General features: G+C 52.7%; 4 protein-coding genes and 1 pseudogene across 9 annotated transcripts; 2 read left to right on the top strand and 3 right to left on the bottom strand.

The window, feature by feature from the left end:
• The first annotated feature begins 5,441 nt into the window (after positions 1 to 5,441).
• PKMYT1 (protein kinase, membrane associated tyrosine/threonine 1) lies at positions 5,442 to 16,918 on the top strand. 2 transcript variants are annotated; one of them, XM_008141673.3, is made up of 8 exons: positions 5,443 to 5,702; positions 11,934 to 12,437; positions 13,560 to 14,053; positions 14,741 to 14,847; positions 14,988 to 15,160; positions 15,243 to 15,400; positions 16,490 to 16,567; positions 16,653 to 16,918. In XM_008141673.3, exons 2-8 carry the CDS (start codon positions 12,090 to 12,092, stop codon positions 16,762 to 16,764), a joined length of 1,470 nt encoding a protein of 489 aa, XP_008139895.2. In that variant the 5' UTR covers positions 5,443 to 5,702; positions 11,934 to 12,089; the 3' UTR covers positions 16,765 to 16,918. The 2 variants fall into 2 exon arrangements, with proteins under 2 accessions (XP_054570614.1, XP_008139895.2); XM_054714639.1 differs by lacking the exons at positions 16,490 to 16,567; positions 16,653 to 16,918 and adding an exon at positions 16,251 to 16,455 and having other exon boundaries at positions 5,442 to 5,702.
• A 341-nt stretch (positions 16,919 to 17,259) lies between these two features.
• Positions 17,260 to 20,478, bottom strand: PAQR4 (progestin and adipoQ receptor family member 4). Of its 3 annotated transcripts, none has more exons than XM_028145704.2 (3): positions 19,914 to 20,478; positions 18,314 to 18,610; positions 17,260 to 18,173 (listed from the first exon to the last, which is right to left on the bottom strand). In XM_028145704.2, exons 1-3 carry the CDS (start codon positions 20,077 to 20,079, stop codon positions 17,740 to 17,742), a joined length of 897 nt encoding a protein of 298 aa, XP_028001505.1. In that variant the 5' UTR covers positions 20,080 to 20,478; the 3' UTR covers positions 17,260 to 17,739. The 3 variants fall into 3 exon arrangements, with proteins under 3 accessions (XP_028001505.1, XP_008139896.1, XP_028001506.1); XM_008141674.3 differs by having other exon boundaries at positions 18,314 to 18,535; positions 19,914 to 20,477; XM_028145705.2 differs by lacking the exon at positions 19,914 to 20,478 and adding an exon at positions 19,173 to 19,340 and having other exon boundaries at positions 18,314 to 18,535.
• Positions 20,479 to 21,381: 903 nt separating this feature from the next.
• Positions 21,382 to 25,974, bottom strand: KREMEN2 (kringle containing transmembrane protein 2). Its single transcript, XM_008141675.3, has 10 exons — positions 25,806 to 25,974; positions 24,981 to 25,159; positions 24,556 to 24,730; positions 23,796 to 23,887; positions 23,574 to 23,698; positions 23,214 to 23,367; positions 22,616 to 22,948; positions 22,424 to 22,549; positions 22,243 to 22,339; positions 21,382 to 21,959 (listed from the first exon to the last, which is right to left on the bottom strand). The coding sequence occupies exons 2-10, from the start codon at positions 25,111 to 25,113 to the stop codon at positions 21,749 to 21,751; spliced, it is 1,446 nt and encodes a 481-aa protein (XP_008139897.2). The 5' UTR covers positions 25,114 to 25,159; positions 25,806 to 25,974; the 3' UTR covers positions 21,382 to 21,748.
• Positions 25,975 to 29,376: 3,402 nt separating this feature from the next.
• Positions 29,377 to 61,594, bottom strand: FLYWCH1 (FLYWCH-type zinc finger 1). 3 transcript variants are annotated; one of them, XM_028145706.2, is made up of 11 exons: positions 61,275 to 61,594; positions 59,270 to 59,386; positions 44,745 to 44,845; positions 43,549 to 43,975; positions 42,858 to 43,298; positions 41,215 to 41,643; positions 40,820 to 41,083; positions 36,871 to 37,134; positions 35,658 to 35,930; positions 34,715 to 34,787; positions 29,377 to 30,387 (listed from the first exon to the last, which is right to left on the bottom strand). In XM_028145706.2, the coding sequence occupies exons 4-11, from the start codon at positions 43,871 to 43,873 to the stop codon at positions 30,375 to 30,377; spliced, it is 2,082 nt and encodes a 693-aa protein (XP_028001507.2). In that variant the 5' UTR covers positions 43,874 to 43,975; positions 44,745 to 44,845; positions 59,270 to 59,386; positions 61,275 to 61,594; the 3' UTR covers positions 29,377 to 30,374. The 3 variants fall into 3 exon arrangements, with proteins under 3 accessions (XP_028001507.2, XP_028001510.2, XP_028001508.2); XM_028145709.2 differs by having other exon boundaries at positions 42,858 to 43,295; XM_028145707.2 differs by lacking the exon at positions 44,745 to 44,845.
• Positions 46,965 to 47,472, top strand: LOC114231589 (ubiquitin-40S ribosomal protein S27a-like; annotated as a pseudogene).
• Positions 61,595 to 63,886: the final 2,292 nt, after the last annotated feature.

Genomic DNA, 63,886 nt, shown 5'->3' with positions numbered 1-63,886 from the left:
ACGCAGAATGAGTTACTGTGTGACTTGGAGAGAGAGAGAGAAGGAAGGAGGCAGAGGCTACAGTGTTACAAAGGCCTATGGCCAGGGAACAATGTAGTGCACTGTATCTGACATGCAGACTTGCCCACAAGAAGCGAGGTAAAGTTATCCCATCTAACCCTGAAGACTGCAGGTGTGACACGGGGAGATGGCCCTTTGTCCCCCCCTGCGGCTGGGCTTGCAAGAGTGGGCCTGAGCCTCCTTTCCACAAGGGATGGTGATCACAGGGACGGGTTACCCCATGCTCATCCTGTCCAAAGGTCCAAGGGTTTCTTTTGTAAAAATATTTTTAGTCCTCGCCGGTTTGGCTCAGTGGACAGAGCATCGGCCTGTGGACGGAAGGGTCCTGGGTTTGATTCCGGTCAAGGGCACATGCCCAGTTTGCAGGCTCAATCCCCAGTAGGGGGCATGCAGGAGGCAGCCGATCAACGATTCTCTCTCATCATAGATGTTTCAATCTCTCTCTCTCCCTCTACCTCCCTCTCTGAAATCAATAAAAATATGTTTTGAAAAACTCTATAAAAGTATTTTAAAATTTGATTTTAAAGAGAGAGGAAGGGGGCAGGGGAGAGAGAGAAACACTGATCGATCCATCGATGCCTCCTGCACGTTCCCTACTGGGGATTGGAGCCTGCAACCCGGGCATGTGCCCTAACTGGAAATGGAACCTGCAACCTTCCGGTGCACGGATGAAGCACAGCCAGCTGAGTCACACCGGCCAGGCCTCACGGTTGAAGGCTCTGCTAGGGCCCACCCACTGCCGGAGGTCCTCCCAGTTTCACCTCCATCTCTAGCCGAAATACAGCAGCACTGACTCTAGTTTTGGGGGACAGACTCTCAGGGGGCCGCTTCTTAGGGTGTGGTGGGGGCAAGATTGCAAGAAGGGTACCTGGGGGGCTAGTGACCACTCCATTCCTAGGGGGCGGGCAGATGGCATCGGGCCAGAGAAGGGGGCTTGGTGAGAGTATGAGAGGACAGGAGAGGCAGGCCTGGGAAATGTCAGGACACCAGCCCTCACCTCCTCCAGGGCGTCTGTAGACCCCACTGGGCTGTGGGGACAGCGGTGACTCAGACCCCACACCCTAGTCCAGAAGGCCCCACACCCTGTCTATCTGCTGGCTTGCCCCCTGCCCTGTCAGCCCCTTCCTCCCCAGCACCTGTGGCTAAGGGGTCCGTCTACCAAACGAAGCAGGTTGGCGCAGCGAGGGCCTGGAGAGGAGCTACAGGGAGGAGGGGGCAGTGGGTGATGGGTTTTGCTTCTTATGTGAGGCCTTTGAGCCCACAACACCTAATGGGACAGCTCCAGTCTCCAGTGGACTGCAGGGCTTTCTCCAAGTATCTCTTTACCTGCATCTCCCCTCCCACCCCCCTTGCTGCTCTCTCTCCTCACACCTGAGGGCCTGCACCCAGGGATCATGCTTACCTGAGCATGCCTGGGCACGTACACACACACACACACACACACACACACACACACACACACGCCTGTGGCACCCATCTCCCCCGACAGACCCACCTTTGCACAAGGCTCCTGCTGGGTCCCTCCAGTCCAGTGCCCTGGCGCAGCATCCCACATGCCCACCTCCTGCCCTGCCTGGCAGAGGGCTGTGACCTGGAGTCCTGGAGGCTGGACCTTCCGCTGGCTGCTGGGAGTGGCTCAGGGGTGGCCCCAGGCTCCAGCCACCCACAGGAGCCTGGGATCGCTGGGATGGGTCACTCAGGCTCCCTGGGGAGGGCTCTCCTGCCTGCCCCCTGCTCTTCCCCACGGCAACAAGCACCGGCTCACTGGCCTCCTCATGGTTAGCAGGCTGGGTACTGGATTCAGATTCGGATTGGGGTAAGCATCTGCTTTAGCCAGCTGGGGAGCTTGAGCAGGTCCCTGACCTCCCTGAGTCTGTTCACTCTCCTCTGAAATGATGATGCTATGGTGTCGGGGCTATTGAGGGAGCTACTTCATACTCCGTTTTACAGATGGGGAAACAGAGGCAGAGTGGAGAAGGGACTTGGCTCAGATTGTACACCTCCTGAGCAGCCGGGCTGGAATTTGAAGCCAGGCAGTCTACCCCCACCCCCACCCCAGTCCACAGTCCTCCACTCTCCGTTACTCCACATACTTTTGGCAGCAACAGACCCAGTTACTTGAGACACTGCATTGCTCTTTGCCTGCCCCACACCAGTCTGGGCCCTGCTTTAGACCTGGGGTAGCTGAGGGTCCCCTATACAGACCCAGACACACAGACACTCAGCTCACCCCGAAGGGCGCCAGGGAAGCTTTGCCCGGGAGGAGGCAGGCGGGGAGACCAGGAGGGGCAATGCAGGAGGTAAAGGCCAGGTGCCTGCTTGGTCACTGCCAGAAGGAATGCCGATGTCCACCACCTCTGCCAGGCTGTCTGGGTGCTGGCATGGGCCTGTGGGGGATGCCAGCCAGACGGGGGCCTCGGGCCAGCTTGATGCTGCTCAGGACCAGGCAGCCCCTGCATTGCCACCACCCCTACCCCCCGGCACAGCTAGTCCCCTCAGCTCTCCCCAAGCCCCACACAGGCAGGGAGGGCCTGCGAGCACATGGACCACTTGGGGGCTGACAGAGCTCTTGATGGAGCCCAGGCCTGGGCTACCCTTTGCTCCCAGGCTTGAGGGGACACAGCTCCGCCTCTGAACAGAGGAGCAACTTGGAGGGCCAGAGCTAGAAGCCCAGGGCAAGGGGACAGCTGGAGTGTTAACAGTGGAAGCTAGAAGCCCAGGAAGTGCATCACCTAAAATGACACAGCCCGAGCCCGTGGACTCCCAGCCACCTGCTCACGGAAGCGCCGCCTGCCAGGGTGGGAATCTGGGGAGAAGAGCTTGAAGGGCGGCCAGGCGCCTGCAGGGCAGACACCTTCTGAACCTGCAGCTGTGCTAACGCCTCCTCAGGTCGCCCTCTCCACCCTCTTGTGGCGGCTCTTCAGCCCCATCTCTGAGTCAGAGCCTCTGGGACACCTTCCCAGGCGTCCCCAGGCACTGGCTCTGTGCAAAGCTGAACTGTAGTAGCTCCCTCTCCTCGCTCACCTGTCAGTTTACTAAAACCGTATGCCAGTGTGAAACAGGGGTACACTCCGAAGTGTGCATAACACAGGAATGTACAATATAACAAATACCTGTAAAGCAATCACCTGTGCAGCTGGCACAGAGGTCAAGAAATAGAACACAGCCAGCTAGGTCCCCAGAAGCGCCCCTCACAGTATCCTTTCCTGCCAGGGGAACCACATTTGCACCTGTGGCTGTTTCCTTGCCTTTTTACTTCCCTTTATCCTGTTTTGTGGCCACATTGGAGACTTTCCAGAGAAAATCTGAGTGGGCCTGGCACTGTTAGACGATGACAACAACGGGGACACACCTAGATACTGGGCTGGGAATCCCACTGCTGAGCAGGGCTTGGGGGCTTTCTCCTGGACCAAGCCACAGCCAAGCGCTTTGGTCTCAAACCCTGTGGCCTCTGTCCCTGTGACGCCGGGTGGGCGTGGACGTCCTGACCCCTCTCCTCCAGATTCCTCCTTTTGGCCCAGATGGCTGCTTTGAAAACGGCGAAACACTGTGCAAACGAGGCAGTGCTACCGTTATTAAACAATGAGTAAGCTCCTACTGTGTGCTAGGCCCTGTACTAAGCACTTCACATGCATTTGCTCATTTAATGCTCATAACACCCAAGGAGGTAGGAACTATTATTATTATCCCCATTTTACAAATGTGCAAACAGGCCCAGAGGCATAAAGCAACTTCTGTGTGGCAGAGGAGCCCCAATTTCCCTGACTCCATGGCCCAGGCTCTTACCTGCGCCTGTACCTAACTTTACATTATATCCCTTCCACACAGTGAAATGTCCATTGGGAGAATGTTTTTATTATTTATTTACTTATTTTTTAAAAAAATATTTTTGTTAATTTCAAAGAGGAAGAGAGAGGTAGAAACATCAATGATGAGAGAGAATCATCAATTGGCTGCCTCCTGCAGGCCCCACAATGGGGATCGAGCCCACAACCCAGGCATGTGCCCTGACCGGGAATCAAACAGTGACCTCCTGGTTCATAGGTTGATGCTCAACCACTGAGCCACGCTGGCTGGGTGGAAGAATGTTTTTAAATAAAAAAAACCTTTTTTTTTTTTTTAAGTCACTGCGAATTAGACTTTCAAGAATGAGCAGCTGGAAAGAGGCCTGAATCCAGGACTCCTGGAGATGGGATTGGCAGAGGGGATGACAGCTGGAGAGAGGCATGCTTGCTCCCCGGCCTCCTGGGGACAAGCCTGGGTCTTTAACATGGATCCAGGGTGCGTCATAGGGGCTGTGGCTGCCAGAGATGCTAATGCAAAGGAAGAGAGCAAGGAGTGGGGAGGGGCCTGAATCCCCCAGAGACGTTCTGGGCCTAACCTGGGGTGCACTGGAGAAGGTTCCCTGAAGGGCAAGCACTGCAATGGGTTGGGAGCCCTGAAGCCCATGACACCTTTCAGAGTCTTGGGACATGGACAGTCAACAAGTAACCCAATAAACAGAGAGGATAGCATTTTAGGTAGAGTTAAGTGCAACACCAAAGTGAGGTGGGGATGTGTGATGGGATGCAGAGCATTCTAGCGGGGTGGCCTGGAAGAGTGACTCCCCTCCACTCTGTTGAATGGATAAAAGGTCCCCTCCGTGAAGGAGCCCCGGCCGCACTAATGTTAGGAGTCAGCACTTGCTATGAGCCAGCCTCCTGCAAAGTACTTTAAGGGGATCATCTCACTTGAAACTCCAGCTCCATGAGGAAGGCTTTGTCAGCGCAATTTTCAGAGGAGAGGAGACTCGGAAAGGCCCAGGTGCGCTCCCAAGGTCGATCAGCCCGGAAGGAGCTGCGGGAGCTGTGAGTTGAGCTCAAGTTTCAAATCCAATGAATGGGGAGGGCTGCTGCCGCGGTGGCTGAGGCCCGGAGGCTCCGGCCTAGGTGTCTGCAGGGAGGGTTAGCATTTTCTGGTTCCCCAAGCCAAAGCCAGGCGTCCCGCGAGTCTGAGGAATGCGTGTCTGCCATCGCCCCGCCGGGATCCCAGGGGACGCAGGGACTCCTGCCCTGCCCAGAGGTGATCGCCTCCCGGGCCTGCACGTCTGGGGCAAAACGCGGTGACTGCTCCCTTTACAGTCAGCCTAGCGCGGGTCATGGGAGACGGCACCGGGGTCTGGAGGTCGGCTGGCGTCCGGGAAACCAGGCGGGCGGGATCCTAGTCGGCTTCAGACCCGCTGTAACGCCGCAGCCACCGGGAAGCAGGGCGTAGACACCTCCGCCAGGCCGGCGCCAGGGCCAGTGCGCCTGCGCAGTGAGAGCGCGGCGCGGGTGGGGGCGGGGCGGGGCGGGGCGGCGGCGCTTCCGCGGACGTGAGCGGCGGAGCCCGGAAGGCTGGGAGCCTGTGATGGGCTCCTCGGGGGATGGGGCGGGGGAAGAGGAGTTCTTGGGCGGGGACTCGAGGCCGGTTTGGAATTTTTGGCGCGAGTTGGCTCCGCGGGCGTTCACGGGCCGTTCCCCCGCCAGCGGGTCCTCTCGTCCCGGCGCAGAGAGCTGTCGACGGCAGCCCCGGCCCTCCGGACCGCTCCGAGGGTTCCCCGCGGCCTCTGCGGACCCGGAATCTGGGACCTCGCGGAGCGGCGCCCCGCCCACCTGCTCCCGGTGAGCCCCGGCCGGGCCGTGCGCGTTCTTCGGCCGGACCTCCCTCCCCTCCGCTTCCCTTTGCTGCGGCGCCCCCTGCCCTCTGAGAGCTCCTCCGGGTCAGCCTCCCCCTCCCCCATCGCCCTCCGACCTGCCCCCCTCCTCGTCGGGCTGGGTCCCGTCCCCGCCCTCTGCTCACCCTTTGGTAGCCCTGCCCCGCGGCCCGGCCCCGGGCGGCCCCGCCCCTCCGCTCCCGCCGCTCCGGGGGCCGGCCCTGCCGCTCCTGCGTCCTTCCTCAGCCCCTGTCCCCTTTCGTCTGGGCACCACGCCCCGGTTACTTGTCCTTCCTCGGGAAAAGCCCCACCACGTCCCAGCTACGGCCCCTCCTGCCTGACAGCCGGTTTCCCCGCGCGCACGGAGGTGGAGGGCTGCGGCCCCGCCGGGAGGGAGCTCGCAGGCTAGCGCGGTAGACCCGTCAGCAGATGGGTCCGCCCAGTGAGAGGGGAGGCCTCTGGCTGGCGTCCCGGAAACCTGGCCGGCCGCCCTGGGTTCGCCTGGCTCCTGCTACCCACCCTGCCCCTCCCCAACAGCTGTTTGGCCAGGCCAGAGGTGCCAGACTGTAGGGGACATTGGAATGGTCCGAGAGCTGGTTTAAGATGCGGCTGTCCATGCCTCTGAATGTGACAGGGCTGGGTCTGGAGGCCGTACTTCTAATCAGCGCCCGGGGGATCCTGGCATCCCAGTTCTTCACTTTGAGAAACCCTGGAGTGGGCTTCCTGAGGTGAAAGAGGCAGAGGAAGGGCTATCACAACCTGTAGGGTGAGTCTTCTAGGGAGGCGCCATGGGGGACCCTCCCTCAGGCCTCACTCGCCCAGGGCCCAGGGACTGGAGGGCACATTTCTTTTTCTTTTTTTCTTTTTAAAAATATATTTTATTGATTTTTTTATAGAGAGGAAGAGAGAGGGATAGAGAGTTAGAAACATCTATGAGAGAGAAACATCGATCAGCTGCCTCCTGCACACTCCCCTACTGGGGATGTGCCCGCAACCAAGGTACATGCCCTTGACCGGAATCAAGGAATCAAACCTGGGACCCTTCAGTCCGCAGGCCGAGCTCTATCCACTGAGCCAAACCGGTTTCGGCCGGAGGGCACATTTCTTGTTTCAATTACTAACTGCCCCCTTTCCCCCCTTGTTAGGTATGGCATCCCTTTTTTAAAAAATATATTTTTAATGGATTTATTTTATTTTATTTTTTTAGAGGAAGGGAGAGGGGGAGAGAGAGAAGGAAAAAACCACATCGATGTGAGATTGTTGTGGAGCTAACGCGAGTAAATAACCACTGGAGTCCAGACCAAATTAAAATTTAGGAAGCCTTTAATTGCCGCCCGGCGACTGTTCTCTCTCCACGCAGGGAGATCAGAGAGCAGCCATGACCCTTTGTGCAAGACCACTTTTAAGCACATTAACCACATCCTGTTTTTGCAGAGTAAGCAACCCAAGACAAACCAGTTTTTCCCAAATAATGTCAGGGCCATGCTATTGACGACCATGTTATTTACAGGGTTATCCTGTTCTTTAGAAAGCTGACAGTGTTCTATCTTGCAAGGCTATTTTGTGAGGTGCAACTGGGAAGGGGCCATGAGACCATATCTCAAGGCCTGGCCTGGTGTCAGCACTGACAACTCTATCTGGGGCATAGTCCACGGCCTCTCTGGAGTGCTCAAAAATTCCCACTCTCTAACAAGATGAGAGCTAAACATCGATTGGCTGCCTCCTGCATGCCTCCTACAGGGGATCAACCCTACCACCCGGTACGTGCCCAGACCTGAATCAAACCAGCAACCTTTCAGTGCAGAGGGCGATGCCCAACCAACTGAGCCACACTGGCCATGGTGGGTATGGCACCTTTTGATACACTGTGGCTTCCTCTCAAAATTAAATTCCCCTCCTTTTGTGTTCTTATTTTTGTTTCAATTACAACATTATAGCAACACAAAAAGCCTTCTCTGCCCCAACACACAAAGCTACTTATACCTGTGGGGCCTCTGTAGCTTTGTGTGTCTTTTAACAGCATTTATTGAGGAATCTGCATGCCAGACACGAGGCTGAGCCTTCCCTGAGATTATTATTACAGGTCCACAAATCCTGAGGCCAGGAGTGTTTTGGAATTCAAAATGTGTCAGATTTTAGAAAGCTAATAGGGTGCATATAACATTTATATGTAACACCACCCATGGGTCTGGGACATCATTCAATAATCAAATACATTAATATTTTTGTCAAGAAATATATGAATATTCACACTTAGAGAGGAAAGGTAGGTCAGACCATATTTTTCTGCCAAATGAGGTATTTATTTATTGCCAAATGAGTTTTACATAAATACCTAATTGTCTCATTTGTTGAGAAAACTATTCTTTCTCACTGAATTGTTTTGGCACCCTGTCAAAATCAATCGACTATAAATGTGAGGGTTTATTTATGAATTTTCAGTTCTATTCCATTGATCTATATGTCTATCCTTATGTAAATACAATACAGTTTTGATTATTGTAACTTCGTAGTAAGTTTTGAAATTGGGAAGTAGAATCCTCCCAACTTCATTTTGAATGTTTTGACTATTCTGGGTCTAGTGAATTTGCATATAAATTTTAGGATCAGCTTGTCAATTTCTACAAAGAATCCAGCTGGGATTCTGATAGGGATTGTGCTGAATCTGTAGATCAATTTGGAGAGTATTGCCATTTTATCCATATTAAATCTTGTGATCTATGAACATGTAATATCTTTCCATTTACAGGTGGGGCAAAAATAGGATTACAGTTTGTATGGAAAATAATACAATAATTCATAAATAATAATATAAGAATAAACTATTTTGCATACTCACAACTGTAAACTTACTTTTGCCCCACCCTCTATTTAGGTTGTCTTTAATTTCCTAAAGAAGCTGAGGGAAGAAAGGAAAGAAAGCATATATGCATAATGTTTGCTTTATTGACATTCTTATTTACAATGTCTGGTTCTCTTCATTTGTTCAAGTTGCCACTTGGTGTCATTTTCTAGTCCAGTACAGTTTGGTTCTCTCCCACCTCCTTTGTGCTGTTTTTGCAAGTATATCACATTTCTTTATGTTACATGCCTAACAATACAATTACACATATTGTTTCATACAATTGCTTTTTAAAAAATATATATTTTTTATTGATTTCAGAGAGGAAGAGAGAGGGAGAGAGAGAAACGTCAATTATGGGAGAGAATCATTGATTGGCTGCCTCCTGTAGGCCCTACACTGGGGATTGAGCCCACAACCCGGGCATATGCCCTTGACCAGAATTGAACCCAGGACCCTTCAATCCACAGGCTGAAACTGGACCCTTCAATCCCCTGAGCCAAACTGAACTATTAGCTTAGTTCTGTGAGCATATTTATAGACTCCTTTGAAGTTTTTGTTAAATCTGACATCTAGTCCTTCTTACAGGTAGTTTCCGTTGCCTGTTATTTTTATTTAAATTTTAAAGGTATTTTTACTTTTAAACATTATTTTATTTATTGATTTTAGAGAGAAAGACAGAGAGAGGGGGAGAAACATCAATTTGTTGTTCACTTATTTATGCGTTCATTGGTTTGTATGTTCCCTGGCTGTGAATGGAACTTGCAACCTTGGTGTATCAGGATGAAGCTCTAAACCAACCAGCCAGCCAGGGCTGCCTTTTATGTTATTTTATCTTTCCTGTGTGGGGGTCACACTTTCCTGTGTTTTGCACATCTTGTAATTTTTTGTTGAAAACGAGTTTTTTTTAAAGATTGGTAAAGTTTTAACGAATATGTTTTTACTGATTTAGAAGGAAGTGGGAGATAGAAACATCAAGGATGAGAGAGAATCATTGATTGGCTGCCTCCTGCACGCCCTCTGCTGGGGATTGAGCCTGCAACCTGGACATGTGCCCAGAGGGGGAATTCAACTGAGACGTCCTGGGTTATGGGTTGATGCTCAACCACTGAACCACACCAGCCAGCAAAACTGGACATTTTACTTTTTATATGTTTTTATTGATTTCAGAGAGTAAGGGATAGTGAGAGAGAGAGATAGAAACAGCAATGATGAGAGAATCATTGATTGGCTGCCTCCTGCACACCCCCACTGGGGATCTAGCCTGCAACCATGATCTCCTGGTTCATAGGTCACTGAGCCACGCCAACCAAGCAAAAACTGGACTTTTTTTTTTACACATTTTAGCAACTGTGTGTACTGGCTCCTCGACCCCCCGGGGCTTGTGATTTTTTTTTCCCCTTATCTATTTGTTTAGTGACTGACTGGACCATTGTAGTGACATGTCTTTCTGCAGTATGAAGTCTCTGACATGGCTCCTCAGAGGACCCAACCTGGAACATCTACACAGTCAACCTGGGACCCCGAGGTTTTAAGGGGGGCTATCTTTGACTGCTTTCCCTAAACATATCCACCTGTTGGGCTCCCCCAATTGCCAGCTGTCTTCTCTATTGTTTTTGTCCTGGAGCATCAGTTGCTCCGTTGACTGGTCCAATTAAATTTAGGCTCCTTTAACAGGATAGCTTTTGAGTTCAGTGTTTGAGGTTTGTTCTGACCCCAGGGAGGCTCTTTGTATCTATCTCTTTACCTGGTTCTCTGGTAAATTACCTGGTTGCAATAATGGAGGCACCAGCCTCGGCCTATTTGTGTACCACCCAAACCTTGATTGATTTTTAAATTAAATCTTTGTTGTTGAAAGTATTGCATGTCTCCTTCCCCCCCCCCCCCCACCCCATTGACCTCTTCTAGCCTGCCCCTGCCCCCCACCCCTGGCCTTCACCACCCTATTGTCTGTGTCCATGGGTTATGCATGTATGCATACAAGTTCTTTGGTTGATCTCTTCCACCCACCCATCCTCCCCCACCTTTCCTCTGAGATTCCCCAGTGTTTTATGCTCCTATGTCTCTAGATCTATTTTGTTCATCAGTTTATTTTGTTCATTAGATTCCACATATGAGTGAGATCATGTGATACTTGTCTTTCTCTGACTGACTTATTTCACTTAGCATAATACTCTCCAGGTCCCTCCATGCTATCTCAAAGGATAAGAGATCCTTCTTTTTTTTACTGCTGCATAGTATTCCATGGTGTGAATGTATCACAGCTTTTTTATTCACTCATCTGCTGATGGGCACTTGGACTATTTCCAGATCTTAGCAATTGTAAATTGTGCTGCTATGAACATAGGAGTGCATACATTCTTTCTGATTGGTGCTTTGGGTTTCTTAGGATATATTCCTAGAAGTGGGATCACTGGGTCAAATGGCAGTTCCATATTTAATTTTTTGAGAAAACTCCATACTGTTTTCCATAATGGCTGCACCAGTCTGCATTCCCACTAGCAGTGTACTAGGGTTCCCTTTTCTCCATATCCTCTCCAGCACTTGTCATTTGTTGATTTATCGATGGTAGCCATTCTGTTATTTATTTTTTTAGAGCACCTTTAAACTTGAACTTCCCATATTCTGTTTCAAATCAAGTCTGTTTGTTTGTTTATAGGGAGAGCTTCAGAGCTGTCTGTTTTATAACCTACCTCCCCCCAAGGCAGAATGTCTGAGCTACAGCTCTGGAGCTGCGGGCAGGGACAGTTAAGCCCATCTCCCTGAGTGACACCGCTGCCTTAGGATGGGGGCGGCAGCCTGTGGCCTTCTCAGCTTGCCTCGCCCAGTGTGGCTCCTCTTTCCTAAGAATGAGCTGGGGCTTGAGCGATTGGGCTGTATTCCTCACCTGCTGGACCCAAGGCAGAGCTTTCGCCTTCTACGTAGGGGCTGGTGAGAGGGGGGAGCCCTGGCCTCTCGGCTACAGCTAGCTGGAATTTAGCCTTTGCAAATGGAAAGTGGAACTCCACTACATGAGTTTTAGGGTCACAACTATGAAAAAGAGAGCAAGAAACTGAGAATCAGACCTTTTTAGACTTTGAAATCAGAGATAAGGGAGTGTGGGCCTGTGTGAATATTTCCCCTTACCATCTTGGAGGAGATTGTGTATCTTAAGGTCAAGTAGCAGCTGTGACAAGGCAGGGATGGATGGGCAGGGGGTCTGGCTCCAGAACCTGCCTTGACTTAACCTCTGCTGAACTGTGGGAGCCTCTGGGACATGGTCCCATGCATTTCAGCTTGTGTTTCTAGGACCTCCAGGTCCAGACGACTGACTGTGTGCAGGTGTGTATATATTTGTCCTCTGCCTTGTCCCACCAGGTGCTCGTGTCTCCACAGCCTCCATGTTGAAAGGAGAACATGTGTGAGGAGTAGACGCGGCTTTCTTCCACAGCCTCTCTGGGGCCACAGGACAAGGAACTGTTTGAGTGGACACGTTGTTCTGTACTCGACCTCTCAGTGCCTCCTGTGCTGGCCATGCCTGTGCCTACAGAGGGCACCCCACCAACCCTGAGCGGCACCCCCACCCCAGTCCCAGCCTACTTCCGCCATGCAGAACCTGGCTTTTCCCTCAAGAGGCCCAGGGGGCTTAGTCAGAGCCTTCCGCCCCGGCCCCCTGCCAAGGGCAGCATCCCCATCAGTCGCCTCTTCCCTCGGACCCCAGGCTGGCACCAGCCCCAACCCCGGAAGGTGTCATTTCAAGGCAAAGCCTCTGGGACCCTGCAGAGCCCCAGTTATGACCCAAGTCGGCCGGAGTCCTTCTTCCAACAGAGTTTCCAGAGGCTTGGCCGCCTGGGCCGTGGCTCTTATGGAGAGGTCTTCAAGGTGAGTGGAGTGACAGTGCTATGGGCCTGTCTGGGGGTGCCCCCTTGCCTCCCTCCCTCTGCCTGGATGGGATAGTATCCGGGGCAGCCTGCTCCCCTTCTCTCCCGACAGCCCACTTCTCCTGGGCTGACAGACACCCCTCCTCAGTGTTTGATTTGGCTGCTTTCTCATAAACCCCCACACAGGCCCCTTCGAGGGCCCCCTCGGTGCACACTCTCCCTTTGTCCAGAGCCTGGCAGTGGCTCCTGGCTACCATCTCCTCCCACCCTGGAGCCAGCTGTTCTTGGCAAGCTCTGCCTGGTCCCCAGAGCCAGCCCCCAGAGTGCAGTGCATACCCTGCCCCCTGCCACCCCCCAGGCCGCAGATACTTAGGCTATACCCTGTACACCACCTTTTTTTTTTTTCTTAAAATATATTTTCCAATAATTTATATTTCCTTCAAAAGGGTAGTATTCCTTTCACAAGTACTACAAACAACGTGGGCCCCTAGATTAGCTCTTCTTCCAGAGGAAACCACTGGGCTTCTCAGGTGGGCATCCTTCCTTCCAGAACTCTATACATCTCTAGAATTGGCCATATAGAAACAAACCCATTAATATTCTACACAGTGGACCACGCTGCCTGTATTCTGAAGCCAGCTTTTTATTTCATAATAGTTGGAGAGACCCTCCAGATCAGTACCTGGAGCTCTGTCCTGTCTCTTCCTTGCTTGGGTCTCCAGTGAACCAGAGCCTGGGGTAGAGTCTGTCTGGTCTTGCTATTGCATGTGCAAGGGTCTCTAAGGTGGATGCCATGCTGCACCTTCTGCACGTGTGAAATCTTTTTTTTTTTTTTAATATATTTTATTGATTTTCCACAGAGAGGAAGGGAGAGGGATAGAGAGCTAGAAACATCGACGAGAGAGAAACATCGATCAGCTGCCTCCTGCACACCCCCCACCGGGGATGTGCCCGCAACCAATGTACATGCCCTTGACCGGAATCGAACCTGGGACCTTTCAGTCCGACGCTCTATCCACTGAGCCAAACCGGTTTCGGCACGTGTGAGATCTTAATAGAACCTGCCGTTCTGCTAAATGGTGTGCTGCTTCCCATCCCACCTCAGGTACTGTCTCCCTTCCAGGTGCGCTCCAAGGAAGATGGCCAGCTCTATGCAATAAAGCGTTCCATGTCACCATTCCGGGGCCCCAAGGACCGGGCCCGAAAGCTGGCTGAGGTCAGTGGCCATGAGAAGGTGGGGCAGCACCCATGCTGTGTGCGGCTGGAGCGAGCCTGGGAGGAGGGCGGCATCCTGTACCTGCAGACAGAGCTGTGTGGGCCCAGCCTGCAGCAGCACTGTGAGGCCTGGGGCACTGGCCTGCCTGAGGCCCAGGTCTGGGGCTACCTGCGGGATACCCTCCTCGCTCTGGCCCACCTGCATGGCCAAGGCCTGGTCCACCTTGACATCAAGCCTGCCAACATCTTCCTGGGGCCCCGGGGCCGCTGCAAAGTGGGTGACTTTGGGCTGCTGGTGGAGCTGGATGAATCTGGAGCTGGTGAGGCCCAGGAGGGAGATCCCCGCTACATGGCCCCCGAGCTGCTGCAGGGCTCCTATGGGACAGCAGCCGATGTGTTCAGGTAAGGGCTGGGCCATGGGAGGCCCTTCATGGCTGGGTGCAATCAGCGGAGGGAGGGAAATGCCATCCTAGCCCAAAGTCAGGGAGATCTGGCCTCAGGCTGGGAGACAGGGCCCTGAGAGGGTGAAGCCACCACCCTCTAGTTGAGAGTAGTCTACAGTCGGGCTGTCTAAGCAGCAAATCACCTGGAGTTACTTTACTAGATTCACCCGTCTCTTCACCACATCTCCACGGAGGGACTATTACTCCATTTATAGGGGAATGGGCACAGTGGGGTTAAGAGACTTGCCCAGAGTCCACAGTTAGCAGGTGGTGAAGCTGGGACTGGACCAGGCACTGGGTTCCATGGTCCATGTCAGTAACCATTGCTTGGCCTCTCACAGTCTATCCAGCCATATCTATACTAGTAACCATAGTGTCTATCTGGTGGGGGTGCCAGGAGGACTCATCGCAGTGGTTTGTGGGCTGCACTGAACACTGGGTCCATGCTTCATGAATGTGTTCCCCTCATTGGCTCTGCTGGGGCCTTCTCAGAGCCCCCAGCCACTCCTTCCCTACCTGCCTGGCTCATGGTAGAAGACAGCGGCTCTTTTCCACCCTCTTCTGAGGGGCATCCTGGGGCTCTGGGATCTGTGGCCCAAGGCTAACCTTCTCTGTCTTCTGTCCCACCCTCCCACCCTCCCCCCAGTCTGGGTCTCACCATCCTGGAAGTGGCATGCAACATGGAGCTGCCCCATGGTGGAGAGGGCTGGCAGCAGCTGCGCCAGGGCTATCTGCCCCCTGAATTCACTGCCGGTGAGTGGGGGCAAGGGGGGACGGGTCAAGGATGAGAGGGGACATGGTGCTACAGACTTGTGTGAGGGAACGGTTGGCTGTGAGGAGACTGCTGGGCTCAGAGCCCAGTCACCCTTGACCTAATCCTACCCTGTGGGCAGGCCTGTCTTCTGAGCTGCGGTCTGTCCTCATCATGATGCTGGAGCCTGATCCCAAGCTGCGGGCCACAGCCGAGGCCCTGCTGGCCCTGCCTATGCTCAGGCAGCCACAGCCCTGGAGTGTCCTGTGGTACATGGCTGCTGAAGCCCTGAGTCGAGGGTGGGCCCTCTGGCAGGTAAGCCTGGTAAAGGTAACAGACTACCCTGCTTCCTGGCCCTGGATTCTGTCCAGCCTCCCTTGGTCCCCTGTCCCCACAGGCCCTGCTTGCCCTGCTGTGCTGGCTCTGGCATGGGCTGGCTCACCCTGCCAGCTGGCTACAGCCCCTGAGGCCTCCAGCCACCCCGCCTGGCTCGCCGCCCTGCAGCTTCCTCCTGGACAGCAGCCACTCCAGCAACTGGGATGACGACAGCATAGGGTGGGTGAGAGCTCAGGACTGATGGGTGGGGGTGGGGAGATGGGCTGTCAGCTTGGCCAAACCCCATACAGAGGCCAGGCGCCTTGGGGATTAGTGGTGCATAGGGACCCCTCCCATTAAACCTGGCCCCCATCATGCCCTGGGAAGGGCACCAAGGCTGGTGGGGGTACAGCCTGGCCTGGTTTGAATGCAGTTGTTTCTTCTGAGCTCAGAACGTGGAACGGCTGCTGTGCAGAGCCCAGCAGAATGGCAACTTCACACTTAGGCACTGCCCCACTAGGGAGAGGCAGGTGGTGCAGCTCCAACCGCAGTCCAGGCCGCCAGTGCCCAAGGACAAGGCGTTGTCCTTTTCAGGGGACAAAGTTCCCAGGGCCTGGCGAGCCCCCACCCTGGGAGGAATTCCTTAGTCCCAGACGCCTAGTGGCCAAGTGAGAGGCTATAATTAAGAAACTGTGGCAAAGGGAAACCACATGCTCAGGGTAGACAGTTCTCCGGAGAAATCACCCCATTAACCCCTTCCTTATGAAAATGTCATCACATTGTAGTCCTGCTGGCTGGCTCAGTTAGTTGGAGCACTGTCCTGTATACCGAAAGGTCGTGGTTTTGATTTCTGGTCAAGGCAGATACATAGGTTGCAGGTTCCATCCCTTGTCAGGGTGCCTGTGGGAGGCAATCTGTTTGTGTTTCTCTCACATTGAAGTTTCTCTTTCCCTTTCTCTCTCTCAAAAAAAAAAAAAAATCAATAAAAAAACATATCCTCAGGTGAGAATTAAAAAGAAAATGTCACCCTGTTGTCAGAGGGACACTTTATAGCAGAAGTGCAGTGCAAAATAAGCTTCATTTACCACAGGTTCACATCAAAGCCAGCTCAACTGAAGCCCTGTGTTCTGAAAAGGGCCTAGGTGACTCTGAGTGTGACAGGTAGACTTTAAAAGTTGTGCGAATGATTCTTTCAAAGGGCACCACACTTCCATTGCCTGTCAGGTAGGAAATTGCACAGGGACAGGGTTGATTGTGCTGTTCCCTCAGCCTCCTCCCCATGCACTCACCTCCGCTTTGACACCCTGCTTGTCTCGCCCACCCATGCAGACCCTCGTTCTCTCCAGAGGCCGTTCTGGCCAGGGCTGCCAGGAGCTCCTCCACTCCCCAGAGCAGGCCAACACTGAGGTGGGTAGGCCCAGGGTCAGAGGTAGGGAGGTGGGAGGGTCCTTTCAAATCCTGAGTGTCATTTCTCTCTCTTCCTACCCCCTAGGGATGACCTGGACCTAAGTGACATTGACTCAGAGTCCCCTCATGGCTCCTTCCCCTCCTTTGAACCTCGGAACCTCCTCAGCCTGTTTGAGGACTCACTGGGCCCAACCTGAGCCCATTGCAGCCTTGGTGCTTTTAACCTTTTAGCTCCTCCCCCCATCCCGGAGGCTGAGGTCCCTCTGGGCACTCCAGTGGTCCCTTCTGCCTGGCCATGTCTAATAAAAGATATCTGAATCTTGGGAGCACCCAAGCTTGCTTGCATGGCAACATAGCACTTCCTGCCCATTTTATTGACGTCGCCCAGGGTCTGAGGGCCCTGGGGTGGGCTGAGGCTGAGGCTGGCTGCAGAGCTCCAGGCCAGCACATTGCAGCGGGGAGCCCCATGCTGTGTGGACCAGAGATTTCCTGAGCAGGCGTGTCCCCGGTGGGCTGGTTGAGCCTTCAGAACATGGCACTCAAGGTGGAGGGTGGGCCCTTAGCCCAGTGGTCCAGGGCCACTCAGCTCTTACATCTGTGCCAGTTGCCTGGGAAAAGTAGCAGCAGTCCTGCCCCTTGGTCCTGGGATACATGGATAGTCCTGCTGTCCAAACCCCTCACTCCATTCTGGACAGAAGGAAGAAGGGGTGGGTGAGCCTTAGGTTGCTGGATGGGCTGCCATGCAGGGCCAAAAGATGGAGGAATCATGGACTGGTGGCCGGGCCAGCCACCTATGAGGTACCTTACGTAAGGGTCTGATAAGGGGCAGGATGGGGCTATGGCCCTGGGCTGGCAGGACTCCAGCCATCAGAGCAAGACAGACCCCAACGTCCCTCTGGCCCAACCCTCACAGGTCACAGAGGGTAAACAGGCCCTTAGAAGGACCGGTTTCCTTCTAGCTGCACAGGAAGACACTGCCCTGGAAGAAGGCAGGGAAGGAAACTGGAGCTCCGAGATGTGGGTAGGAGGAGAGGCTCGTCCATAGGGAAGAATGGGTGAACAGCTGGGAGGCATCCAAGGAGCCAGTCCCTTGCAGACCAGCAGAAGGAGGGAAGCCTGGTGGTGTTGGCCCTAGAAGACTGGGCAGGCTGGCATTGTGTGTGGGCCATGGCTCAGTCTGGGGGACAGGCGTGGTGGGCGGCCCAGAGCAGGTCAGGCACGACGCCAGCGTGCAGCTGCAGGATGGAGCCCACACTGAGCAGGTGCATGATCTGGTGTGAATTGCCCCAGTAGTCGAAGCGGCCTGGTCCCCAGCGCTCTGGCAGACGGGCCACGTTCACTAGCCCCCCAAGCAGCGCTAGGGCATCCATGCGCAGGTAACAGGGCAGAGAGCCTGGCGCTCCAGAGCCCAGTCCCACTCCCCGGGCCCCAAACACCAGGAGGCGGGCACCGGCCTGCCAACCAAAAGCTCGAAGACGGGCACTGGTGGAGGGAGCGGTGAGGGCCCTCCAGCCAGCCACACCTGACAGCATGGTGTAGCCCACCAGGGCAGCTGGGCGCAGCCAGGGCCTGCAGGCCAGGGTGCAGTGGATGATAGGCAGGGCCCCTGCACAGAGGAGAGAGGCAGGAGAGGGCACATCAGTTTGGGAACTGCCTGCCCTTCCATGTGAGTGTCCCCTGCTGCCCCCTCCCCAGGTGCCCCCCAGCTTCCATTCTTCTAGCCCCCCGCCCCATCCTTTGGCTCACCGAGGGTGTTGACGAGGCAGACCCCACACATATCCAGGGCAAGGAGCCGAGTGTACACAGGGCTGCCCCCTTGATGGCACATGAAGAGATGATAGAGCACAGAGCCTGCAGGTGGTGCCAGGCAGGCCACACAGTGTGTGCCCCCCAGCCAGCCATCCTTGCCCAGCTGACCCCAGGGCATGGTCATTGGCAGCAGCACCAGGAAGCCCAGCAGGGCCAGCCCTGGGGGAGGGAAACAGTTATCCATCACACAGCTTCCGCAGAGAGGACAGGTAATGTCCTCAGGGTGTCCACAGTCTACAACACGAAAGGAATGAGAGCAAGACAGGTCTTGACAACAGTGATCGACACCTATTGCCAGACCGGGGACAGGCAGGCCCTGGGTGTTCGGAACTTGACTTACGCAGCAGGCTCACAACAGTTCTGGAAGTAGAAGAGATCATTATCCCCACTTCGCAGGTGAGAAAACCGAGTAAACTGTCCCAGGTGAGTAGGAGAGAGCCCAGGCACTCACTCCCACGCTGTTCTCACCCCTGCAGCCACATTACATCACCTCCCCGGAAAGCAACGGCCCCAAACCCCAACCTGGCCTGTGTGTCAGCAGAAGCCAGAAGGAGGCATGATTCAAGCTGAGTTCTGAAAAGAACATGTGGGCAATGATACCAGATCCCAGGGCAACTGAGCTTGTTCCTCCCAACCCCGTGTCCTCTCCATAAGTGACCAGACGAATGAAGGCTTTGAGCCCTCTGTCTTCCAAAAGGGGCCAGGCAAGGCAGGGAAAGGGGGCAGACAGGAGTTTGTTCCATCTCCCCAGGCACCTCTTCTGGGAGCTCAATTCCTCCCAGCCCAGGCGTCCTACCTTTCCCTGCTGGCACTCTAGCATTGCCCTCACAGGGGTCAAAGGTGGGCACTGCAGGCTGGGGCCGCTGACTGCCCACTATCGGCAGGGTCTGGCCAGGCCACAGTCCCCCAGTGGGATAGGTACCAAGGCTGGGCCCAGCCTGCTCAGGGGCCCTCTCGGCCAGGACAGGCCAAGGACGTACAAGGCTGTGTCAGCACGGGGCCGCGGAGGAGGGGCCCTGACGCCTGTGGGGCGGGGTGGGTGGGGGGAGGTGTTGCCACCAGGCGGAGCCCCAAGACTGGGCTGCTCTGATGGGGTAGCAGGGCGGCTGCGCGGGGAGGGGCCGGGGCCTGGCTTTTGCTCCTGGACTACTTCTTGCCCAACTCAACACCCAGGTCCCAAGTCGACACCCAGCACCCAGGTCCGGACGGGTGCAGGCTGGAGTGTGGGGAGGGGCGGGAGATGCGCAGGGGCCGGGATTACGGAGGGGCTGTACACCAGGCTGCTTCTCCCCGGGGCTCAGAGGGATTAAGTGGACTCGATCCCCCACTCTGCTTCCCTTGCCTGCCCGGGGGCCCCGCCGGGGTAGCGGAAGCAGGTAGCGCCGTCCGGGACAATGGCAGCTTTGTCACCGCGGCTCCTGGCTGTGCCAGGGCCGGGGCAGCCCAGGATCTGGTCACTGGGGCGCTCCTCGGCCTTCCGGCCACCGGCCCGGCGCAGGCAGAGCTACCGCGGGTATGGGATGCGGGCGCAGCTCACCGTGCGTGTAGATGTTGCCCAGCTCGTTGTGCAGGTAGAAGAGGCTGCGCAGGCAGCCTGAGCCGCTGCTGGCTGGCCGGTAGCCGGTCAACACGAACTTGTTGAACTGCAGGTGCGGCGGCGAGCTGGCCCAGTCTAGCAGGCGCGGCCCGGCCAGGAACGCCATGGCCTGGCCGAGCGCGGGCGGCCCGCGCACCTCTGAACCCTGGGCCTTTTCAGTGGGGCTGCAGCGGCGCGAGGCTCATCCCTGCGCCTGCCCACGGTCCAGTGCTCGGTTCGCGCACGCGCCGGTCCGGGGGTCCCTGCTCGTGCCCCTCCTGCGCTGCGCAAGCGCGGGCCCTGCGCCCCCGCGTCAGGGCGGAGGCTGGGAACGCGCTGGCCTCCCGAGCGCAGTGCGGCCCGCTCCGCCGGTGCCGGCGCCAGCAGGGACAGATCACCCGCAGCTGCAGCAGCGACCAGCAGTCCTCTGAAGCCCTGAGGAAGGGTGCGGCCGGACGCGGGAGGGGACGCAAGGCTCCGCCCCAACTAACCACCCCCTCCATCCCACCAACGTTTCGCGCGCTGAGCTTCCAGATCTAGACGCTGTGAGAGCCAATAGGTACAGCTGGTGGGGGAGGCCCCGCCCCGAGGCTTCCCAGGCCATCACCCTCTTAGCTTAATATATGCGGTGCCCGTCTCATTTGCATGGAGTGGCTGTTGTCTTGGGACCCAACGTTCTGGGAACCGGTGGCTTTGCTAGAGTGACCCCAGCGCCTTGCGTCGCCCCGCAGTGCGCGCCCGGGCTTTCCAAACTACTCCCAGGTCAACGCACCCTTGGGCGCCCACCCTCCCCAGCACCGCCCCACACCCAACGCCACCCCCGCAGCCTGGGCTCTGTCCAAGGTGCTGCCAACCCGGGCCGTTCGGACAGGTCAGGTCTAGAGCCGGCACTCTCCACTCCAGGGATGATCTACCCACAGGCCTGGCTCCCCTGGAGCGCAGCAAGGCGCGCCGGGATGTCCAGGCCCCTGCGGGTGTTCCTGACATTCCAGGCGCCAGCGGGAGAGGCCCTACCCTTTGGACAGTCTTCTTCGAGCTCAACAAAACTCACTCTTTTACCGCCCACAATGTACACTTTCCGCCCGCCCAGGACAGGCAGGAAATGGAGGGGAAGACAGAGGGCAAGAAGCCAGGGAAGAAAGGTCACTCCCGGCCTGGGTTCGTACTAAGGTGGGGCCCAGGAAGGCACTTCTTCTTCCGCTTAATCTGGCTCACAGCCTCACAGCCGGCCTTTCCCCGCCCTTCTCCAGGGCCCCGCCCACTCACCCTTCCGCCGGGCGATTCCTCAGCCCTCTGCATTTCAGCTGGCGCCCAGAAACTGCGTGGAACGCCCTTAATTTGCATGGACACACCCAACCCTTTGCTTCAGTGTCATCAACATAATTTCCCACCCCTTAAGCATTTGCAGAGCCCTGTACCAAAATAGGTTCTTTATTCAAAGTCTGTGTCTGGTCTTTTGACCACTTTTGTTGATCTCTCACATTTCACTTAGGGCAGCAGTCCAAGACTACCCCCAGAGGGGCTCCAAGACCCTGAAATCAGAGAGCTCCTTATCAAGGTCTATGAGGAGGGGAGCCGATTCCTCTTGCCATTTGGCCTGGACCATCTGGACACCTAGAGTTAGGCCAAGTTCCCAATAATAGTACCAGATGCTTCTTGTCCGACATCTGACCTCTGAGAGATGAACAGAGGCAGAACTGCCCTTAAAAAAGTGGAAGGCCAAGGTAGAGTGCGGCATAGAGTCTCGGGTGTCCATCACACTGTTGGAGGATCCAATGGACCCTGGGGGTCCTGAGTCAGAGAGCAGAGATGAGTGAACGCAGGGAACTCTGGCTGGAGGCGCTCAGGGGGCGGTAAGTCGAGGCTAGACCCTCAGCCTGGGAGTCCCCAGGAGGGCAGGGCAGTGCCACCCCTCCAGGACGGCGGTACCACACAGCCCAACTTCTCCCAGAGCCCTGGGAAGGCCTCAAGGGCGGGGGCCCTTTTCCTGGAGCCAGTAGACAGCTCCTAGAGAGGGAGCAGACATCAGCCAAAGACCCAACCAGTCTCACCTCCAGCATCCTGCTTCGCCTGTGACCCCAGGCTCGATTTCCTGTGTAGACCCAAGGTCCCTCAAGAACCTAGGAGTTTCAGCTCCATTCCTCATCCGGGTCCCAGCTTCCCACCAGACCGCCGTCCCCCTACCCCCCCACTCCAGTCCCCCACCACGCGCCTGGGCACCGAGGCATCAAGTATCAGATGCCCGACTGCCCAGCTGGGTCACCCTCAGGCCCTGTCCCAGCGTGCGCACCGTCGGCGCAGCAGGCGTAGCAGCGACAGCAGTAGCAACAGCAGCAGCAACAGCAGCAGCAACACTGAGATGGCCATCACTGTCGAGAAGACCCGGGCTGTGGGCACACAGGTGCGGTGAGGACAGGGCTCCAAAGAGCGCCGCTTCCCAAACTCCCGCCCTCCTCAAGCTCCTGCCTCACCCCCCATTGTGGCCTCCGGAGCCCCAGGCCGGGGGCTGCAGCTCACGTTGGTCCCGTAGGGGAGCACCGCAGGGGTCTGGGCCGAGCCCTTGGGGAGCACCGGGTTCTCCGAAGCATCCTGCACGCCTGTGGAGAGGGGTGTGAGGCAGCGTGGCTGGGGGGCAGGCCCAGGGGGGACGGGCGGAGCCTCACCACGGTAGGTGAGCGCGAAGCCCTGCGCGTGGCCACGCGCGTCGCTGCGGAAGGTGAGAAGCAGCGCAGCGGCGCGCAGGTGCAGCGTCCCGGTCGGCGGCGGGCGGGCGCCGTCGAAGGCGCGGAGCAGGCTGCCCGAGGCCGCGTCGCGCAGCTCCAGGCGGTCGCGCGGGTCTGCCAGCTCGAAGAGGCGGAAGGTGAGCTCCAGAGCCGCGCCCGGCGGGCCGAGCGCCCAGCTGCAGTTCTGGTCCGGCCCGTACTCATCCGGGAAGTCCGGGGAGTAGATGACGCCCTGAGGCGCCGTCCAGTTCCCCTGGCAGGAGCCCACCGACACTGTGGGCGGGGCCGGCGGTCAGAGCCCGGAGACCCTCGGGCCACGCCACGGGGCGGAGCTCTACGCCAAAGCCCCGCCCCTTCCCAGCCAGGCCCCGCCCCCAGGCTGACCCCGATCCCCTCCTCCAACCCGGCTCCGTCCCAGACCCCGCCCTCGGCCTCGTCCCCTCTTGAGGCCCCGCCCTCAGCCAATTCCCTGCTCAGGCCCCGCCCCCAGCCCCCCTGCCTTCGCTCCCCACAGTCCCCCATTTCGCCCACCCCTCACCTTCGTAGACTCCCAGGCGCCCATCGCCGCCGCACAGCTGGCCGGGGTGGCCGAAGCAGATCTGGTCACAGTCGGTGGCCGGCGCTGGGCGACCCCGAGCCAAGTCGCCCTCGGAGCCGCAGAAGCAGGCGTAGCCAGCCTCCACGCCCGCCAGCTGGGAGGTAGATGGGGTGACGCCAGGGGCAGGGGCAGGGCCTGGGGCGCGGGGGGTGGTGGGAGCAGGGGTCGGCTCGGAAGTGGGAAGCGGACTGGAGGCCCAGAGAGGAGGACAGTATCAAGGTTTGGTGTCAGGGTCGGGGTTGGTTTTGGCCCTGATTTCAGTCGAGGTCAGGGGCCGCTGGTCCGGCCCGCGGGCAGTACCTGGTAGCCCTTCATGCGGCAGAAGCGGAGGCACACCTGGACCGTGAGCTTCGTCGAGGTGCCGCTGGGGCCGCTGAGGGCCGGGGGTGCTCCCGAGTCCACGAAGCAGCCCAGGTACCCGGGCACTGCGGAGGCAGGGGACGCGGCGGGGTCTGCCTGGTGCCCTCAGACGTGACCGGCACCCAGGCGGGCCCCTCTCCCCGCGCCCGGCCGGCCGCTCACTGTGGCAGGTGGGGATGTCGCAGTAGCGCCAGTAGATGCCCTCCTCCGTCTCGGCCACGTAGCACCACGGCTGCACGTCGCCGTCTGGGTTCCTGCGGGCGGGCGGGGAGGGGGTCCAGATCCTGCTCCCCGCAAACCCCAAACTCCCCCCGCCCCCCGCCCCGTGGTACAGCAGCTCTCCGTCCTGCGTGTAGTCTTCCAAGTGGAGGCGGGAAGCTATTAAAGGGCCCCGAGGGCAGGTGTCAGGTGTGCAGCCGAGGACTGTGCCTTTGCAGTGTTCCCCCCGCCGCGCCGTGGGCCTCGGCCACTGCCGTCCCTGAGAACCCCGCTTTCAAGCAGAAGTGGTGACTTCTATCCGCAGAGACGCGTGCTCCCGCTCAGCTCGGCCCCTGCTGCTCCAGACAGCAGCTGTGTCTCTGACCCCCCGGTCCCTCGGTCACCGCTAGTGGGTGCCCCTCCCTCCAGAGACTGCTTGCTGGCCCCGCGCACGCGGGCCCCTCAGGACCCAGGCCTGTGCAGAAGTGGGGCACCTACGGCCGGACCCCCGTCAGAAAATGTTTTGAGCGCCCCGCGCAGGCTAAGGCCGGTCCCCAAACCCTTCCTTCCGCTGGGCCGGTCCGACGGAGGCCTCCTCGCCCCCCTCCCCGCCCCCGGCCCTGCCTCAGGTCCACGCCCGAAAGAGTGCGCTCAGCCCCGCCCCCAACAAAGCCCCGCCCCTCAGGCCCCGCCCCCAACAGACCACGCCCCGCCCCGCCCTCACCGGCAGAAGTTGTGCGCTCCCAGCCCCCAGCGGCCCTGCGGGTCCCGGGCGCTGCTGTAGCTGTGCTGCTGCGTCTGGTCCCAGAAGAGGCAAGGGCGGCCGGTCCCGCGCGGGCCCGTGTGGTTCTGGCGGCCGCGGTAGTCGGCGCCATTCACCTGGAAGCACTCGGACAGGCCTGCACGGCGATGGCAGGGCCTTGGGAGGTTCGGAGCCTCGCCCCACATCCTGAGGGTCCCTCTCTCCCCACGGGGGCCAACTCCTGCCTGGCTCCCGCAGCCAGCGCCCCTGGTGGCCCCGGGGCCCTGGGGCTGCTCAGCTGCCCCCGCCACCTGCTCTGACCCCTCCCCAGGCTCGGGACCCGGGTCCAGGCGGGGAGGCGGAGGAGGGAGTGTTGACCAAGGCCCAGTCATCTGGCCACGACTCACCTGGGCTGTGCAGGCTCCCCGCCGAGGCCCCGCGTGGCAACAGCATGGGGAGGAGGAGGAGGAGGAGCAGGAGGCTCTGCGGGGCTCCTGTCCCCATCGCCCCCAACCTAGGAGAGGTCGCCCAGGCCTGCATACGACCTGTGCCACCCCCGGGGTCGCTTCGGGGTCTCCCAGGCGACCTGGGGGGAGGCGTTGTCCTCTGACCTTGAATCCTCGTCCCACTCTGGGCAGCACTCCCGTCTGGGGCGGGGAAATAGCTCCCGGGGGCGGGGGGGTTTGCCTCCCAGGGTCTGTGCCCCTGAGGCCTCTCTCTGCCCCGTCCCTCCTGGGGTCGCCCAGGGGACCTCTGGCCTGGGTTTCCCCGCCTCTGCCTCTGGGAGCGCAGGGTCTTGCCTCGGCCTCCACACCTTCCGCCTCCCGCTGCACCTCGCTCTCTGTTTCCCCAGCCCCGGGAGCCAACGCGCTGCTCCTGCCCCCCTCGTGTCCCTCCTCGGGTCCCTCCCTCCTGGGTCCCTCCCTCCTACCCCCATCCCCGAGGCCGGGAAGCCCCGCCCGAGACTGGAGCGAAGACAGCAGGTCCGGACGCCTTCCTCACTTGCCCTGGGACCCTCGGCGTCCAGGAGCGCGCCTCCCCGCCTCCCCCTCCCCCTCTCAGGGTGAGTGCAGGTTCCAGTGGGAGTGTGTGGAGGCGGACCCTAAGGGGGGGGGGTACAGGACCCTCTCCCGGGCCGCACGCCCCGGGACACCCGCTCACAAGCCCCCTGAAATGAAATGCACGCCCGCCCTCCCACTCAGTCACCAGCCACTTGTCAGACTCACGCGTACCCGCTTTCAGATCCTCGCGCCCTTCGCTGCACGGCCCCACGCCTCCGGCCTGACGGAGGAGTGCAGCTCCCTGCCCGGCACCCTCCAGACAGGCGGGAATGGTGGACACTCAGCCCTGGACAGGCAGGGGCAGCTGGTGTCTGGGGAAGAAGGCAGCTGCGCCCCGGTCCCAGCCTGTCCCTCTCTCTCCTCCCCCTTCTTCCCCTAAGACCCCCCAGCCCAGGCTCGCAGGAGCCATCGCAGCGCGATGGAATTCCCCAGCTGTACCCCCTGCCCCCGGCGAGGGAGGGGGAGGTTAACAGGCCCGGGCAGGCGTGGGGGGAAATTCCCCGCCCCCTCCCCCTGGGCCCAGCTCCTCTGAGTTCTCTGATCTTCCAGCGCCGCCCGCCGGCTGCCCCCAGGGCTTGGGGGGTGGCCAGCGCAGGTGCGTTGGAGGGTGAGGGAGGGGACAGGGAGGAGATGGGTGGTGGCTGGAGGCTCAGAACGGATCCGTCCCTCCCAGAACCCTAGCCCCTCAGTCTAGCCACCCAGCCCCTCACCGGGTCCACACCAGGCTATCCATCCTGGGAGGACCTGTCTCCACTAGGTGAGTAGCCCCCCCAAGATGGGGGTGCAGGGAAGATTCTAGAAAGGCCAAGATGCAGCTGTCTGTGATGAGACAGGAGAAGACCTCACAGTCAGTGCCTCCCACGCAGGCTCTTGGGCGGTGGGTGGGGTGGCACACAGGGGAGCGTTCAGAGGAGGAGGGCTTGCAGAGGGGCGAGGCTGGCACGCGAGCTGCCTCCTGAGGGAGCCAGGTCAGGAGTTTGGTAACTGGTGACTCGGTAGCCAGCCACCCGTGGCCTGGGTCCTCTCCTCCTTCCTGCCTGTGCGCACCGTCACGGCAAAGGCTCCGTGGCATCCTGGGGAGCGTCCCAGGGCCGCCAGCCTGGGCCAGGGTGATGGGGGTGCACTGAGAGCCTCCCACCTACTGTCACAGCCTGAGTGAGTGTGGGATGGGACAATGTGAAGAATGGGGCCCAGTGGGGGATTAGAGGACCTGGTCCCTTCCCTGAAGGGAGCTTGGACCAAAACAGATTGTTCATTTGGTCCACAGCACTTCTGTCGCCCACTCCACTCCCTACTGCCTCCGTCTCCTGCAAAGGGGGGTGGGATGAGAGGAAGGGGGTGCTCAGTTCCAGGACTCAGGCTCTGAGAGGAGGCTCACGGACCCTCCAACGAAGGAAGGCCAGGGCCCTTGACCCTGCTGAGGGGACCCACAGACCGGGCAATTAAACAACAGAAATTGATTGTTTCACAGTCTGGAGGCTAGAAGTCTTCTGCGAGCTGTGAGGGAGGACCTGTTCCATTCCTCGGGATTGGCTTTGGTGGTTTCCTGGCCATCGTTGCTGTTCCTGGGCTCTCAGAAGCATCAATAACCCTGAGCTCTGCCTTCATCTTCACATGGCATTCTTCCTGTGTGCACGTCTGTGCCCAAATTTCCCCTTTTACAAGGATGCCCCCGGCGAGGGAGGGGGAGGTAGTAAGAGCCCTAATCCACTCATTGGATTAGGGCTCTTACTACTCCAGGATGACCTCATCTTAACTAATTACAACTGCTACGACCTAATGGCTGAGTTGTATGGTATGTGGACTATCTATCTATCTATCTATCTGAAAGCCTAAGTGACCGAGCGACCAAACAACTGGTCGCTATGACGTGCACTGACCACCAGGGGGCAGACGCTCAATGCAGGAGCTGCCCCCTGGCGGCCATTGCACTCCCACCGCGGGAGCGCCGCTCAGCTGACCTTCGGGTGCCAGGCGCTGGGTGGCAGCTGCAGTGGGGCCTGGATGAGCGGGAGCGGCATAGCGCCCAGCCGGGGCTCGGGCTTCTCAACGGCCACCTGCCACTTTGGGCACTACTACATCCTTCGGGGGGTGTTGGACTGCTGGTTTCTGCCTGTCCCCACAGGGCCTGGCCTGCGGGGATAGGGCCTACGCCAGCAGTCCGACATCCCCTGAGGGGTCCGGATTGCAAGAGGGTGCAGGCCAGGCTGAGGGGCCCCATGGGTACATGAATCTGTACACTGGGCCTCTAGTATTTCAATAAAGCTTTTACTTAAAAAAAAGAACTAGGCAGGATGGCACTGGTGGACACAACTGATGGGACATTTAGGGACAGGCAGGATCATGTCAAGGGTGGCTCTGGGTTCTACTTGTGGCCTGGGGCCTTCAGGTGAGGAGGACAACAGGTAGACACTCCCTTTTGCTGCCTGCCTCTGGCGCTCACCGGACACCCAGGGCCAGAGCCCTGGAGGCAGCAGGACACACAGGTTTGGTTGCAGAAAGGAGGGCCAAGCTGGTGCTGCAGACCGACAAACCATGAACCTTGAAAGTGGTCGAGGTCCAGTTTCCAGAACACTAACCTCCAGGCTTATAGGTTGGGTGGAGGGGCAGAGAATCCCTTGAGGGAGACTGGGAGGGAAGGCAGGGATGGGGTGGTGAGCCCAGAGGAGGGATCAAGGAGGAGGTGGTCAGTGCCAGAGGGCGAGCTGAGAAGCATCTGCTGACTTTAGTGAAAAGGAGGTCCTTAGCTCCACCCCACAGACGTCTTCCTGACAGAGGACACGGGGACAGGAGGCTGGGCTGGGGCCAGAAGGGGGAGTGCGGTTATGAGAAACATTTCTATGATGCTCACCTTACAACCTTGGGGACAGGGACTGTCCTACAGCCAGCCACTGCTCCCCACTTTTAAAATTTGAGTTCCTTGTTGATAATTTCACTAATCCTCGTGAACTTTATTTTAAATTTTATAATTGAGACATCGATGTGGACTGTCATGCAAAGGGGCACAGAGACACCACCCACACCACGTGGTGCAGCCATAATGGAATAAGGTTTATTGGCGGAAACTAGCAGCAGAGTGGGAGAGGGAGGAAAAGCACAACTCCTCTGAGATGCCGCTGTCTGCAGAGGGGACACCAGCTTCCAAGAGAGGGGTCCGCCCTACGCACTTGGCTCTGTGACAGTGATGGAGCAAGGGACATCTCTGTGGCTTCAGAGCCATGGAGGAAGTGGACTTAGAAGACACTTCTGGAGTTCAGTAGCTAAGTGGCCATGGGGCCACCCAAGGTGATGGGACTGTGCAAATTTATGTCCATCTGGCATCCTTAGTCTGAGCAACATGGACCATCCATCTGTCCTCTGAGGTCCAAGCAGGTGTGGCGAAGAGTAAGGGTGTGCTGGCTCCATCAATGTGAACGTCCAGGAGGAGAGGCCTGCATCCTCTTTAGATTCTTCTCACACTGCACCCCAGCTCCTGGGTGCAGAGAGCCCAGCCAAGGTGACAGCTGTGGGGCTTAGGACCAGGGAAGACGCCGGCCTGCAGACCCCACTGGAGGCACAGTGCAGGCGCTGCAGGTGGCCATGGCTGTGGCTCAGTGCTTCTCACCAGGCACCTCCTGCCTGTGTGAGGTGCCGGCCAAACTCCATTTTCCGACCATGTGCCACTGAGATACGTGGAGTGCGTGGCTTTGATGGCCTCTGTTGTTGCAAAGGGGATGTGGATATACACACCAGCTCTACATGGTGAGTTATTAAATAAGGTTTATTGAGGGAAATGAACAAGCAGAGGGACAGTGAGGGACACTGAGATGTCACTGTCCCATGGCTGGGTGGCAGGCTCCAGGGCCTGCTCCCTCTGCAGGAGCCTTGCTGTCAAAGAAAAGTCCTTATAAGCAAGCAGCAGCCCCTGCTTCCCCTGGACCTGCTAGGCCCGCTCTCTGCTGTGACCAGGCTGGAGAAAGAGATGCACCCCTCCGCCATCCAGGTCTGCCTCTCCTCCTGCCTCAGATGAATGTGGGTGACCCAGGGCACTGCGGCCTCAGCCAGACGGAGTCTGCTCCATGCTGACTTCCTGTGGACATCCGGGCTGGCTCCCACGGCCAGAAACGACCCCTGCCATGGGGATCGTGGACATTGGGTTTAAACTGGAAAACAGTGAGGGAAAGAAGTCTGACAGTGTGTAGTGGGGCCTCTGGTTTGGCCGCTCTGTAACTGTGAGGGATGGCTGCACTCCAGCAGCAGGTGGCCACGGGGCACAAAGGCCCACGTGGCACCTGCCCAGAAAACACCTGAGTGGCTGGAGCTAGGCAGGGCAGTTCAGCTAAGCTCCAAAAATCAAGAAGTTCCCCAAACGTGCCCTGGCCAAAGCAGGGCCACACCCAACTAGAAAGTCCTTGGCAAAGTCTCGCGCTCTGAAAACAGATAGGTGTTTGTGGCTCGGGGCGGCAGAGCAGGGAAGACTTTGTAAAAAGATGCTTCTTCAGATCTTGGGGAGGTCAGGCCTTCCCCACATCACGCACACCTTCAGGCTGCCAGCTCTGGCACTCTTCTCGCCTGCATGAAGACACCATCAGAGTGTTCCTCCTGGGAGGCCTCTTGAGGAGTGTGATGGCTGTTGATGCTTTGAAAGAGTGAAAAAGAGCTTTTTTCCAGCAGCAGCTAATTTGGTGGGAAATGCCAGGGTCCTGTATAGACATGGAGCATCCTTGATGCTGGCGACACCGGTGGGAAAGGAGACTGGCCTCACTGAGACTCGCTGTTGGGTTTATGTGATTACAAAGAAACACATGTTAAAAAAAAAAAAAAAAAAAACAAAACAAAGAAACACACGTTCATTATAAAAACCCAAACATTGCAGAAACAGATAACATAGAAAGTTAAGGATCCCTGTAATACTTTTCCTTAGAGAAAAACCACCAACTAGACCATTTTTATACACACATATATGCACACATCATATCAATTCCTTTAAAACATGAGATTGCTCCATTGCCATAAAACCTGGGAATCCCCGGCTTTCCACACTAGCGTGTCCTGGGAGGAAACACCAACAACATGCCTAAGAAGTCCCGTGTCCTGCTCTGGAGTCTCTGGGCCTTTTCAAGATTCTGTCAGGAAAGACAGTTTTCCTCTGTTACTGCGATAGTTTTAGAAAATGTTTGCAAATTCCTTGATGTTCCTCACTCCCAGTGGAAGAGCGTGATTCCTTTCCCTTGGGTGTGGTGACTGACTTCTAATGAACAGAGTAAAGCAAGAGTGACGGGATGTGACACTGGTCAAAAAGCCACTGTGGCTTCCTTCCTCCCGTTTTTTTTTTTTTTTTTTTTAAAGGAAAACAGCCTGCCTAGCTGGTTTGGCTCAGTGGATAGAGTGTCGGCCTGCGGACCAAAAAGTCCAGGGTTCAATTCCAGTCAAGGGCACATGCACAGGTTGCAGGCTCGATCCCCAGCAGGGGGCGTGCAGGAGGCAGCCAATCAATGGTTCTCTCTCATTATTGATGTTTCTTCTAACTCTCCCTCTCCCTCTCTCTGAAGTCAATAAAAATATTAAATAAATAAATAATAAATAAAAATAAAGGAAAGCAGCCTATTGGAAATATAATTGACTGGTCAAATTTGTATTTATTTATGTTATTGATTTTGAGAGAGAGAGAAGAGGGGGGGGGTGGTAGAAAGATTTATTTGTTGTTCCACTTATTTATGCATTCATTGATTGATTCTTGTATGTATGTGCCCTGACTGGGGATCAAACCCGAAACCTTGGCGTATCAGGACAATGCTCTATCCAACTGAGCTACTCAGCCAGGGCTTCCTTTTTTCTTTTCTTCTTTTTTTTTTTAAGTGACCTAGCAGTTTTGGCTTTTTAAAATATGTTGGTTTTTTTTTTTAAAAAATTGATTGCAAAGAGAGGGAGAAGGAGAGATAGAAACATCAATGATGAGAGAGAATCATCGATTGGTTGCCTCCTGGATGCCCCCTACTAGGGATGGAGCCTGCAACCAGGGCATGTGCCTTGATTGGGAATGGAACCATGACCTCCTGGTTCATAAGTTGATGCTCAACCACTGAGCCACACCAGCTGGGCTCTTTTTTTTTTTTTTCCAAACAGCTTTATTAAGTTATAATCACATACCATATAGTTCACCCATTTTAAGTACAGAATCTGACAGTTTTAGCATATTCACAGAGTGGTGCAGCCATTATCATAATTATTTTAGAACATTTTCACTACCCCAAAGTCCTCTCCCTCCACTTCTATTTTTGGGGAGAGTTTGTGAAGGATTGGTGTTAATTCTTTGAATGTTTGTGTGTTTTTTTACATTATTATTTTTTGTTGATTTTTTAGAGAGGAAGGGAAAGTGGAACATCCATCAGCTGCCTGGGCTGCCTCCTGCATGCCCAGCCCAGGGACATGCCCAGCCCAGGGACAGCCCCGCCCGTGCCCTGGCGGGGAACTGACCCCGCAGCCTTTTGGTGCACAGGACGACTGGCCAGGGCTTTAAATGTTTTTATTTATTTATTTAAGGCAATATTATTTTATTTCTTAAAATATGTTTTTATTTTACAGAAAGGGAGAGGAAGAGAGAAACAACCTCCCGCAAGTCCACAACCTCGGCATGTGCCCTGACCAGGAACGGAACTGGCAACCTTTCGGTGCATGGGACAATGGTCAACCAACTGAGCCACACTGGCCGGCGCTCTTTAAATGTTTTTAGAAGTCACCAATGAAGTCATTCATCTGAGTCTGGGCTTTTCTTTTCTTTCTTTTTTTTTTTTAAAATATATTTTATTGATTTTTTTTACAGAGAGGAAGGGAGAGGGACAGAGAGTTAGAAACATCGATGAGAGAGAGACATCGATCAGCTGCCTCCTGCACACCCCCCAATGGGGATGTGCCCGCAACCAAGGCACATGCCCTTGACCGGAATCAAACCCGGGACCCCTCAGTCCGCAGGCCGACACTCTATCCACTGAGCCAAACCGGTTTCAGCTGGGCTTTTCTTTATGGGAAGTTTTAAAATGACTAATTCATTCTCTTATTATAGGCCTATTTAGATTTCCTTGAGTCAGTTTTGATAGCTTGTCTTTATAGGAATTTTTTTCTTTTTATCTGTTATCTAATTGGTTGGCATGCCATTGTTCATAGTATTTCCTTAAAATCCTTTTTCTTTGAGATAGATAGTAGTGTCCCATCTTTCATTCCTAATTTTAAGAATTTGAATTTTCTCTACCTTTAAAAAATATTTTTGGGTCAATTTAACTAAAGGTTTGTCAATTTTGTTGATCCTTTCAAAGAACCAAGTTTTGATTAGTTAATTTTCTCTTCTCTATTTAATTTCTATTCTTATCTTTTTTTTTTTTAATATCTTATTGATTTTTTACACAGAGGAAGGGAGAGGGATAGAGAGCTAGAAACATCGATGAGAGAGAAACATCGACCAGCTGCCTCCTGCACACCCCCTACCGGGGATGTGTCCGCAACCAAGGTACGTGCCCTTGACCGGAATCGAACCTGGGACCCTTCAGTCCGCAAGCCGACGCTCTATCCACTGAGCCAAACCGGTTTCGGCATCTATTCTTATCTTTATTATTTCCTTCTACTTTCTTTAGTTTACTTTGTTCTTTTTTAATATATTTTTATTGATTTTTTACAGAGAGGAAGGGAGAGGGAGAGAGAGTTAGAGACATCGATGAGGGAGAAACACCGATCAGCCGCCTCCTACACACCCCCTACTGGGGATGTGCCCGCAACCAAGGTACATGCCCCTGACCGGAATCGAACCCGGGACCCTTGAGTCCGCAGGCCGACGCTCTATCCACTGAGCCAAACCGGTTTCGGCCTTTTTTTTTTTTTTTTTTTTTAATATATTTTATTGATTTTTTACAGAGAGGAAGGGAGAGGGATAGAGAGGTAGAAACATCGGTGAGAGAGAAACATTGATCAGCTGCCTCCTGCACACCCCCTACCGGGGATGTGCCCGCAGCCAATGTACATGCCCTTGACTGGAATCGAACCTGGGAACTTTCAGTCCGCAGGCCGACGCTCTATCCATTGAGCCAAACCGGTTTCGGCTACTTTGTTCTTTTTTGTTTTTTAATATATTTTTATTGATTTCAGAGAGGAAGGGAGAGGGAGAGAGAGATAGAGACATCAATGATGAGAGAGAATCATTGATCCTGCATGCCCCACACTGGGGATGGAGCCCGTAACCGGGGCACGTGCCCTGATCAGGAATCAAACTGTGACCTCCTGGTTTGTAGGTTGATGCTCAACCACTGACTGACCCACGCTGGCCAGGCTACTTTGTTCGTTTTCTAGAGTTTTAACATGTAAGTTTAAGTTATAGAGTTGAGATCTTTCCTTTTTTAATATAAGTTTTATAGCTATAAATTTCCCTCTAAGCATTGCTTGGTTGTATCCCATAAGTTTTGGTATGCTGTGTCTACATTTTGTTAATTTCTAAGTATTTTCTAATTTCCCTTGTGATTTCTTCTTTGAATCATTGGTTATTTGGGAGTGTATTATTTAATTTTTATATATTTGTGAGTTTTCCACATTTCCTTCTAGTTAGTGATTTCTGGTTTCACTCCACTGTGGTCAGATGATATACTTTGTATGATTTCAATCCTTTTAAATTTATGGAGTCTTGTTATATGACCCAGGTACGGTCTATCCTGGAGAATGTTCTATATGAGTTTGAGAAGAACTCTGCTATCGTTGGCAGTTTTCTTCCTGTTCTGCTCTCTCACTCACTTTGGGGGGAGATAGCTGACATGTTTGAGGACATTCAAGTGGCCCCCAGAGGGCTCCTTACGGTGAGAAACTGAGTCCTCCAGCCCACAGCTGTGAACAGGCCATTTTGGAGCGATTTCCTCCATCCCCACTCGAGCCTTCGGAGGACTGCAGCCCTGGCTGACACCTCTTCTTCAGCCTGTGAGAGACCCTGACCCAGAACCACCCAGCCCAACCACTCCTGAAATCGTGACTCACAGAAACGGTGGGAGATAGTAAATATTTGTCATTTTAAGCCTCTAAGTTTGGGGTTAATTTGTGACACAGCGTTAGATAACGAGTATAATTACCCATTAATCTGCTGGCTTTCAGGAGAATAACTCTTGAAGCACAGTTGAACTTTAGTCAGCAGTTTTATCTTTTCTAAGGAAAAAATATTGAAAAGCTAGGTTAATAATTTTTTTTCTTGTTGAAGCTGCTAGAGCCAATGACACACACCTTGTAATGATAAAGCCTTGAGGATAATGAAAACCAGGTAAAATGATGCTGATTTGGGGAGTCATTGGGAAGCCCCAAATTACCTGTGCCTGGTAAAATAAGCTATTTGAGATTCTCAGAGTCAATCTGCATCCCTTCTCATCAAAAAGATTGGGAATCAACCAGATATCAAAGATGATCCACCCCTTACCATGCCAAAGGCACGCCATGATGTCTACTTCCTGTTTAAACCAGTGGCTTTCTCTTGGAAATCTCCTTTTTTGTTTTAGGTAGAAATCAAGTTTCTTTTGGTGATTTTATAGAACTTGGATTCATTTCTGTCTTTTATAAGATAATATTTACATAAATTAATATGAGACACACACTGCTTTCTAGAGACTGGGTTTATATTCTGTTTATGTACAGAGAACCCATTTTGGTTCACACAGTTCATTATTTGCAAAACTTTACATACCTGTGTGTGCATGTGCACACACATTAGTACATTCTTCTGGGTGGTCTCTATTTTTTCACCAGATTTTCAATCAGTAAAAAATTAAGACCTCTTTCAATAAAAGAAAGAGAAAATTGTAGTTTGTAAGGACGGGACAGATTTAGGTGTATTTTCAGGTTCAGGAGAAGAAGCCAATAGAGAGGACAGATAGAAAATTCCGGAAAGGCAGAAATGCCCTGGCAGACAGTGCCTATCCCTCAAGGTGTCTGAACTTTGGGCTGGCAGAGACCAAAATCGCACAGGTCTTTTTAATCCCTTCTGCACCCCCACCCCCCCCACCCCCACCCCCTCCCTGTTGGTACCTGGATCCTCCTGCTGGGCTGCAATGGGAAGCCGCTCGCGCCGCCTCAGGGCCTCCAGGCCAACCAGATCAGGCATGTGGCAGTGGGCGCGCATCACCGTCACCTGCTGGCCCTGGGTAATGGCCCGGCTGCGGCAGCCCAGCCGGGCCTGGTCCCGGCACATCCAGTACACCTTCTCACCAGCAGCCTTCTCCTTCCTGTAGAGGAAGCACTCGTGCACCAGGAACCTGCCCCCGAGGGACGTCTTCAGGAACTCCAGAGGCTGGGGGGGTCCTAGAAGGAACATCATGCTGTGAGTAGGGTGCCTGGGCCGGGCCTTGGAAACAGGGGAAGGAGCCTGGGTGCCAGAGACGGAAGCTGTTTCCTTTTTCCCACCAGCCTGCGCCACCTGGGAAACTGTCATCCCCCTGCAGGACCACTCTGGTCCCTGCTCTCTACCCCTGTCTGTGCCTCAGGGGCCTGGGCTCGGGTCACCAGCCCTGACACCTTCAAGTGGAGACTGGCTGTCTCTAAGGGCTCTGGTGCTGCCTGGGGAGGTTGGCTCCGCAGCCATCCAAATCCCGAGTTTCCTGCAAGCCTCTCCTGACTTGGCTTGTACTCCACACTTGATGGCAAGTGTCCCAGGACAGGGGCTGAGCTGGAACATTCTGGGAGGCCCATGGCTGGTCTGAACCGTGTGCACCAGAGCCCTCCCAGCTCCCTGACCACCCTCCCTTTGGCCAGCTGGCAACCAATCAACTCTCTTAAGACTTTTAAGAACCTTAACTGAAAGGTCATGCATGTTGAGGTTGAGGTGGCCAAAGAGAACTGGGGGGCGGGAGGTGGGAGGAAGGGAGAGACAGAGGAAAACAGAAACAAAAGAGGCCCAGAGAGTGGAGACAAAGGGTCCCCAAGGTGCAGGCACATTGCCTCATCCATGGGTGCCAAGCACAATAATGCCACCCTGGCCCACCCGCATTCCTCCAGTGGTCTGAGCTGGTTTCTCTTACTGACAACCCATCTCAGACTGGGCCCAACGTGAGTGGGGAGCCCAGATGTAGCCTCTGCCCTCAGGGAACTCAGCCAGGTGGACAGACTGACATGCATGGCTGGACCACACTGGACATGGGCCATGGGTGGGAGGTCCTAGCAGGCAGCTCCAGCCTGTGTTTTGGGGTTGGCCCTAGGGGCTGCCAGGCCAGCAGGGAGACCAGGACCCAGAGCCCGCCCACACCTGAACCTTCCCTCAGGACTTGGGTGGGGAACGGCTCGCGCTGCTTCAGGGCCTCCAGGCCCCCCAGGTCCGGCGGGTGGCAGTGCCTGCGCATCACCATCACCCGCTGGCCCTGGGTGATGGCCCGGCTGCGGCAGCCCATGCGGGCCTGGTCCCGGCACGTCCAGTACACCTTGTCGCCAGTGGCCTTCTCCCGCCTGTAGATGAAGGACTCGTGCACCAGGAAGCTGCCCCCCAGAGGGGTCCTCAGGAACTCAGGGTCTCCTGGGGAGAAAATGGGGGAAGCAGTCAGGGGAGGGAGAGCCCGGAGCCCAGGCCTTGGAACAGAGCAATGAGGTGGGGAGGGGCCCTGTTCTCAGACCCAGAGCAACATGGTTCTCGGAGTGACCTCCACAAGCTCCACTCCAAGCTGTACCCACTTCCTCCCAGCTAGAGGGCCCTGGAGCCCAGGACACAGACACCCACCCCACCAGCTTCAAACCCAGCCTAGCCTTAGCTCCCAGGGGCTCCTTTCCAAAGCCTGGCAGGGAGGGGAGATGAGAGGCTGGTGAGGTGGAGGCCCCTGAAGGCAGAGGGCTGTCCCTCCATCTCATGGTGCCTACAGGAAAGGGGCGTCTTTGCTACCTCTCCCAGCGTATCCCAGGTGCCTGCAATGGGGTGCACACTGGCCGTGCAGTCCCTGCTGAGTGGGAGGGAGAAGTGGAGGGCCAGTCTGGGGGACAAGTAATCAGAGTACAGTAGGCATAGTGTGGAATGCACAGTCGACTCTCCAGGGAGCCAGGCTGGGTGGGGATTTGACGCTAGGGCAGCAGGAGGAGGCAAGCAATAGTGTGAATGTGTTGGATGTGTTGAGACGGAGGTAGCTAAACCCTTCTGCCCAAAGAACTCCCTTCCCTCTGTCCAGGGAGAGGGACCACGCAGAGGAGCTGGAGACAGACCGGGAGTCCGTTTCCCCACGCAGAGAACGGCGGAAGTCAAGGGGGGCGAGAACGCCCTGGAGAGGGTGGGGGTGTCTGGATGTGGCCTGGAGCTAGGTGACCTCAGGGCATGTTTCTGTTCCTCTGGCACCTGATGGAAATGTGCCCTGAGGAAGGGAGGCACAGAGCACCTGGACAGAAACTGGGAGAGGGGAGGAGAGGGCCGCAGAGCAGAGACGCCGCCACAGAATGGTAGAGGCTGGGGGGGAGGGGGGGGGGGGCCGGGGCGTGTGATCACAGACTTGGCAAAGCAGCCGGCAGGGGGAGCCACTGACCCTCTGAAGGTGGGTCCAGGGCAGCGCCACGCAGGGGCCTGCGTGTGGGTTGTTTGTATGAAGAACAACGACATAAGGGTGCCAGCGCCTGGGGAGGAAGGAAGTGCATCGGGACCGGGACCCTTCTCGCTCATTTCCCATGCCTCAGCCCGGGATGGGGCAGCCAGTCTTGGACCACTGTGGGAGGTTCCTCCCCGTGGGCACTGGCCCCTCACTTGCATCGGTAGGATCACCTCAGAAAGCTGTGGGTCACTCAGTGACAGAGACCATATCACCAAGGGAGGATTTACAGCCTGGAGCTCTGCCAACAGCCACACTCTCCATCAAGGTACCTTCAGACACACATGGTCTCAAAGTGCGGCCTGAGGGACGCCTGCCAGGCTAGTAACTAGAGGAGGGACTTCAAAAGACAAGGGGGTAAACCAAGCAAGGGAAAGAGAGACCTAGCGATGAGGGTCCAGCTAGGGGACTTCAGGGAGATGGGTGGCTGGGCCCCAGCCAGACTGGAGCAAAAAGCCTGGTGAGCTGCCCGCTGCTGGGTGAGGAAGAGCTGTGTGAGGAAGAGGAGTGATGGGCGCACAGAACACTAGGTGGACAAATAAAGCAGCTGCTCAACTGCCCAGAAAACAAAGAGCTGTGTGAGGAAGAAACAATCGCAATGTATTCCCAGATCAGCGCGAACAGATTTATATAATAAAGCGAAAACAAAAAAACTGCAGTAACTGCATTGAAAGGATGGGGGCAGTGGGTAACAGCTGAATCTTTCTCTATCTTTACCAACACTTTCTCTCATTAGAAATCAACTAGAGCCCTAACCGGTTTGGCTCAGTGGATAGAGCTTCGGCCTGTGGACTGAAAGGTCCCAGGTTCGATTCCGGTCAAGGGCATGTACCTTGGTTGTGGGCACATCCCCAGTAGGGGGTGTGCAGGAGGCAGCTGATCGATGTTTCTCTCTCATCGATGTTTCTAACTCTTTCTCCCTCTCCCTTTCTCTCTGTAAAAAATCAATAAAAAAATATTTTTTTAAAAAAGAAATCAACTAGAGATTCAAGAAGCAGTTGATAATGGCAGAAGAAACAGGGTAGCCCTGGCGGGTGTGGTTCAGTGGTTGGAGTGTTGTCCAATACAACAAGGGGTGGCAGATTCGATTCCCAGTCAGGGCGCATACCCAGGTCGCAGGTTTGATCCCTAGTCAGGCACAAGTGGGAGGCAGCCTATTGATGTTTCTCACTTTCTCTCTCTCTCTAAAAAAACAATAAAATATAAAAGAAACAAGGGAAAGAGCTCGGTATTATTGGGAATTGGGAGTGAGGGTAGGGCGGGGCTGCCGTGTGCCTTGTAGCTTCATCGCCAGGTACACAGAAGTTACATGGAAATGGAATAAAAAGAGTCAGAAAGAGCCCTAACCGGTTTGGCTCAGTGGATAGAGCATCGGCCTGCAGACTGAAGGGTCCCAGGTTCGGTTCCGGTCAAGGGCATGTACCTTGGTTGCAGGCACATCCCCAGTGGGAGGTGTGCAGGAGGCAGCTGATTGATGTTTCTCTCTCATTGATGTTTCTAACTCTCTATCCCTCTCTCTTCCTCTCTGTAAAAAATCAATAAAAAATATAAAAAAAAAAAAGAGTCAGAAAGAAATACAACAGAAATATCAACTGCCCAGAAAACCTGAGAGAACTCTAGGGCCAAAAAGTCCCTAATTCAGAAATGATACAACTGGTAACTTCTGAAAGAGAGGCAGGTGTCTCTCACACGAGTGAAAAGCTGGGTAAGTGAGAGAGGCAGGGCCAAAGCTGCTCTTCTTAGCAAGACGAGGACGGGAACATTCACGCTATTTACAGTGTATGCCTGCGAGAGTCCAAAACCCAGGCCCTTTGGGGCTGACCCAGCGGACAAAGATGGAAAGAGAGGGGCTGCGACCCTTGCCAATGGCTCCCTTAGGGCAGATGATAGATATTTATGGAGAAGAGCTAGAGGAGAGTAGTTGGTTAATTACATGAAAATACCACCGTCCGTCTTTAATCACGTGGTCTGTAGGATGTGCTTGTTACTCAATACTGTATTATCCAATCACACTATAAAAGTGAGAAACTGGCGGTGTGCAATTAGCTTCCTCTATAAATTCTTTTTAAAAATATATATTTATTGATTTCAGAGAGGAAGGGAGAGGGAGAGAGAGAGAGAAACATCAATGATGAGAGAGAATCATTGATCAGCTGCCACCTGCACGTCCCCTACTGGGGACCAAGCCTGCAACCCTTGGCACATGCCCTTGACTGGAATCGAACCTGGGACCTTTCAGTCCGCGGGCCGACACTCTATCCACCGAGCCAAACCAGCCAGGGCTCCTCTATGAATTCTTGAGAGAGAAAAGGGAGGAGGAGGAGGAGAGGAAGCCTGGGTTGATCACGTGCTGTGGAGATTTGGGGGCAGCTTGGGCTGGTCTAAGCAGGAGGGTGAGGACTACCACCTGAGTGAGTGGGACTACCTAGAGTCACCCCGAGTCTGGTCAGGGAATGTGGTGAGGTGGTGGTGGAGGAGTGGAGGCAAGGAAAGGGAAAAGCAAGAGGAGAGGGCCGTACGCCTTCCAGAGGGCTCCTGGTAAGGTACGGAGGGTGCTCACTGAGGGACGTTGGGGTCAAAAAGGAAAGGCTGGCTGATCCCCTGCCCGTCCCCAGGCCTGCTCCCCATCTGTCTTACCTGAATTCCCCCTCTGGCCGACCCCAGGGCGTTTCTCCCGCTGCCTCAGGGTCTCCAGGCCCATCAGATCAGGGGGGTGGCAGTGGCCTCGCATCACGGTCACCCGCTGGCCCTGGGTGATGGCCCGGCTGCGGCAGCGCATGCGGGCCTGGTCCCGGCACGTCCAGTACACCTTGTCGCCGGCGGCCTTCTCCCGCCTGTAGAGGAAGGACTCGTGCACCAGGAAGCTGCCCCCCAGAGGGGTCCTCAGGAACTCAGGGCCTCCTTATGAGAAATGGGGTAGGTGGTCAGCAAAGGCTGAGCCAGGCCTGATGCCACCCCCTCCCGCCTCCCAGCCCTCAGGATGTCAGACTTGAGGGGGCCCCGGCTCTGGCCAGTGGGCATGAAGGACTCACCCAGGCCCCTTTCCTGGTCCCTGGGGGGAGACTCCTGCAGGGCCTGTGGCTTCGCGTGCTTTCTGGGACGGGGCCTGGTGAGAGTCAGGGTGCCGGGCCCCCTGTGGTACAGCAGGCTGTCCACGCCTTGGAGCAGCTTGTCCACTTGGCCCCCGGGGCCGCCTGGCCGGGCCCTCTGTGTCTCCATGGTCTTCTCCTGCTGCCGCCGGGCCTGCAGGCCCTCCATGTCGGGCGGATGGCAGTGGCCACGCATCACGGTCACTCGCTGGCCCTGGGTGATGGCCCGGCTGCGGCAGCCGTGAAGGACGTGGTCCCGGCACGTCCAGTACACCTTGTCTCCCACAGCCTTCTCCCGCTTGTACAGGAAGGACTTGTGCACCAGGAAGCTGCCCCCATAGCAGGTCTTCAGGAACTCGAAGGGCGGGCGCTCTGTTGGAGAAGGAACCAGCAGTCACAGGGGTCAGAGGGGCGGCGGTCAGGCCGTGCTGCTAGTGGAATGTGTGGCCAGGCGTGCTCTGTCCACATGCGTCCCACGGAACCCCCACCCAGCAACTCAAGGGGCCAGAGAGGCGGCCACGCCCCAGATCACACGCCCAGGTGGTCCACGCTGGCTCTGACTCCACAGTCTATGCCCTCGCTCACTCCAGGCCATACTTTTTCTTAGGGTTTATTTGAAAATATTATCTAATTTTTGATTTATACTTGCACATGCCATAAAATACAAATGGTACCATAAGATACACAATGTAAACCAAGCCCCTCTCTCTCGCCCTGCCCCGGGGACTCAGAACAGCAGCTGTTTGAACAGCAGTTGACTCCTTTCCAGGTTAGGAGGCAGCCAGCCTTTGGGACCAAGCCCACCACCCAGTTGTGGGTAATAAAAAAACTGCACAAAAATTCTGTCTACAAGTTCCTCAGAGCCACCGCATGCTGGGCCAGTGCTGAGCACTGCCCACATGTCAGACACCTAATCGCCCTGACATTTAGACTATGATCCGTCCTAGGACAACGCCCCCCAAACTGCAGAGATTCAGCAAATGTTCTGAGGCTACCCAGCTACATGAGATGGGGCTGGGACTTGAACCTGGGACCCATAGCTCAACATTCTCCCGCCAGGCTGACCTTCCCAAACTGCCCGGGTTGCCAGAATCACATGGAGCCCATTGAAACTCGTGATTCTGGGCCCCACACCAGACCCTGCGGGGTCAGAAAATTCCACGCGGACTTGGGACGCCTTGGTTTAGGACCGTGGTCGGCAAACCGCGGCTCGCGAGCCACATGCGGCTCTTTGGCCCCGTGAGTGTGGCTCTTCCACAAAGTACCACGGCCTGGGCGAGTCTATTTTGAAGAAGTGGCGTTAGAAGTTTAAGTTTAAAACATGTGGCTCTCCAAAGAAATGTCAATCGTTGTGCTGTTGACATTTGGCTCTGTTGACTAATGAGTTTGCCGACCACTGGGCTAGGAGCTCTGCTTCTATCCTATGGGCTTAATGACTACGGGGACACGGTAATGTTTTTTAAAGTCAGTTTAACTTTGAACACCTTCTATAAAATGTGTAGAACCCCGCATTTCTCCTTGGGCATGAGAGAGGGCCCCCGGGCTCATGCCAGTCCCAGAGTGGAGTTGGGGTGGGAGACACGCACCAAACATCAGTAACCGGCGTTTCTTGAGGGGCAGGCTCCTGAGAGGCAAGGTCAGCATGGACAGGCTTCGCCGGAAGTACTGCTCTGGGCCGGGCTCTGGCTCCTCGGGGCACAGCCTTGGGCCGACCCCCTTGAGTGGCTCCTCCACCTGGCCTCCGGGGACCTGGGGACTCCCCAAGCCTTCCGGCAGGCGCAGCAGCTTCTGTTTCCGGCGCCGGGCCTCCAGGCCCTCCTCGTCAGGGGCGTGGCAGTGGCCCCGCATGACAGTGGCCCTCGGGCCTCGGGTGATGGCCCGGCCGCGGCAGCCCAGCTCCGTGTGCTCGCGGCACTTCCAGTACACTTTGTCCCCCACAGCCTTCTCCTGCTTGTACAGGAAGGACTCCAGCACCAGGAGGCGGCCCCCGAACGGGGTCCTCAGGAACTCCAGGGGCTTGGGGGCTGCTAAGGGCAAGGAGAGGCCTGGGTTAGCTGACATGGAGTAAACATGACACCAGGGACATGGATGGGAGGGTTGGGGGGAGCGAGGTTGGACAGGGAGGGAGAACATACCAGCCTGGGACAGGTTTGTAATTAGAGATAAGGAGGCTTGGCTTGGAGCAGGGATGGGACAAAGTCATCCCACTGGAAAGGGGGGGTGCACGGAGGCCCCAGTCTGAGCATGCAGGGTCAGGGTCAGCGGGCTGGGACTCACCTGTGTCGGGCTGGCTGCATTTCTGCTCAAGGGGCTGGGGGCCTGGCTGGGCGGGCCCTCCCTGCTCCTCTGCGGGCAGTGTCTGGAGGGTTCTGCCCAGGGTGTCGGGGCCAGACACCTCCAGGGACATGGCGCAGTGCACTTCTTTGGGCAGGGAGTCCACGCCATCCCCGTCCCCACTGCAGATCGTTACCAGGACCAGATTGAAGTATTCATTGGGGTCTGTGGGGGCTGCGGGGACCACATCTGTGCCAGTCTCAGGGGACGGCTCCTGGCCGGTCTTCATACTCTCGCTCTCCTGCTCGCTGGGCTCAGGCAGGGGCATTCTGGGACCAACGGCCTGTCCCCCAGAGCACACTCAGGCCCGACTTGTCGGATTTCTCCTCCTCCTCCCAGGCAAGGAAGCTGGCAGTCCAGGGTGTCTGTCCTAAGGGAGGAGGCAGACCCCATCAGTGGAGAAGCCTGGGCTCAGGAGAATGGATCCGGGGTGCAGGTAGGGCAGCGAGGCACTAGGCTAGGCCAGGACCCGAAAGGATCTGGAGAAACCCAGGCCGGTGCTTCTGCTGGGCCAGTTCCTCTCTTGGCGACAGTGAGTATGTCACCTCCCTCATCCCAAGCTCACTTTTTCCACGTGTGAATGTGCCAAATACAAGGCTCTTGGGGCAGGGCCTGGGGGGGGGGGGTTAGTTTGGGGGGGCTATCAGGGCACTAAGATACTGGTAACTGAGTTACTATGAACTGAGGCCCACAGGGCGAAGTGTTTCATGGGTTTGTCCATTTAACCTTCCAGCCCCATGTGATGAAAGTCCGCCATTCTCACTGACCCAGGTTGCAGGTGAGGACACTGAGCCTGCCAGGGCGACCAGCACAGCCAGGGAGCGGCAGAGCTGGGAGGCTAGCTGAGGGAGGTCTGGAGCCCACTCCCCACGGCGCCCGGCACACCTTGTCCAGGGTGACAGTCACTGGTGCTCCTGAGCACCAAGCATCAGCGACCAGCACTGGGCACATGAGCTCAGGTCACTGACCTTCCCAGCGTTCCCAGCGCCCTTTCACCCTGACGCTCTGCAGACCACAGAGTTCCTGGCCCTGAGAGGCGTGACCCTCTGGACTCACGACTAGATCCTGTGCCCACCCCAGGCGGGAGGCCGGGGCCACCCAGCGCTCAGGAGGTGCCAGGGCCCCATGAAGGCAGCGACCTTGTGCTGGAGCTGGTGCTGGCGCTGCCGCAGCGGGGCGGGGTCAGGCTGCGAAGCTGTCCGGAGGATCCGTGGTCACTGAGGGCTCCCTGGCTTCTGGCCTGGAGAAGCAGGAAGAATGGACTGTGGGGCCAGGGTGTCCTGGAGACCTGGGCAGGGACATCAGTGTGGGGTGATCTGTCGTCTTGCGGAACTGGGGGTGGGGGGCACATTGTGGGTCTTTCCCATTTCTCAGTCCAGAAACAAGACTGCTGCCTCGCCTCACATTTCGGCTTCCCCACTGTGAGCGGTCATCCCCACCCCAAGTTCTGTGGTTCCCATTCCTCCTGGTTCCCCTTTCCTACTAGGAGGTTCCCTGGGCTGGTGCCCACATTTAGCTCCCCAAGCCCTGGTCAACCCAAGTGCAGGGCCCGGATCCCTGCATTCCCCAGCTTCCCTCTGTGCTACATGCTTGCCCAGCCTCGGCAGCAGCGAAGCCCGGTCCGGATGGGCGAGACCCAGAAAAACAAATCCTCCAGGTACCAGACATCTGGTAGGAGTCCCTGCCTAACCTCCTGCGATGTCATCCCTCACCCCTTCCCCTCTCCCCGGTCCAGCTCCTCCCAGACCAGCCAATCTCTGGTTCTCCCTCCCATGTGGGCCTTTCCCGCCCTGTCCATCCTGCCCCACAAAGCGCTGGGGGGGAGGGGGGGTGGGGACCCGGGGGACACGGCCTGGCAGCAGCAAGCCACCCCGCCCGCACGTCCCTGGGCCGGGCAGCTCGGGGCAGGAAAGGGTAGCAGTTGAGGCCCCGCCTACAGGCCGCCCGCTGCGTATGATTGGCTCCGGCGCGGGTCCCTCCACCCGTAGTCCGCCCCTAAGGCTCGCAAGCTCCCCGTCTCTGAAGGGTCCCTGAACCAAAGTGGCAGGTCCCCAACGCCAAGTCCTCCCCTCCTGCCTTCCCTACGGCCTCCACCGACAGGATGAAAAGGCGCAGAGAAGCCGGCCCTCCCTTCCACACAAGGCCTTTCACTCAGGCCAAAGTCACCGCCCAGCTAGCATGCACGTTCCCACAGGACTGGGCAGGAGGTCCCCGCCACGCAGCGGGGTGAAGGCTGCAGGGAGCCACCCACACCCACCGCCTGGGCCTCAGAGGGTCAGGCGCCGAAGCCCCGCCTCCTCCAGGTCAGCTGGGTGGACATGACCAACAAAGACCTGCGGGGGTCAGCACGGCAAAGACCCCGCGCTCCTGTGGAGCTGTGCGCGTTACCAGGAGACACTGCGATCCTCTCAACTCAAACTGCGGTTTAAATTCAGGACCTTGTGTCTCAAAGGAAGTGGAAAACAAAAGACCTTGAGCTATGGCTGACCATCGGCTGTGGAAAGGCCTCCATGGACTAGAGTTTAATTTGGTTGATAGACAGTTCCCATTCTCAACCATTAAAGGCCCTCACATCGTAGACTGTTTAATGACCACAAATTCTCCCGTAACGTTATGCAGGCCCTTTGCACTGTGGTCTTGAATCTGGACTGGCCTCCAGCCCAGATGGATCCTCGCTGTGTAACCTGAGTGTGCCAGGAACTCACTGTGGGGGTGGAAAGCCTTGCCCTCCTGGGACCTGGCCCTGAGGCCAATGGGGAAGGAAGCTGTAGGAGAGGCCACACGCAGGGGCCAGGGGCACTGCCAGGAAGGGAGGAAGACCATCTTGCACTGTTCAGCCTCGCCCACCCTCCAGCTGGGTAAAGTCACATGAAGGTGCCTGAGAAAACCAGGAGAGGCCCAGCCCAGCCACCCCGTGATTCAGAATTTTACAGTTTTATCTGTTACCTGATCAACAATAAGCTACTGTTATCTAAGCTAGTAAGATCAGAGATCATTTATTACACAGCAGTTCTTGGCAAGTGACTGAACCTCATGGATTTTAACTTTTTGATGAATAACACTAATGGTTCTGAAATATCTAACATCAAAGTGCTTTTGAACTCCAGGTGCCATGCTACACAAATGTTAATCCCTCAGATGATTACATTAAAGGGCTGGTAATCCAGTGAAAGGAACAGAAATATTAAGTATAAAGGATAGCAAATGAGAATTACATATTGAAAAAGTCTAACATGAAATAAGCCAGTCAAAAAAGGAAAAATATTATATGATTCCACTTACTAGTATATGATGTAGCTAGAGTGATCAGAGTTTATAGAGACAGAAAATAAAATGCTGATCTGCTATCTGTGGTGGAATCCTCGCCAATATGCAGATTTTTGTGAAAATCCTAACGGGTAAGACCATCACTTTCGAGGTTGAACCCTTGGATACAACAGAAAATGAAAGGCCAAGAACTAGGATGAGGAAGGAATTCCTCCTGGTCAGCAAAGACTGATCTTTGCTGGCAAGCAACTAACTGGAAGATGGATGTTCACTGTCTGACTACAACATTCAAAAAGAGTCCACTCTTCACCTTGTGTTGAAACTTTGTGGTGCTGCTTAGAAAAGGAAGAAGTCTTACGCCACCCTCAAGAAGAATAAGTGTAAGAAAAAGAAGGTTAAGCTGGCTGCCCTGAAATACTACACAGTGGATAAGAATGGCAAAATCAGACGCTTTTGCTAGGAGTTTTTATGGCCAGCCACTTTGACAGACACTATTGTGGCAAATGTTGTCTGACCTATTGCTTCAACAAACCAGAAGATAAATAATTATATTTGGGTAAATTAAATACATCAACTAAAAAAAAAAAGAGAGAGAAAGAGAAAGTCAAATGGTGGTTGACAGGGGGTGGGGGGATAGGGGACGGGAGTGTTGTGTAATGGATACCGGATGATGTTTGGGATGATAAAAAGATGGATGGTGGTTATGGCTGCACAACATTGTGAAAGTATTAATGCCACTGAACTGTACACTTTTAAATGATTTAAGTTGTAGGGGTTTTTTTGTGTATATTTTACCACACACGCCAAAAAATAAATAAATCTGTAACAAATTATATGTAGTAATGCCCCATTTACCTAATATCTGATTAAATAAAGGTATCCCTCCATGATTCAGAATTTTACAACTTTTATCTGTTTCACAATTTATCCATTTGGGATAGATATCTTCACAAGCTCTTATCACTCCTCACTTTCTGGATAAAGAGGACACATATATTTTATCCTGATTTAGAAAATGAAGTGTCTCCAATCTCCATCCATTTCCTTGGACACATCTCCCTCCCCCCGGGGGGCCCTTTCTCCACCATTCATGTTCTGCTCTCTCTGGTCACCACATCTCTGTGTCTCTGCTGGTTCTTTGCATTTGGATGATCAAGGTTTTTAGGGCTCCTGTGTCCTAAAACAAAACCCCCTCCTTAAAACATTAACCAAAATTAATGATTTAATTTTGCAAGAACAGCACATACCCCTTCCTTTTCACCCTGATCATCTGGCAGCTGCCCCTGAACTCTGCAGACACCATTCTCCTCTTGGTCACCATGCAGGATCAGCACTGGCTCGCTCCATCCATAAACCATGTTCTCCCTCTGACACACTTGCTCATGCCTGTATGTGGTCTATCTGTACGGTGGAATTTACTCAGCAATAAAGGAATACAGTTCTGACACATATTACAATGTGGATGAACCTTGAAAACATGATGCTCCATGAAAAAAGCCAGGCACAAAAGGTCACACATTGTGTGATTCATTCATATGAAATGTCCAGAAAAGGTAAATCCATAGGGACAGAGAGCAGATTAGTGGTTTCATAGAACACAGGGAGGAATCGGGAGCGGTGCTAAGGAGTGTGGGGTTCTTCTGTGGGTGATGAAAATGTAAAATGGACTGTAGTGATGGTTGCCCTCCACACCACTGTGAATACACTCAAAACATTGAATTGTACACTTTAGATGGGGGAACTGTATGGTATATAAATCATATCCAAATAAAGTTGTTTAAAAAAAAAATCCTTATAGGTATGACTCAGGTGCCCAGAGTCACTTGAATAAAAACCAGTTTTACACATCATAAACAGATTTCTCACTCCTGGGCCTGGTTTCTTCATCAAAGGAGAGGGGCAGTATGAATTATGTATTGAGATATTTTGTACGTTGCTAATATCTGAACAAAACAGTAGTAAATCACCCATAATCCTGCCACTCGAATGCACAGCTATTTACACTCTTGTATTTGTACCTGTAACACTTTATTTTCTGTTGCACACACATTGTGTTCTACATGTAGTTTGCTATTTTACTCCACATTAGAATGGGAAGCCCCCACCTGCAGACCAGATGGAGTCCCTAAGTATTATATAACCTAAGCCCATAACAGTTATGAAAACAAAATCTAAATCCTCAACAACAATATTCTAGAAAACCACAAGATGGCAATGTTACCTCTTAAAAATGAAAGTACTATACGACATTCTTGATAAAAATTATATGCATGGCACAGCGTTTTCAAAACAAGAATTTGGGAGTTTCAACGTGTTACAAAAATAATTCAAGAAGAATTTCTAAAATTTTTTTTTTTTATTTACAAAACTTACTAGTTAGAAAGCAAAACCCAATTAATAAGTTCAACAAAAATTATTTTTTCCAAGCTAAGGTTTTTGTATGTGTGTGTTTTTTTTAAAAAAGACCACAGTATTATTTGGACAACGACATTAGATCTAGCTTTCAACCCACTTTTCTTCCATCTCTTCTTGACTCCAGTCATATTTTTTATTTATTGACTAATTTTAGTTTATTTACTCATAACTTAAAAAACACACACCTTAAATAACTGGAAAAAATATCTCAAAATGTTAAAAGTAGTAAGAATAGCGATTTATTTTTCCTTAAATTTCAAAATTGTTTGCAATGTACATGAACTCTTTTTACAGTGGAAAAATATTAAATGCTCTAAAGATAAGCTGTATTTCCTTGCTTAGTAATTTTTTCTATAACTCCATAACTCACAGGGAACATTCCTATGTAATACAAGAAAATAAAGACTGCCCAGCTGATGTAGCTCAGTGGTTGAGCATCGACCTATGAACCAGGAGGTCACAGTTCGATTTCCAGGCAGGACACATGCCTGGGCTTCGGGCTCGAACCCCAGTGTGGGGCGTGCAGGAGGCAGCTGATCAATGATTCTCTCTCATCACTGATGTTTCTATCTCTCTCTCCCTCTCCCTTCTTCTCTGAAATCAATAAAAATATACATTTTTAAAGTAATAAAATAGAGGTCTTAAAAGTGGCAGTGGAGTAAGTGGAAGCTACACTGACACTCCTAGGACCAAACTGGAAATACAACTAAAATACAGAAAAACCACCCTGAAAAATCAACTGAAGACTAGCTGAGAGAACCCTGATAACCAAGGGCGTAAGGTGGAAACCGCACAGAGACTGGTAGCAGTGCAGAAATGCGAAAGGGCTGGCCAGGCTTCCACAGACAGCACCTGAAGGTCCAGAGGGATATCTCAGCTGTGGGGGGTTCCCATTGAGAACTCTGGGGTCTAAACCCCAAGCTGGGCTTCCCAGCCCAGAGCACCAGAACTGAGAAAGGTGCCTACAGAACATCTGGTTGTGAAAAGCAGCAGGGTTGCTGCCCACCATCCAGAGATGGCTGGAAATGCAGGCACCCCCTTAAAGGGCCAATGCACAAAATTTTGTGTGCAGCCACTCACCTTGGGCTTTGGCAGAGGGAGGGCAGAGTGGACTGGAGCTGTGTGAGGAGAGTCCAGGTTGGGGGTTCTGGGGCTGGAGCTTGTAAGGCAGCCACCCTGGTTTCTTGTGCTGAGTCATTCCCTCATGCTGCAGAGGACATCTTTCTCCATGGACCTTTGCTATCCAGGCAGTTTTTGCCTGGGGGGGAGGCAGTTGCCCCACCCTGTTGGAAGATCTCTTGCCCCACTCTTCGATCAATAGCCTGAGGCTAATCAAACCTGAATACAATCAGACTGCAGGCAGAGGCAGATCTCTGGAAGCTTTGAGTCTTTGCCTGATCTCCTTCTGGGCCCAGGGCTAGGAAAAGCTGACCCTGGGGCACATCTTGGTCCTTTCCAAAGACAACCAGACCCAGCAGAGTAAACCACAAGCTGTGGATTGTTGATAGCTCCAAGCAGGGGATTCAGGGCCAGTCAGAAACAGCATCTGACATTGTCCTGCACCAGAGATGAGGAGTCCTAACAGATATACCTAATACATAAACACAAACCCAAACAGGCAGCCAAAATGGGGAGACAAAAAAACAACCCCCAAATGAAACAACAAGAGAATTCTCCAGAAGAAGAGCTAAATAAAATGGAGATAAGAAATTTATCAGACAAGTTGGAAATAAAGAATGACACAGCACTAACAAAGAACACATTGGAGCCCTAGCTGGTTTGGCTCGGTGGATAGAGTGTCAGCCTGCAGAATGAAGGGTCCCAGGTTTGATTACTGGTCAAGGGCACATGCCCGGGTTGTGGGCTCAATCCCCAGTGGGTTGTGTGCAGGAGGCAGCCAATCAATGATTCTCTCTCATCATTGATGTTTCTTTCTCTCTCTCCCTCTTCCTTCTTCTCTAAAATCAATAAAAAAAAAAATTTTTTTTTTAAAAAGAACACATTGGAAGGAATGCACAGCAAATTAGGGGAAACCGAGGATCAGATCAGTGAATTAGAAGACAGGGTAGAAAAAAATTACTTAATCAGAGAAACCAAAAAGAAAAAAACAAAGAAAAAATAGGAGGATAGCTTAAGGGAGCTCTAGGACAACTTGAAAGGTAACAATATTCGCATAATGAGAGTGCCAGAAGGAAAACAAAGTGAGCAAGGGATAGAGAACATGTTTGAAGAAATAATGGCAGAAAAGTTCCCTAACCTGGTGAAGGAAAAAATGACACAAGTCCAACGAGGCACAGAGAGTCCCAAGCAAGAAGAACCCAAACAGCCCTAGCCGATTTGGCTCAGTGGATAGAGCATTGGCCTGCGGACTGAAGGGTCCCAAGTTCGATTCCTGTCAAGGGCACATGCTGGGCGTGCGGGCTTTATCTCCAGTAGGGGGCGTGCAAGAGGCAGTCAATCAATGATTCTCTCTCATCATTGATATTTCTATCTAGCTCTCTCCCTCTCCCTTCCTCTCTGAAAGCAATAAAAATATATTAAAAAAAGAAAAAGAAGAAGAACCCAAACAGGCCCATGCCCAAATACATTACAATTAAAATGCCAAAAATTAGACAAAGAGAGAATCTTAAAGGCAGCAAGAGAAAAGCAATTTGTTACCTACAAAGGAGCTCCCATAGGCTGTCAGCTGATTTCTCATCAGAAACCCTACAGGCCATAAGGGAATGTCATGAGGTATTCAAAGTAATGAAAAGCAAGGATCTAAAACCAAGATTACTAAGAGTTTATCACCACCAAACCAGCACTTCAAGAAATGCTAAAAGGACTGCTGTAATGAGAAAAAACAGGAAGAGAGAGAAACATGGACATACAGAATTAAAATGGCAATAAAGCCCTGGCTGGCTTGGCTCAGTGGATAGAGCATCAACCTGCAGAATGAAGGGTCCCAGGTTCGATTCTGGCCAAGGGCACATGCCTGGGTTGCAGGCTCGATCCCCAGTAGGGGGTGTATGGGAGGCAGCCAGTCAATGATTCTCTCTCATCACTGATGTTTCTATCTCTCTCTCTCTCCCTTCCTCTCTGAAATCAATAAAAGAAATATAAATAAATAAATAAATAAAATAAAATGGCAATAAATAAGTACCTATTAATAATAACCTTAAACGTAAATGGATTAAATGCTCCAATCAAAAGACATAGGGTAGCTGAATGAATACAAAAACATGACTCAATTATATGCTGTCTACAAGAGATCCACCTCAAAACAAAAGACTCACAAAGGATGAGAGTGAAAGGATGTAAAAAAATTTCCCATGTAAATGGAAACCAAAAAAAGCTGTGGCAGCTATACTCAGATCTGACAAAATAGACTTTAAAATGAAGGCCATCTTAAGAGACAACAAAGGCCACTACATAATACTAAAGGGATCAATCCAACAAGAGGATATAACCCTGGTAAACATATATGCACCCAATATAGGAGCACCTAAATATATAAAAAAAACTTCTAGAGGACTTGAAGGGAAATAGACAACAATACAGTCATAGTAGGGGACTTTAACACCCTGCTGACGTCACTGGATAAATATTCTAGAGAAAAAATTAAGAATGTGTGAATCTAATTTACACATTGAATTAGATAGATATTTAATTGATATTTATAGACCATTTCACCACAAAGCTGTAGAATATACCTATTTCTCTAGTGCACATGGGTCATTCTCAAAGATAGACCACATGTTAGGATACAAAACAAGTCTCTCCAAGTTCAAGAAGATTTAAATCATATCAAGCATCTTCTCAGATCACAATGAAATTAGAAATCAACTACAGTAAAAACACTCAAAAACATTCAAATACATGGAGGCTAAATAGCATGTTATTAAACAATGAATGGGTTACCAATGAACTCAAGAAATAAAAAAACTTCCTGGAAACAAGTGAAAATGAACACACACAGCCCAAAATCTCTGGGACACAGCAAAAGCAGTCCTGAGAGGGAAGTTCATAGCAACAGGCCTACCTCAAAAAACAAGAAAAATTAATAATAAACTCTTTAACCCTATAACTTAAAGACCTAGAAAGAGAACAACAAGAAAAGCCCAGAGTAAGTAGAAGGAAGGAAATAATAAAAATTAGAGCAAAAATAAATGACATAGAGACTAAAAACAAATTAATGAAACCAAGAGCTGATTCTTTGAAAAGATAAACAAGATTGATGAACCATTTCCAGAAACGAAGAGGACCCAAATAAATAAAATCAGACACAAAAATGGAGAAGTAATCACTGACACCACAGAAATACAAAGGATTGTAAGAAAATACTATGAACAACTAACTATATGCCAACAGCTGGACAACATGGATGAAATGAACAAATTCCTAGAAAAATACAATCTCCCAAAACTGAATCAGGAAGAATCAGAAAACCTGAATAGGCTAATAACAACTGATGAAATGGAAGCAGTAATAATAATAATAATAATAATAATAATAATAATAAACCTCCCAGATAGCTTCACAGGGGAGTTTTACCAAACATTCAAAGAAGAATTAACACCTATCCTCCTCAAACTATTCCAAAAAATCCAAGAGGAAGAAACACTTCCAAGCTCTTTTTATGAGGCCAGCATTATCCTAATTCCAAAACCAGATAAAGACACTACAAAGCCCTAGCCTATTTGGCTCAGTGGATAGAGTGTTGGCCTGTGGACTGAAGGGTCCTGGGTTCAATTCAAGTCAAGGGCACATGCCCAGGTTGTGGGCTCAATCACTAGTAGGGGGCGGGCAGGAGGCGGCTGATCAATGATTCTTTCTCATCATTGATGTTTTTATCTCTCTCTCCCTCTCCCTTCCTCTCTGAAATCAATAAAAATATTTAAAAAAAAACACACATTACAAAGAAAGAGAATTACAGGCCAATATCTCTGATGAACATAGATGTTAAAATCCTCAGCAAAATATTAGCAAATCGGATCCAGCAATATATTAAAAAATCATACACCATTACCAAGTGGGATTTATTCCAGGGATGCAAGGCTGGTACAATATTCACAAATCAATAAATGTGATACATCACTTAAACAAACTGAAAGAAAAAAATCACATGATCATATCAATAGATGCAGAAAAAGCATTAGACAAAATCCAGCACTCATTTTTGATAAAAACTCTCAGCAAAGTGGAAATAGAGGGATCATACCTCAACATGATAAAGACTATATATGACAAACCTACAGCGAACATCATACTCAATGGGCAAAAACTAAAACCATTTTCCCTAAGAACAGGAACAAGACAGGGATGTCTACTTTCACCACTCTTATTCAATATAGTACTGGAAGTCCTAGCCACAGCAATCAGATAAGAAGAAGAAATAAAAGGCATCCAAATTGGATGTAAAGGGGAAAGTAAAACTGTCATTATTCGCAGATGACATGATATTGTACATAGAAAATCCTAAAGACTCCACCAAAAAAGTACTAGATTTAGTAAAGGAATTCAGCAATGTAGCAGGATACAAAATTAACACCCAGAAATCGATGGCATTTTTATACACCAATAATGAATTCTCAGAAAAAGAAACTAAACAAACAATCCCATTTACCAATGTAATAAAAAAATTAAGATACTTAGAAATAAACTTAACCAAGGAGGTAAAAGACTTTTACTTGGAAAACTATAGGACATTGAAAAAGAGATAGAGGAAGATATAAACAAATGGAAGGATATACCGTGTTTGTGGACTGGTAGAATTAACATCATTAAAATGTCCATACTACCCAAGGCAATCTACAGATTCAGTGCAATCCCTATTAAAATACCAACAGCATATTTCACAGATCTAGAACAAATACTACAAAAACTTACATGGAACCAAAAAAGACCCCTAATAGCCACAGCAATCTTGAGAAAGAAGAACAAAGTTGGAAGGATCACAATACCAGATATCAAGTTACACTACAAAGCCACTGATACTGGCACAAGACCAGGCATATAAATCAATAGAAAAGAACAGAGACCCCAGAAATTGACCCAATTAATATTTGACAAAGGAGGCAAGAACAAACAATCGAGTCAAGACAGTCTCTTCAATAAATGGTGTTGAAAAAATTGGACAGATACATGCCAAAGAAAAAAAAAGAAAAAAGAAAAGAAACTAGACCACCAACTTACACCATACATAAGAATAAACTCAAAATGGATAAAAGACTTAAATGTACATTGTGAAACCATAAAAATCCTAGAAGAAACCATAGGCAGCAAAATCTCAGACATCTCTTGTAGCAATATGTTTGCAGAACATCTCCTAGGGGCAATGGAAACTAAGGAGAAAATGAACACATGGGACTACATCAAAATAAAAAGCTTCTGAACAACAAAACGAAAAGGGAGCCCATTGTATAGGAGAACATATTTGGCAAAGATACATCTGATAAAGGTTTAATATCCAAAATATATAAGAAACTTATACAACTTAACAAAAGGAAGACAAACAATTCAATTAAAAAATGGACAGCTCTAGCTGGTTCGGCTCAGTGGATAGAGCATCAACCTGTGAACTGAAGGGTCCCTGGTTCAATTCTGGTCAAGGGCACATCACATGCCTGGGTTGTGGGCTCAATCCCCAGTAGGGGGCATGCATCATCTCATCATTGATGTTTCTATATCGCTCTCCCTCTCCCTCTCTGAATTCAATAAAATATATATAAATATATATATATATATGTATTTTTCAAAATGGGCAAAAGACCTAAATAGACACTTCTTCAAAGTGGACATATAGATGGCCAAGAGGCATACGGAAAAATGCTCAAAGTCACTGGTCATCAGAGAGATGCAAATTAAAATGACAATGAGGTATCACCTCACACCAATCAGAATGGCTACCATCAACAAATGACAAGTGCTGGCAAGGATGTGGAAAAAAGGGAACCCTAGTGCACTGCTGGTGGGAATGCAGACTGGTGCAGCCATTATGGAAAACAGTATGGAGTTTTCTGAAAAAATCCCTGCCATTTGATCCAGTGATCCCACTTCTAGGAATATATCATAAGAAACCCGAAACACCAATCAGAAAGAATGTATGCACCTCTATGTTTACAGCAGTGCAGTTTATAATAGCTAAGATCTGGAAACAGCCCAACTGCCCATCAGTAGATGAGTGGATAAAAAAGCTGTGGTACATTTACATCATGGAACTATGCAGTAGTAAAAAAAAAAAAAAGGATCTCTTACCCTTTGAGACAGCATGGAGGGACCTGGAAAGTATTATGCTAAGCAAAATAAGCTAGTCAGAGAAAGACAAGTATCACATGATCTCACTCATATGTGGTATCTAATGAACAAAATAAACTGATGGACAAAATAGATCCAGAGACATAGAAGCATTGAACAGACTGGGGAATCTCAGAGGGAAGAAGGGGGAGGGTGGGTGGGTGGGAAGAGATCAACCGAAGAACTTGTATGCATACATGCATAACCCATGGACACAGACAATAGGGTGGTGAAGGCCTGGGGTGGGGGCAGGCTAGAAGGGGTCAATGGAGGAAAAAGGGGGACATATGTAATACTTTCAACAATAAAGATTTAATTTTTAAAAAATGAAATAGAATAGAAAGAGAACATCCACATAATGAAGCTAAGTATAGTTTACATACAACTTTTAATTATTTGTATGTGTAATTCTGGTCTCCATAAGAATTACTCAGGGCTCTTGATAAGAGTGCAGGTGGTCAGTGTGGCTCAGCTGGTTGGAGCATCTTCCCATACACCAAAAGGTCCCAGGTTCAATTCCTGGTCCAGGCACATCCCCAGGTTGGGGATTCAATCCCAGGTTGGAAGAGTGCAGGAGGCAACTACCTGATGTTTCTCTCTCTCCCCCTCCTCTCTCAAAAAGAAAAAAAAAATGCAGGTGCCTAGATTCCACACCCAAAATTTTGGAGAGGGGTTCAAGAATCTGGATTTTTAACAAGAATCTGCATTTTGAACAAGTACTAGTAGATTGTAGACTGTGCTTTCAGACACAATGGAATAGATGCCCTTGAGAAGTAAGTGGTCTACAGCCAAGTGACCAACTTAAGAAAGACCTGAGGTTTTCTTTCTGCCGGGCACCACAGGAAATGTTTTACGTATATTATCTCATTTAAATCTGTCACACTGGCCCAGCCAGTGTGGCTCAGTGGTTGAGTGTCGACCCATGAACCAAGAGATTAGTGGTTTGATTCCCAGTCAGGGCACATGCCCAGGTTGCGGGCTCAATTCCCCAGTGGGGGGTGTGCAGGCAGCAGCCAATCAATGTTTCTCTCATCAATTTTTCTCTCTCTAACCCTCTCCCTTCCTCGCTCTCTAAAATCAATAAAAAACATAAAAAAATATGTCATACTCTACAGGTTTCCTCATTAATGTGTTTACTTTATATCAGTGGGAGAGCCATGATTTCATCTTTTTAAAAATGATCCTTTAACAATCTAACAAGTTTCAGATACTTTGGGGTATTGTGGGAACTTTAAGAGGAGAGGAACTTGAGCAAATTTATAAGTAGTTCAGGTAAATTCTGGTGGGTAGAGCTTCCTGGGAATGGCTTCCATACCTCAGGAGAGCAAATACCAGATTTTTAAACATTCAATCTGAGATTCCTTATGAAGATTTCCAGCAAAGCAAACTCAAGAAAGCCTATATGGTAAATTAACACACTTACTGCACCTAGGCAAATAATCAAGCCAAAGCTAATGAGACCAGCCTTATTTCATTATCAAATTTGTTCTTCAGTGGAAAACTATGCATTGTCTAGAACACACCCTTCCAGGTTATATAAATCTAGCCTTTCAGTACCTTTGAGCTATTTTTACGACTCTACACATTATAGAGAATAATGAGAACTAGGAACTGATAGTCTATAGACAATAAATCCCCTCTCTCCACGTAAATAAATATGGACATGTAAATGATTCTTCCGACTGTAGAAGAATTTTTTGTGAAGGTTTTGCCTCCACCTGCACATCCATTTCAATATTCCTGATCTGTAGTCTTCTAGAATCTTCCTTGGGTTCTCTTGCAAACTGGCTGTAAGATCTTACTGGTTTGATTCAGGAGTTGAGTAAAAGCTTTCACATGTGTTCATTTCATATCTGTATGGAATTATGAGTTTTATTTCTCTTGTTTTGGTCTAAGGCTCTGCTTTTTACATTGCCCTGGTCATTGGTCTTAATATCTTTGGGTTCCAGTCAGCAATTTAAAAAATTACATCAGCTATACCAATCTCTACTGCATGTAATAAAAATGAGCATTATCATATAAAACTTTATTTGTTATACATATGTATATTTATCCTAGTGGACTCACATTTTTTTTACTTTGGATGGTCATGGTGTTGAGGTAAATACTTGGGCCCTAATGTTTATTTTGTAGTATTTAATTTTTACTCAATAGGGATTTCTTGAGTGTCTGGAATGTTTTTAAGTCAGGCAGATGTAAATGGAAAGTTCAAGAGCTTCACAATTTATTTATTTATTTTTATTTTTGAACATGTATTTTATTGATTTTTTACAGAGAGGAAAGGAGAGGGATCGAGAGCCAGAAACATCGATTAGAGAGAAACATCGATTCAGCTGCCTCCTGCACACTCCCCACTGGGGATGTGCCCACAACCAAGGTACATGCCCTTGACTGGAATCGAACCTGGGACCCTTGAGTCTGCAGGCCGACGCTCTATCCACTGAGCCAAACCAGTTAGGGCTATAGCTTCACAATTTATGGTTGATCACTCTCTTATCCTCTCTCCCCTTCCCCCAAAACTGAGGTACAGAGCAATTTGAAGGCAGTATTTAGACTGCCTGTTTTGATAATGCTGTCCTGCTGGTGGTTACAAAGGGCTCAGTGTAAACCCAACGCCTAGGAGACATCCCTGGGTCCAAGCCCTAATCAATAAGATCTTGAAAGGCAGAGCCTGGCTCAGCAGTTGAGGGTGGATCAACAGAATTACCTTAATACAGGAGAGCGACAACCACCATCCTCAGGTGCCAACACCCAGGTCCTTGGCGCTGGCGTGCTGGGTGGGAGACCTGGGGCAAATCCCACCAATTCTCTGAGCTGGTTTCTCCTGTGAAACAGGAAAAGTGGCAGATGAGAGAGTGTATGTCAAATTCTTCTATAAACTGTACACCACTGCACAAGAACAAGGAATTCTTTGTACAGGCCCCAATAGGGGTCCTGAAGAGTAGGAAGGGAAGAGAGAATGATGTTTGAAAAAGCTCCTGGATGAGCCCTGGCAAGGTAGCTCAGTTGGTTAGAGCATCAGCCTGATAGGCCAAGGTTTTGGGTTCGATCCCAGGTCAGGGCACATACAAGAATCAACCAGTGAATACATAGTGGGACAACGAATCGATGCTTCTTTCTCTTTCCTTTCCTCTCTCTAGAATCAACTGTTTTAAAAAGCTCCTGGATGATTCCAATTGCTGCCCTCCCACCTTCCCCTACTGATGAGCTATGTAGGTTACAGGTGCACACCGGCTGGCCCAAGAACCCTCCTCTGACTATATGCACCACTCTCGGAGTATATAGGCATTATTCTCGGGGGAGCTTGAAGGTGGCAGTGCTCAAGATTAAGAAGTGCTATTCTAAGGCAGGGCTTCTCAAGCTCAGCACCATTGGTATTTTGCACCAGATAATTCTTTGTTGTGGGAGCTGTCCTGGGCAATGAAGGATATTTAACAAGCATCCAGGCCTCGGCCTGCTAGATGCCAGGAGCACCTCCCAAGTCCCAACAACCAGCATTGCTAATGTCCCCTGGGAACCACTGCTCCAAAACAACTTAGAGATGCCCTATAGAAAGAGAGATTACAGCCAACCCCCATCAGAATCTTAGCTAGTTTTACCCCTCCCTCACCAGGCCTAACGAGTCCTCAAATCTCATTCTCTCTACACCGGAGCCTGCCACCTTCCATGCCTTCTCAGGACTTCAATCCCCACCCCTGCCCTAATGGTCTTCCCCTCTAGCTCCCGGTCCTTCCAATTCTCCCTACGCAATGCAGGGCTGACTGGTTAATCTTCCTAAAGTTCAACTTTAATCATTCCTCTCTCCAATAAATATCATCTGTCTCTGTTATAATAGCTCCACAATCTAGCACCAACCTCGCACACTATCTCTTCCCCCCGTCTGACTAAGGGCTTTTGGAAGAGGAACAAGAGAAACCTGATTGAATCAAGCCGGAAAATCCAAACCAAGTCCTGGAAATGGTTTTGGCCTTGAGAACCAGAAATGTCAAAAAAATACGGTTACACGTGATTCTCTAATTATTGGAGCTCAGCATCCTCCAAAGGCAGGGAGTGACTAACGGAAGTGAAAGACTAATGGTTAAGACAAGCATTTTGAACCACGGTCACACGGGATTAGGTCCTGGAATCAATTTCATGGGTTAGCATTAGTTTTCTGGAATGGAAAGAATAGAACAGAATAGAATAGAACGGAATGGAATGTGAAGTTAGGGTAATATCTCCCTTTAAAGTAATCTTTCATTAGTCTACATCTACAGGCACAGGGTCTGCATGTAAAATATATTTCTCAGTGTAAGTTGAAAAGAAGTTGAAAGCCACAGTGGACAATCTACATAACCAACAGTGGAAGGAGGGATGCAACAACAGCAAAAGTGCAAGGTCACTCACTGGTACCTCCAGAGCCGCAAAGATGGGTGCCAGGATGGAGGCAGTGTGCGGTGGGGTGGACACCGCCGGGGGAGACGGGCAAATGTGGGGCTCCCTGATGTGGGGTGTCAGGGCTCAGTCCCAGGGTGGGGTGTGTTGGGGAAGGAAGGGCGAGGAGTAAAGAGGCGAATCCCGGGCGAAGGACAAGGAGGCGGCCTAAGCGCCGGTACCCAAAGCCTGGGGACCCCCCCTCCTCCCAGCAGCAGCAACCCTTGGGACCGCGGGGAGAGGCGCGTCCGCGCCATGGGACCGGGGACCCTCCCCGACCCGCTGGTACCCGTCCTCACCGGGCACCGGCCGGGTGGCGAGGCAGCGGGGCCCTCTTTCTCCGGGACCGAGCCGCGGCAGGTCCTTTGGCCTCGGCCGCTGCAGTCACGGCGTCCACCTTGCGGCCCAGGCCCCTCAGGCCAGCGCAACACGAGCTCCGGATCCCCGCCCCCACATGCCCTCTCGGGGGCGAGCCCGCGCGCGCGCGCCGTCCCACGGGTGGTGGGGAGCGCGTCACCCGGTCGGGGGGCGGCGGGGGGAGCCGGCCTCGGAGAACGCCTAGGCGAGCTCCCGGGGAGCCCGGGCGGCGGAGCCCATCGGGGCACAAGAATTCCGCTGCTCCGGGTCTTCCGTGCGCTGCGCGGAGCTGGCAGCCCAGCCAATCGGCGCGGGGGGCGGGGCCAGGGCTCGCGAAAGAGGCGGGGAAAGCCCAGGATTGGGGGGCGGCGTCCGGGCGGAGCCCCAGTAGGACTTGTGGCTGCGACTGGGGGTCCTGAGCCCGCCGGTCTCAGACGAGGGGGTGCGGGGTTAATTGGGAACCCGGACCTCCCCCGGGACTGGACTTCGCGCTCACAAAGGGGAGCAGAAGGAAGTGTCTTATGCTCCTCCTTGAACCTTCAAATGACCCCGCCCCAAGCTGGGCCAATTTGAGATTCAAAATGAATAATAATAATAATGGATTATAGCCTTGAATAAAGTAAGAATCTGAGTCAATACCGATGTAAATAAGTAATGGGGGAGAAGAAAAGCTCTTTCTTATAGTAGGTAGCCAACTAAAATATATACTATAAGCTTATTTTACATGTGGTTGCCTATATAATTTGTTTTCCTATTGGACATTTCGTTTCTAAATCTATATAAATATTGCTGTTGTGGCTGGCATCATTCCTAACATTTGGGGAACCTGGTGAAGAATACATGGGAATCCTTTGTACACTTCTTGAAACTTCTCTATAGGCGTGGAATTATGTCAAAATAAAACGTCAGACAAACAAAAATATCCACCCCTCTGACATCCGGGGAGGAAAGCACCTATTCCGCATCGGTCCCTCTCGCGCCCATCGGTCCAGCCTTGGCCCTTTGGTCCCGACCTCGTCCATCCGTCCAGCGGTCTCCCTTCGCACAGCCACTGGACACTTGTCGTTCTCCGACCACCCCGCTGTGGGGACCGGGACTGGCCCGGCGTGGGGAGCTGCGTGGGCACCTGGCGCGTGGCCGCAGGAGCGGCCCCGGACTCGAAGCTCCTGCATGTCGTCCCAACGTGCCTCGCCTCCCCTCCTGCTCGGTGTCCCGGACCCTCGTTCACCGCAACCCTCCCCAGCCCCTTGGGACCCCTCCCTCCCTCTGCCCGCCAGGACCCCCAGTCTTCCAGCAGCGCGTCCCCGGCCTCGGAGTTGGCAGACTGAAGACGCTGCTTTTCTCTAACAAATTCCTCGCTCTTCCGACACCCCTTCCCTCCGCCTCGCTCGCGTCGCTCGGAAGCAGCTGCCGGGAGCGCCCCCTGGCGGCCGGCAGGTGGAGGTCCAGGGCCCATGGGGCCCTCCGACCCTGGGTCTCCGGCCCGCTCCTGGTTTCCACATTCTCCGCACCCTCCGCGTGCTCTATGGCGTCTCCTTCTCCCCCGCGTTCTCCCGCACCCTTTCCAACCCCCGACATTGTCAGGCCTCTGCCTCCCGCCCGCACCTCCAGGTCTTCCTCTCGCACCTGTGCTCCGCCCAACTCCGATCTCTGCCCTCCACCCGTCCTTCGCGCCCTGCACCCCTCCACACCCCGCACCTCAGAGACCACCATCCACAAAGCTCCGCTCCTTGGAGACGTTCATTGAGCTTCTGTTATGGGGGCGGGGCAGAAGCAGGAGATACAAACACTGGGTTAATGGTCTGTCTTAGAAATAGTACGCGCTTATTGAATGTAAACTGTAAATGAAAGATACATTTTAAATTTTAAAAAATTTTAAAAATTGCTATGGGGGAAATAAAACGGGGAGGAGGGGTGGCTGCAATTTGTGCTAGACTTTAGGTCGTAAAATGACAAGGAGTTAGGATTTCGCCCTCATTCTCCCGGTATTGGGGCCATCTGCCGGGCCATCGCCCACCCCCTCCCCCTGCAGGAGGCCCCTTAGAGCCGCTGCCCGACCCTCAAGGTGCGGGGGTGCGTCTTGGACTGAGACTGCGGAACAGCGGTCCTCCCGGCCCGGGTGTTGGGGAGGCGCCTGGATCTCCGCTGAGTCAGCGCGCCCTCCCCGCCTCCCGCCCGCTCCCCCCACTCTGGGCTGCCCGGCAAAGTCGCGGCGGATGGGGAACCTGGGGTCCCATGACATCTCTGGGAAGCAACCAAGGGAAATGCAACCCCAAGGAGAAAACACGCATAAGTTTTGGGTGCTATTATTTCCGTTTTTCTAATCCTCACCCGAGGAAGAATGGATATATATGCCCAAAATTTAGCCCTAGCCGGGTTTGCTCAATGAGTAGAGCTTGTGCCTGCGGACCAAACCAGAGGATCCCGGGTTCCATTCTGGTTGTGCACGAAAGGGGCGGGATGCTAACCTGACCAGTTCAGGGAAGGCCTGCACGGCGGTTGTGTAAACTCAAGGCCTAAAATAACCAGGAAGGATGGTCTGAAAATTAAATCT

Source organism: Eptesicus fuscus, chromosome 4, assembly GCF_027574615.1.
Source record: "Eptesicus fuscus isolate TK198812 chromosome 4, DD_ASM_mEF_20220401, whole genome shotgun sequence".
NCBI classification, from domain to species: Eukaryota; Metazoa; Chordata; class Mammalia; order Chiroptera; family Vespertilionidae; genus Eptesicus; species Eptesicus fuscus.
This window is presented reverse-complemented; position numbering and strand designations above follow the sequence as displayed.

What these genes read in the sequence shown, in the direction of transcription:
- PAQR4 (XM_028145704.2), bottom strand. Translation starts at nt 20,079, where the DNA reads ATGGCGTTCCTGGCCGGGCCGCGCCTGCTAGACTGGGCCAGCTCGCCG. An exon ending in GGGCAACATCTACACGCACG is followed by an intron (nt 18,611 to 19,913) that starts GTGAGCTGCGCC and finishes TTCGTGTTGTAG; the next exon opens with ACTGTGGACACCCTGAGGAC. An exon ending in CTGCCTCGTCAACACCCTCG is followed by an intron (nt 18,174 to 18,313) that starts GTGAGCCAAAGG and finishes TCCTCTGTGCAG; the next exon opens with GGGCCCTGCCTATCATCCAC.
- KREMEN2 (XM_008141675.3), bottom strand. Translation starts at nt 25,113, where the DNA reads ATGCAGGCCTGGGCGACCTCTCCTAGGTTGGGGGCGATGGGGACAGGA. An exon ending in GCGCCTGGGAGTCTACGAAG is followed by an intron (nt 22,949 to 23,213) that starts GTGAGGGGTGGG and finishes CCCCGCCCACAG; the next exon opens with TGTCGGTGGGCTCCTGCCAG. An exon ending in TCCGGAGGCCACAATGGGGG is followed by an intron (nt 22,340 to 22,423) that starts GTGAGGCAGGAG and finishes GTGTGCCCACAG; the next exon opens with CCCGGGTCTTCTCGACAGTG.
- PKMYT1 (XM_008141673.3), top strand. Translation starts at nt 12,090, where the DNA reads ATGCCTGTGCCTACAGAGGGCACCCCACCAACCCTGAGCGGCACCCCC. An exon ending in TGGGATGACGACAGCATAGG is followed by an intron (nt 15,401 to 16,489) that starts GTGGGTGAGAGC and finishes CCACCCATGCAG; the next exon opens with ACCCTCGTTCTCTCCAGAGG. An exon ending in CAGAGCAGGCCAACACTGAG is followed by an intron (nt 16,568 to 16,652) that starts GTGGGTAGGCCC and finishes CCTACCCCCTAG; the next exon opens with GGATGACCTGGACCTAAGTG.
- FLYWCH1 (XM_028145706.2), bottom strand. Translation starts at nt 43,873, where the DNA reads ATGCCCCTGCCTGAGCCCAGCGAGCAGGAGAGCGAGAGTATGAAGACC. An exon ending in ACGCCGGTTACTGATGTTTG is followed by an intron (nt 41,644 to 42,857) that starts GTGCGTGTCTCC and finishes CTTCTCCAACAG; the next exon opens with AGCGCCCGCCCTTCGAGTTC. An exon ending in GGACCAGGAAAGGGGCCTGG is followed by an intron (nt 41,084 to 41,214) that starts GTGAGTCCTTCA and finishes ATTTCTCATAAG; the next exon opens with GAGGCCCTGAGTTCCTGAGG.